Genomic DNA, 64,720 nt, shown 5'->3' on the forward strand with positions numbered 1-64,720 from the left:
CCTTACTTTTGGACATCATCTCTCTTCGAAATTCTAGTTCCCCCGCCGCATCTCCACCACTGCTTTATCTCTCATTTTCTTTCTCTCTTTTTTCTTTCTCGCTGCTCTCTATTCGACAAGCCCTTTTCTCTCTCTCTCCGATGAGTTCCAGAAGTTGCAGATCTACAAGAGTTATGAGATGCCAATCCAAATCTAATATATGTCGTATCAAGGCGCCAATGATGCCATTAGCACCACCATTCGTGCTAGGAGAGAGAGAGGAAAACAATCTCCAACCATCCCAGGAATCACCTTCGCTGTCGAACGACACATTTACCTTCTCGTAAAGTCGCACGAAAAAAATCAATTCATATCATTTGTGCTAGGAGGTTACATAAAACATACTCCAGCCGGAGGAGGATTCACCTTTGCCTCGGAACGATGAAAAAAGAAGTCATGACTTCTTTTTTACTTCTTAAGTGAAAATAAAGATTTAGTACACAAATTTAGCTAGATATTTCAGATTTCGAGTAATTTTGTATTCATTTGCTCATATGATTTAATATTTGTAATTATATTTGCTGGTAAATGAATAAAATATTGATTCGAATTTTCTTCTTTGATTATAGTTGGATTTATTAGAACAAACTGCAAGTCTGTTATTTTTTACTACTCCAATTTTGTGGCATGCATGATTCAAAATGACATATTCGTGCCATTTGTCTCAAGTGCTGACGCGGCAGACCTTGTCACGAATAGTACAAAATGACATATTTGTACCATTCATCACAACTTCTGGCGCGACTGACCTTGGAACGAATGGTATGAAGTGCGAAATGACCTACTTGTGCCAACACTAGCATAAAAGACCTTGCATGAATTTTTGGGAAAATCCTATATTTTGATTAATGTCAAAACCCAATTAAGTTAACCCTGATTATGACCAAAATCAACTGAAGGATCAGAAAGTTCCTAGTTGAAATGTAGTATGCTAAAACCTAAGCCTAAGCAGAAAAGACTTAGATAAATTCTATGAAGAAGTTTAAAGCTGCTAAAATCCTAGCTGGTGATGAAACTGCAAAGGAAAACCAGTAAATGATCCAATTGAAGGAGAACCAGACTGATGAAGCAATCCCAGTCTGAAGGATCAGCAGACAGTTAAGCTAATCATGTTCGTGCTAGACCACCAACACGATGACTCTGCTGCACTGAAACACGAACTGATGGAAGCATCAGTTTACTCACGCTGGCCGATTGAAGGATACAAAGCTGGCACGTGCTCAGATTCACTTATGCCACGTCAGCCCTAAAGTCAATAAGCTTACAACGATGTCAAGCTTTAAAACGTATAAAGCCATTATGTACATTTAATGTTACAAAGTTCGTATTAAATGTGAATCCTACTTTTTAGAAATATGCAAAATGATGTTTGCCAATATCAACATCAATGAACAGATGTGCAAGTCCATCTATCACAGTCATTCCTTGATACAAATGAGAAGATTTCAACAGACACCATACTAGATTTTGAAGAAAGCTCTATCCAGCGGCTCTATTCAAATTTTTGTCTATATATATGATTGAAGCTCAAAATACGCAAGGTGGTGGGGAACCTATGTGGTGAATCTCCGACATTGCTGTGTTCATTCAAATTCCAATCTTCATGGTTAACCTTTCGAGAACAACAATCGCCCCAAAAATAAACTTGTTCTTCACTGTAAAATGCCAAGTTCAAACTTGAGCATATATTAGAAGTTCTTAAACTAAGTGTTCTTCATTGTAAACCTCCTAAGCCTAGATCTGAACACACTGATCCTTTCAACTATTTTTAACTATAACACTGTGTTCATTTAGTTGGAGAAAACCCTCATCTGTAACTCTCATTCATTGTAAAAGACAAGTGTAGAAGTGAAGAGAAGTTTGCAAGTAAGCTTCGAGTGAGAAATCTGAAAGTTGACGAAATAACGGTTGCTACTAGGAAATAATTGTTGGATCCCCTGAGGGTTGAAAGGACAGGTGTATGGAGGGGGGGGGGGGAGAGAGAGAATACACCTGTAGGCTATTTTTGAATCAATGTTACTTAAAACAAACACCTTTGTACTAAAAGATAATTTTACTGATTTGAAAGTGCGAGCTTCAATTGACAAGAGGTGGCGACTGATACTGAAACAGAGGTTCAGTAGGTGACTTCAGTTAATCGAGCTGGTCAATTAACTTCAGTCCAATTAAGGCTTCAGTCGTAAGTAAAACAGAGTAGAGTACTTATTTAACTGACTATCGAAAGATTGATCAGTTAAACCTATAACTTTAACAGCGGAATATTAAACTTTAGTAAAATAGCCTTGAAAGATTTTCTTCACAGAGAATCTCTTAGTTACTCTTTTAAGTTAGTCAGTATTATAGAAACAGAGATATGTACAAATACTGAATATAAAAGCAAGTAAGAATATAAGGGATTTTTACGTGGTTCGGAAAGTAACATTCCTACATCCACGGCCAGATGATCAATCTGACTAACACTCTGGGCATGTGCTTACTAGTGCACAGCAAACCTAACCACGATGCTTACGGGTGCAATGCAAACCTATCTGCAATGCTTACGGGTGCAAAGCAACCTATACTGATAAGGAAACACCTTTCAGCAACCAACTCACTGGGTTGAATTTACACACTTAGCTTGCGGGTGCTAAGAAACCTAACTGTTTAGTTTACTGGTACTAAACAACCACTGAGCTTGGTCTATGTCTCAAGCTCGATTACAAACACTCTTCTCGCTCTTTTGAAAAGGGGTATTGTAATATACCAACTAGGATTACTGAGTACAGAATCTCAAGTAATCGGTAACTAGGCTAATGATTTATCTAAGTGAAATTTCTAGTTACAATAAGAGAGTTTAGGTAATCAGTAAAACTGATTTTACAATATTTAAATCATCTCTTCATCGATTCAATGCTTAAGTAATATTAAGCTCTATTTGATTTTCTGATCCAACTTCGTCATTGAGGATTGAATCGGAATCTTTTCTTTTCTTCTCTTCTCTCTCTCTCACTCTTTCTTGAGAAATCTTCTGAGCTATTTATAGGCGTCTCTAAGGAATACATTCGTTGGCGGAGATCTTCTTCTTCAAATCCTGTCATTGGGAGATAACGTCTATTTTCTGGCTCAGGTACACTTATCTTTATTTCTTTTTGATGAATGGAGAGATGACCATCTTGTCCTTTGGTACGGATGCTGCAAGATTTTATACAAAAGAAGAAACTCTGTCCTTCAAGGTCAATGCTTCTGACTTCTTTAAGTGTTGCAGCATGTCTTGGAGGCTGTCCACGTGACCGAATGTCATGACTCGTGGATTCCTCAGTTGCTTCTGATGCAGCTTCCTTCAGTTGAGAGTTTTTAGTTGAGTCTGCATCTCTGGGTGTGTTCTGGACTTGTGTGCGTCCTTCAGTTGAGCTGACATCTTCAGTCATTTTGTATTCACTGCCCAGTCTAGCACTCCAAGAAACTCAAACCACCATTAGGTAGAATGTGCCTTTCAGTGGTTTTGGTATCATCAAAACATGGGATTGGATATTCTTTCATTTCCCAACAATAACATATAGTCACAATCCGCGTAAATTGTCAATACAATATTGCAACTGCGTGATTGCTCAACAATCATGGCCACGTAAACCATTTGATCAGTCTAAGTGAACTGACTGGTCAAACTAACTTGCAGCTATATAACAAGGAATATAAGGTTAAGAGATTCCTCTGTTTATTAGGGTTGTGGATGTAGGAAGAGTTGCTCTGAACCATGTTAAATTACTTGTATGCTGTATTTTATGTTTTTACTTTAGTTTTGTTGTTCTTGTTTCAACTGTTTTGTAAACATCTCAACAAACTGAACACTAACTGATTGTGCTTTTAGTGCTGCTTTATTTGACAAACCTTTCAGCCTACTGACCACCTGCATTGGCATTTAACATAAGTATGAAAACTGATCTTTATGTTTTATCAGTATAACTCAGGTCACTCATACTCAAACTGAACTCTACATGACAAAATATTATCTCAGCGAGTACAAACCACCATAATTTTGCACATGTTTCAATTTCTATTCTAACTTACTCGCTGACAAGTAATCGGTAGAGTAGCTAGGTAACCGATTATCTACTAGGCAGAAGTTTTTCTAAACAACAGTCAACATACATCAGTATGCTGATTTGCATCTTTCAAGCTGACACATTATCAGTCCACCTGCCTTAGAACACTCAAGTTGAAAAATAGCAAAGAAAAATTAAAACTGTTAACTCGTGTATTTCTTCTCCCTCTCCCTTTTCCCCAAAAAAATAAAAAACTACACCAGTATATACTCGCACCGGGATCAACATGAATGATGCGAATAAGTCATTTCATACTATTTTCTCCTAACATTTGGCACGACAACAATGGGGATGAATGGTTTGAATATGACATTTCGTACTGTTCGTTACAACACTTAGCGCGACAAACCTTGGCACTACAGGTGCGAAATGGAATATTCGTACTATTCCTCCCAACATTTGGCACAACGACACTTGAAACGAATATGTCATTTCGTACCATCTGTTCCAACAGTTGACAAGAACAGACATTGGGACGAATGGTACAAAATAAAATATTTATACCATTTGTCCCATGTGCTTGCGTGATAGAAAATTGAAATAACACGGAATAACACTAATTTGAAATAACAAAAATTCGAAACAACATTTTATTCATGTATCATTTTACAACAAATCAACTACAAATACAAATACAAATCATACAAAATAAAATGAAATCGCGTAAATGTAACTGCCAGGACAAAATCTACAATGATTTGAAAAGGATGCCACCGACTACGCCGGTGAATCCTTGTTCTGGGCAAACATTCGTGTCGCGCACATGTCTGACAAGATAAATTTCGTACCATTCATGCCGCACCTATGTTTGACGGATCTCTACTGTTCTAACAATGGATGGTTCCAGTGGATAAATTTGGACCATCCATTCCTCTGGCTGGCACGACAGATTTTGGTACGGATGATACAAATTTGTTCCATTTGTTTCATATTTTCTTAGATTTGAATTTTTATTTCATAACTCTCGTTGATCTAGAACTCTTTGAACTCCTACCACTCATAGAACTCATATTTCATAGGATTCTACAGAAAATGATGTTGACGGAGGTGATGCTTTAATCGGAGAAAAGGCTATCGAAAATAGAGAGAGCTACTCGTCGGAGAGAGAGAGAAAGAGATAGCAACTTGACGGCTTGACATGAGAACTAAGGCTTCAGAGCGATCGAGGCACGACAAAGAAACTAGCTAGGATTTGAGAGAGAGAAAGAGAGAGTGAGAACAGAGATAAAAAAGATATTGTGTATTTTTAGTACTTACAACAGAGAAAGGCATGGGTAATTCCGTCCAAAACATTTAAAATTCGCTATAATTTATTGAAATAATGTTGAAAAGACAAGTATTGATTTCACTATCCCCAATGAATATTTCGCACTATTAACACTAATTATAATTATAATGATTGTTTTGGTATGAACTTGTGAGAGAGCTTAAGTTAAATGATGTTCAGTATGTATATATGTTTTCAATAAATAAGTTATCGATATTATCGATCAAATTTTTGCATGACTAATATACCGTAATTTTGGTATAAAATTGAAAATTTTGATACACTGTGAAAGTGCAATATACTGAGATTTAATAAAATATAGTACAAATGTACGATAAGTGTATTGTATAAAGTCTATAAGAAATTAAGGTATAGTTAATGGTGTGAAATTTCTCCATACCTAATATAAATATACGTAAAAAGGTATAGAGATATTTTAGTATACCCTATTTACCGATCCACGCTAGGTGGGGATGGGGAAGGAACGTTACAAATAAAATCGTGCGACTAAGATGTAATATAACAATACTAACAGACTATCTATATAATATATAAAAGAGGAGTTTTTTTTTCTCTCCATTTTCTCCCTATTTTTTTTCTCTCTTTTTTCCTACCAATTTGCTCACTATTCTTATTCCTATTTTGTTATATAATTTACCAATTCGTGTCCTAGGCAGAGGGGCACGAGTTTTACGAAAAAATGTATGTGTGGAGAAAGAGACACGACTTTTAAGAAAAAGTTATTTACAGTATTTGTTAAGGAATTAGTTACTAAAAATAGGTAAGACACAAATTGGTGGACGGACCAAAATAGAAATTAGGACACGAATTGGTGGACGGAGTGAGTAATTCTTTTCTAATCATTGTCAAATTTGATTAATGAAGAAATATTTAATATGCATTTTAAATTTAGGTTTGTGACAGAAATATTTAATATGGTATAAAAATCATTAAAAATAAGTTTAAAACGAATAATTTATGAAAACTTTAAAATATTTTATTTTCTCTCTCTTTGTTAAAATTTTACAACTTTTTATTTATGTTTGTGTATGAAAATATTTTTGTATTTATTTATTATGACGTGTAATACTCTGTAATAATGATGTAAAACGTTAAATTTTATTATTAAATGATTTAAAATTATTTAATAACTTTAATTATCATTACACTTTGTATAAAGTTGAAAATTTACGTTCTTAAATTCGAAATTTTATTGAGTAATTGATGTTGATTATTTTATTTTATTTTATTTATAAAACATGTGTTGCATTTATTTATATTTTAATTTTGCTTAATATTTATACTTATTTAATTAAATATATCGTTTAATTTGGATATTCGTTGTGCATCGCACGGATGGAGCGTACTAGTTCAAGGTAAAATTGGAGTTCCTTTTTTTGAAAAAAGAGATCGAAAAAAAAATTGTACAAGCTCGAAGGATTGTTGAATATTTTGATGGTGCAAAGGTCCTAACCTCTCAATACATATGCCATCTAATAAAAGATCGAAAAAAAAAACAAATTACATTGCTCTAGTCTTCTAGACATAAAATGTTGAACAATGAAATAACAAATAATAATATTGGAAATATAATGCCAATAAGACCTAGCTCAAGTGATTGAGGCATTAACAGACTCTCATTTATCAGAGATTTTGGATTCAATCTTGTTTGTATGAGGGTAATTTTTTCATATTTGTATGGGTAATGTTCGGGTAGTGTTCTCCCTATGTGTGATTATTTTCCACCTTTGGGTCGAATCTTGTCTGTATGAGGGTAATTTTTTCATATTTGTATGGGTAGTGTTTGGGTAGTGTTCTTCCTGTGTGTGATTATTTTCCACCTTTGTTATGTGGTTAGTGGTTCCGCCCGCGTGTGGTTATTTTCCACTTTTGTGTGGTGCGGGTTGTTTACTTGTAATTCTAAAGAAAAAAAAATTATTGGAAATATAATGTTTTAAAAAAATAAAATACAATGTTCTAAACATGAAATGTTATAAAATGAAATAATAATAATAATAATAATAATAATAATAAGAACATTGGAATTACAATGTTTTCAAAATAAAATTATGCTAACGAATATATACCCTACTATTTCTATAAATGGAAGTGGGAGTAGTATATTGGAATTATAACTATTTAAAAATAAAAATGAACACTGAAGTGCTGGCTATGGGGTTCGAACCCATGCGCACTTATGTGCAGAAGATCTTAAGTCTTCCCCCTTAACCTCTCGGGCAAACCAGCTGGATTGTTAGTTATTAACGTTGTACATATATAGAGAGGCGCCCCCCCACCCCCCCACCTGCCAAAACATTTTAATCTGCAAACCCTAGAGCGGAGCGGAGTCTTTACAAACAAGCTTCTCTCTCTGGCACAGACAGAAGAAAGAAATCTGGAGAGAGAGAAAGATGGCGGAGCACTTGGCGTCGATATTCGGAACGGAGAAGGACAGGGTGAACTGCCCCTTCTACTTCAAGATCGGCGCGTGCAGGCACGGCGACCGCTGCTCGCGTCTGCACACGAAGCCCAGCATCAGCCCCACTCTGCTGCTCTCCAACATGTACCAACGCCCCGATATGATCACCCCCGGCGTCGACCCCCAGGGCCAGCCCATCGATCCCAAGAAGATCCAATCCCATTTCGAGGTTCTCTTTCTTTGCCTTCAATTAATTGGCCCAATGTTTCATTCGTATTATTGTTTTTTAAACTCAGCTGAGCGTTTAGTGATTTGTTGCCTAGCATATTGAAATTTTTAGGTTTCCAGTAGAAGCATCTTACTTGCACGATGGTATATTTGTGTTGAATTTCTAGGGTTCCAGTGATTAGCTTAGAGGACCTGAATTGATTTTTCTAGTTTTGTTTTCACTTTGTTGTGGATAGGATTTCTACGAAGATTTGTTTCAGGAGCTGAGCAAATATGGTGATATCCAGAGCCTGAACATATGTGATAATTTGGCTGACCACATGGTTGGTAATGTTTACGTCCAGTTTAGGGAAGAAGACCAAGCGCAGAATGCGCTACAGAATCTTGTTGGAAGATCTTATGAAGGTTCGTCTTATTACAGTTTGTGCTTTTAGCTGAATTTGCAAAACATGAACTCTAAATATATCGAAAATACTAGGTTAAACTAGTGTTTTACTTGTGAAATGGGTATAAAATTCCTTTCCATTTGTTTTTTAGCCTTCATTGGGTTCTAGGTAGCTGTATCTGCAGATGATTATGAATTGCATAAGTTCGAAACAGTAGTCTTCAAGTTTTATAGATCTCCTTTTCCAAATTTATTTCTAGCTGTATACCCTGAGGAACATCCTAAATTTATAAGCTATGATCATAAAAAGTTGGGCTGAATGTGTTTTCTTTCGTGACTTGTCTTACAAATGACTATTTCCCAATATGTAAACCTAGTGTTAGTGGTATGTAATATTGTGGAGACTTCTTCAAACAAGTGCAATTTATTTTTGCTGCATCTTATTCTCCTGGAGAATGTCTTTATTCCATTTACTTTTGTCGGTGTCTGGAATGTTGAATTGATTTCCTGATTGGGCTTTTACCTTTGGTTTGAACTGACGTCAGATTACTTAAATTGAATGTTTCCAGGGCGACCTATCATTGCTGACTTCTCTCCTGTGACGGATTTCCGTGAGGCAACTTGTAGGCAATATGAAGAAAATGTATGTAATCGAGGTGGATACTGCAACTTCATGCATCTGAAAAAGATTAGCAGGTGTGCTTTGTCTCAATTTATTATTTCAATATATACATATATATATATATATATATATATATATATAGGGCTGGGCTAAAATAAAAACACCGTTTAAAATATAAAATATGAATTATTTTCAGTCCTTAGATCATCAAGATCTATATATAATTCGTCTGCCTCATTAATGATTGATGTATTTAATTTGCCTGTAGGGAACTGAGGCAGCAGTTGTTTCGGAAGGGTAGACGAAGGCATGACCGCAGTAGAAGCAGAAGCCGTAGTCCTCGTCCCCGTGGCTATGAGGAGCGTCATGGCTCTGGGAGAAGGGGTGGTGATAACCGTCACCATGATAGAGGCAGAAGACCTCGAAGCAGAAGCCCGGGTCGAAGGAGTGGCCGAAGCAGAAGTCCTGGGGGAAGGAGAAACAGGAGCCCAGTCAGAGAAAGCAGTGCGGAGAGAAGGGCCAAAATTGAACAGTGGAATAAGGAAAGGGAGAATCCTGAACCTGCTAGAGATCATAATAATAAACCCGAGGATGGTAACCATGGCTTTGAACATAATGATGGGCGTTCGCGTTCCTATGACGACAATCAGCGTCCAACAGAGCAAGGAAATGGAGATTATGACTTCTAAATGCTATGCAGTTAATCTTGGTTTGTCTCCTTTCTTTGTTTGATTATTCCCCCTGTCATGTAGCTTCTGGCGCTAGACCATATACTCTTTTTACTCATTAACTACGTACTGCCGTGAGAAAAGGCTTACTGCCTATTTTCACTGTGCAGGTGCGGATAATTCACCATTTTCTCCCTTTCCTCCTTCCAAAGAAATAGCTATGTTTAGGAGGAATAGCAAATGAACACAGGCACTTGATTCAACATTTTTCTTTTAAACAGCCTAAAAATCCTAAAATTAGTTTTCAATTATGGGAATAGGCATGCATTCCAGCAAACGTTTGGTGAGGCCAATAATTATTCTAGGAAGAGGAAGCTGCTATAGAAATCTTAGCATGTCATGCACCCCCTTCCCCCTCCTCCAACCCACACACTTAGCAAACACTTCTTTTGCTGAATCCTGCATGACTAAACTGATCATATTATTATCAGTTGGTGGAGCAGGATCTGTTTTGTCTTTTCAGATAGAAATAACTTGGACTATGTTTCCTCAATTATCTGTGTTCACCTTAGAACTGTTGTTGTTCCTTGACTATGTTACACTCCCCCCACCCCCACCTCAATCCTCCCAACCAATTCCTGGGGTGACTAATATAATAAACAGGTAAGCGTCCTTTTTTTCTAATCACCTATCGATGTGAAGCTGAAGGATAACCCCATTTTAATATTTGATCATTTAATACAGTTTTTTCAAGTTGTGCAGGGCCGGATACTCCTGCTGGGGCATGGTCTTTTTTGTAGCAGCTTATGTTAATATTTGTATACAGGTTGGCCAGTTTTGACTGCAGAAAAGATTGCAAGATGCAGCCAATATATGATGGCTGAGGATTAAGTTCTTGTGATATCAATTCGACACAGAAATGAAGTGGCTTCTTCAGAGCGACTGTCGTGCTATGTTTAGTTTTTAGAATTTCAAGCAGCAGTTCTTACTCAGGCAATGATTTCCCTTTTCTTTAGAAGATTATTGTTTCCTTTTTTTCTTCCTTTTGGATTCCTTAAGGTGTGTAATATTGAAACTCTTACATTCATCCTTCTGTTGTGACTAAATTGAATCGTGCTTTCACCGTATTGTTAGTATTGTGAAAACTTGGGCAACCAAGTTATTTTGGTATTCTTTTTTTCTTTCGTGAGTGTTTTTTTATGTGAACTGTTTTTTCAGTGAATTTCCTTATTTCGATAGTTTGTGGCACATGACAACATAAACTGTATGTAAAGCTGGTAATATGGATTTACACCATTAATTTGTTGTGAATTCAATTATCTGAAGAATATCTGTTCAAAAGAAAGTCTTTCCTCTGTTCAAATGAAAACCTGCCTCGAATCAAGTTGCACCAACGTATACTGAAAATGCTCTATCAATATAATTAACAGTAGTATTAATCTATCAACCAAAATTCTAACAGAGGATTTCACCGCGTCACACACACTAATGCGTGTCTAACTACAAATTTAAACGAGTTAATGACATTTTAGTAAAACTCACCTGTCGGGCAAAATTGTAGAAGATACTTTTAGAGTATTAATCTTTGTGGTGCGTTTACTTTAATGGATAAATTTATCATTGAAAAAGAAGGGATAACAAAAATTTATGCTTTTAAATATCACATTTCTTTTCCAACATTTGACACAAAAGAGAAGCTCGTCATTTTTCCTTTCTTATTTTCACTTCAAGGATGAATAATATCATAGAAAAAATAGGGATATTTCAATTTTAATGTGATAATATTATCACTCCTTGAAGTGAAAAAGAAGAAATGAAAAATGATGATTCTCTTTTGTAAAAAATGAGGGAAAAGGAAATGAGACATTTGAAATCATAAATTATTAGTATCCCTCATTTTTTCATAATAAATTTATCCATAAAAAATAACACAACCTTAAAAATTAATATGTTCAAATTTTTCATAATAAATTTATCCATAACAAAGAACACAGCCTTATAGATTAATTTGTTCAAAAGAAAATCGGCCCTCTAATCATAGGAGGCAATTGAAGATTAATCTAGATAAATTGAATTATCTCAATTATTTGCTATTTGGACAAACTTTACATGTATAATAATAACATTCTAAATTTCCTTTTTAGACGTCGCATTTGTTACGTCCTAACTTAAAAAAAATTACTCCTACTTCTTTACTCCCTATCTCTCCTCATTACTTATTTTACTACTCTCTTTTCTCTCTTATTTTATCTACTTTTTTTAATTTATGTCCTATTTTTTTGAAGCATTATTATTGGACTTTCGACTTTTTTTCACTACATGCCAAAGTTTCAAGTGTTAATGCACCCAGTTATGATGATTTCAAACTTCCAACATCACCATGTGAATGCAAGTAAAGAAACAATTAGCTACACATGCAACATAGAACCTTTTAAGAAACAAATTACCTTCACCATTGTAACACCTAAAGCATACCCATAACAAATAATTGGAATTAGAGACACGGCAAAATTCATGCATCAATTCAAAATTCATGAAAGAAAACATAAGAAATATCATTTAGCTACATTGTTTCCGATAAACCAAAACCATCATGTAGAAGACTTCTCAACCTACCCCAGCCTTTACACGTTGAAATACCCTCATGATAATTGAAGGCCAAGTCTGCAAAAAATCGAATCACATCTGATTCCCAAATTACTTGCTAGCATGCTTGGCTTTTGTGTGGGATTCCAAAGCTTTCTCTGAACCAAATGATTTGGTGCAGCTCTTGCACGAGACCGATCCTCCAGATTGTGGTGTCTGCTGATTTGGCTTGTTAGCAGGAGTCTTCCCAGCCTGCTTTGCCGGGTAAGGTGTGGCTACGTGACCACTAACCTTCTTTCCATCTGAACCAACAACATAAAATATATGAGACAAAGTAAACAATACAGCATATAAAAAAAGTAATCTATACAAAAGCTGAGACAAGATTATAACCAGTTTTCTGGGGGGTCACTTTGGCCTTCTTGTCTTGCACAGGAGTTTTAGTAGCAGATTCTGCAGCTCTTTTCTTGCTTGACTCGGCCTTAAAGAGGAAAATATAAGTACATACACAATCTACACATATCTCAAAAAATCAGAGACAAATAAGTCATGTTTTTACCTTCTTTGGTGTATCTTCATCACTCTCACCAGATTCATCAGAATCAGAATCATCCCCATCCTGCAATTGTCTAACTAATTAATTGAAGCCGTTGGAACATATTTCAATCTCAAAAGTTGCAAAATATAGTTGGCAAAATCAGGTATAGAACAATTACATAGGATCCAGTACTAACAATAGTTAATCCCAATAAAAATAGATGGCAGAACAGAATGCCATCAAATTTACAATAATATGCCATAAAAAATTGAACTGATAATCCATCATTTGTTGTCCACATTAATAAATATATAAAAAATTATAATAATTATATCTATTATCATTTTCAGCTAGTGAACATTATAGTCAGCTAAATGAAATAAGAAACCACACTCAAGCCAAGATGACTTCAATAGACTCAAAAAACAAGAAAACCAAGTAATCAAAGCTAAACCTCAAACAACAGAAGCTCACTAGCTGAAAGAAATCAACATTCTGATAATAAATATTAAATTTATCCATAATTATTCAGAAATATTGGAGCAGCTGAGAATATTATAATACGAACCAGCATACTCTATTTGAATATGTGAATGTACCTCAGAGTCATCTTCATCATCATCTTCAGACATCATATCATCACTGGTATCATCATCATCTTCTGGATTGGCATCTTTGATAGGCTCAACAATCTTCACCTTCTGCTTACCAGCATCAGACTCTTTACCCTTGGCTTTAACAGCTTCTGCAGGTTTCTCTTGCTTAACCTTTGGCTCAGGTCTAGCTGAAGATTACATGACACAATATCTTAACACATTGAAATAAAACCAGTTGCCACCATGCCATTATCAGATATAAGCGTAAACTAGGTACCATTATTGACAGTCACGAGAGGAATATCCTCTTCAGAATCAGATTCATCTGAAAAAGTAAGCAAATAGATTACATAACCTAAACAACGTTGTTAGTAGGTAGATAGGGATGGGGTAAGAGGGTTAATTTTATATTTTGAAGCAGGGTATAAATGTTAATTAATACAGTAATAATGGGATTAATACCAGATTCTTCCGACTGCATAGTGGGGATGAAAGAACTTGAGAGTCAAGGAAAAAATTCCAAACAATAATGCATATGATAGTGTTTGATAAGAAGACATTGCTTTAAAAGGAAAAATGCAATTCAAAGGATATTCATCAAAAGGGTTATTGGCCTTGTATCCGTAGAAGTAGATACTTCCACTTTTCCAGTTATGTGATAGCTCAAAATCTCTGTCGAACACCAAGTCAAACTGTTGCTGGGGCAGCTTCTCAGTGATTAGCGTTCCAAGAACAAGTTTCTTCCCATCAACATTCACAAATAAGCAGACAGAATCATTTGCTTTCTCCTTTTTCGACTCACCGAGACAAGCCTGTAAGAAAGAAAATTGATGTTCAGAATAATGAAAACTAAAATAAACTAGATATCTAAACAAAATATTATCAGACCTGAGACAGATGCAAAACCATATTCTCGCCAGGTACAACCTTAAGAGGCTCTCCACTTTTGACCTCAACACCTGAACCAATGAGCATTTGCAGTTATAAATCCATTAAGAGAGGAATTTCAGGATGGTGAAAACGAAAAAAAAGATGTTGGCATAGGTAATTTAAGCAAACAATTTCTGAAAACATAGGAGTTTGCAATACTAATTTGAATAGTTTCTAATTGACGCGTTACAAATCATCGACAACAATGACGCTGCAAATCTTAAAAGGAGTCGCAATGTTTCTGAACAAATAATTTTACAGTGCAGGAAAGCAAATAACAAACACGCACAAAACAAGCAAGCTTACAATCACAAATGTTGCTCTGTTATGCTAAAGAATCCTCGTAATATGGTGAATAACAACACAATAATATAATTTATGTAACCGAAATCAAAGGAAGAAGATAATAAAGAGAAATGAAATAAAACTCACCCCAGAACTCCATTGCGCAGAAGGATGCGTGAGTGGCGTGCGAGAGTGGCGGGGTTTAGAGACAGTGAGATGTTTAGGGTTTTGAGAAGACGGGGAAAGGAGGCAAAAATCGAAACCCGACTAATGAAAATTGCTAGGGCTAAAAAATGAATTTATAAATGCGGGATGGGGTTTAGATACTATGCGACGCGGACTACCGTAATCCAAGTGGATGCTTCTGGAATCTGCACACTGGCGGTGGCGATGGCTCGTTTCGTTTTGGACTTTGGCTGTGGGCTTCGTTTATTTTGCTAAAGCTCATTGTCCAAAATTCACCCAATTTTATTTTGGGTAATTTTATTCATAGCCTCCGTTTTACTCACTATAGCCCCCATCTAAAATAATAATAATAAATAATTAAAAATTTACTATTTCACCCTATAGCCCCAATTAAATATACTACAATTCATAGCCCCCAATAATATCATATTATTGTGCCCGACTAAATTTTCAAAAATTATATCGTCTTCTAAATGTCTTACGCCATTACGACGCCTTCATTAATTTCGGAACCCAGTATGTACCTCAAACATTACCCTGAAATCTAACTCCCAATTTTATATGATCATTATTTGAGAAACGAAATCAAAACCACATACCCCATTCAATAGACAATCAGTCATAAAAAGCGTACGGTGAAGACGTTGAATGGTGTTTATTTAGTCACATTCATGAGCCTTTCCATGAAGTGGAAATGGCAGGAGAAAATATCACAAATATATGTGATTCATAGCTGCTAAGTAGAAATTCAAGGAGGGACAAAATACATTTAAAGTTCGTAAAGTGAAATTGCAAGAAACACATGCATATCACTGTGTGATTCTCAGCTAACACTTCTCACAAACATGTGGTGGGCGTGCTTATACATTGCAGTAACTCTGTTATGCAATTTGAGTGCAACAATTCGTGAGCGAAGGCTATAGTCATTATATTAATCATAAATAATGAATAAAATCAATGAGTCGGACTAGCGTAGCACATGATATAACTAAAGCAATGAATAATATAATTATAAATAAAAGCCTTTCCCTCACTATCTGTCAAGCTATCTCATTTCTCTATCTGCCGACGATGTTCTTGCCTCATTCGATTGCACAACTGAATATACTATAGGATTACAACTGGGGGTTCCAAGATTCCGAAGGCGTCGCGCCGCTGGTAATGGCGTAAGACATTTAGAAGACACAACATAATTTCTGAAAATTTAGTATATTTAATTGGAGGCTATGGACTATAGAGTGAAATAGTAAATTCTCAATTATTTATTATTATTATTTTAGATGGGGGTTATAGTGAGTAAAACGGAGGCTATGAATAAAATCACCCTTTTATTTTTTATTATTTCCTCTCCACTTTTTATAAAGTTTCCAAATTTTATCACTTGAAGGCTGATAAAATTTACCTTAAAAGATGCATTGAATACATAGTTATCGATTATGCTTTTATAAATATAAAAACAATTAATTAAAATATATATACACAGTTAATTAAATACACGATGATTATGCAAAAATAACGATGAACTTTCAACCTTCTTTGTTAATCTGGAGACTTTTTGACGGCATATAGAATGTATTTGTTTGGAATCGTAATGCGGCATTACGATTTGGAAAAGCTCATTGCGTCTGATATCAAGTTCAAAAAGTTGCAATTGATATTTCATATGCAATTTCTTTTGGCTAGTAAAATCACTAGGATAGAACTTCTCCATCAACTCACAAATGCTATCGATGTTGAAAGATTTATATCCATCTCTCGGATCCAAAGCTGAGTTGAGCCTAAGTAATTCTACAGTATCATCATTAAATCGAGTGTCCATCTCCTGAAGTATAAGATCTATCGTTTCTCTAAATATATCAAAACGATAATGGTGCTCCAAAGTAATAGAACCACCTCTACCAACTCGACCTCTACCTGAGCAACGTGGACCATTCATATCTGGAATATTTATCTCATATTTCACACAAAAACTCTTCACTTCATCAAGCAATCGATCATATCCACTTTCTTTATATTTTTGAATGAGTTCTTTTGTGTTAGTGACAGAATCCATTGCATTGAGAATATCTTGATTCTTGTATTGTAAAATCCCACAAAGATCATCAGTCACTTCAAGTAACTCAATCATAAAATGCAAGATAAACAAAAATTCAAATGATGTCATCATATCATATGCCCATTAGCAGTAGCTTTAAAGGACAAGTTACCTTTCTCACTGAGGATCACCTTTAGAGCATCCACAATGCTTGCACCCATAGTGGGTGCAATAGAATGGTCCCACTTCTATTGCACCCACTCCAACAATGGTATTGCACCCACTTGGGTGCAATAGATTTTATTTTATTTTTGAATTAGTTTTATTCTAGTTTCCATTTTACAATAATTAAGAAATTAAAATTTCATTGAATTAAAATTCAAATCCTACATTGATAGAAATACAAGAAATTAAAATCCTAAATTACTTAAATTAAAACAAACATAAAATAAAAAATCCTAAAAATCTACGGGATGTTGTGTCGTTGCTTGATCTCCGCCACCTTGCACATGTGAAACGCCAATTCGTCGGGATTCATTTGAGAGGTGTCCCGGCTCATCAACATGCTATCGGCGAGGTCACGTTGAACTTGAGAGAACGTTTCCATTGCATTCACCATATTCGCCATGTACCCGAGAGCTTTTTGGTTATCCTCCGACGTCTCTTCGACCTTTTTCTTGCCTTTCCGTTTGTCTCTCTTGGCTGCCTTTTGGCCTTGGGGCCGGGTGGAGATACTCGCGTCACTAGAAGTCGTTGTGGGAAGACCGTCGGACCCCTTTGATCGTTTGTCCGAATGGACATCGGAGTGAACATTCTCGCCGAGACTTGCAAATTTCTTGGACTCGCGCAAGATCTTCCATGCATGCGGATACCGGAACGAAACACGGTACTCGGCTAGCCACATTGCCTCTACTTGCTCCAGGATTTGAATATCACTCATGCCTGATTTCCATTGATCGTGACATTTTTTGTGCATGGCCTCAAACCTCTTCGCATCCTTCGACACCCGTTGAAAGTGAGATTTGATTTGCGTGACGTCGCGTGAAATAGATCCTTGGGGCCTTTTAGCGTTGTATTCGGTGCAGAGGGAGCCCCAAAACTTCGCCCCTTTTTGGTCGACACCCAATACAGAGTCGTAGGTGTGCTCGCAATACAAATGGCAAATTAGCATCGTTTCTGGCGGATAATAGTTGCTACGTTTGGTGGTCGCCGGCATAGAAGCAATCTCCTCCACGTCGGGCTCAGGCTCGGCAACGGCGGCAAAGCGGGGGTTCAAATTGGTGGCCGCCGCTTGAAAGGCATTCGATTCTTGCGTGAAAGGCGAGAATCCTTGCCTGGAAGCATTTGATTCGCCGGGGGGTGGATTTTGAGGATGTTCACGCCAATAGTTGCTCCAATTGCCTTCCATTGCTATTTGTTGAAATAATTTAGAAGATGAGGATAATGGATGAATGATTGAGGATGAAGAAGAAAATGAGGTTGTATATGTATATATAGAGGGGCTATAGAAAAAAAAAAAAAGGGCAACGGGAAAAAAAACGGTCAAAAAACGGCTATTTTTTAATTTTTTTTTTTGGTTCGAAAAGGGGCGCGTGTTTACACGCCCCCTCCTTCGCTCCCGTCTCCGCCGAGTGCGAAGCATCGCCCCCCCTTCACACCCGGGTGCAGCAACGGCGCTGGGTGCGATAGGCCGGGTTCGATCCGGCCATCGCACCCAGCGCTGCGGATGCTCTTAAAACAAGAAGAATGGACTTATACATATTGCGTACACTGTGAAGAGACCTTAGATGAGAGCCCCATCGTGTATCTCCTGGACGCTGCACACCTCCAATTTGATTTTTTCCTTTCCCAGTTTCAAGTTCATTATTGGAAATTAATTCTTCAATATGCAAGGCTTGAGCACTTTGTAGTTGATCATGATGCTTGGAAGAAGAATCCACCAAATTCACAATAACATTCACATGTGAAAAGAAATGCTCAACTGATATAATACTTTTAGCTACTGCAACTAAAACCAACTGTAATCGATGAGCAAAACAATGCACATAATAAGCGTATGGACATTCTCTTAGAAAAAGTGCTTGTAAACCGTTCCACTCACCTCGCATAGTGCTAGCACCATCATAACCTTGTCCCCGCATGTTCGATATGATAAGATTATTGCGAGAAAGAACAGCAGAAATCTCATATTTCAAAGTAGCAGACTTAGTATCCTCCACATGTACTATGTCAAAAAATCGCTCACGAATATAGCCATCTTTATCCACAAATCTCAAAACAATAGCCATTTGCTCTCTTTTTGACTCATCTCGTGATTCATCCACAATAATACAATACTTGGCATCACCAATTTTTTCTCTGATAAATTTATGAATCTTGCTAGCATAAATGAATAAAATCTCCTTTTGGATTTGATGGGAAGTATAAGAAGCATTTTGAGGAGCATTTCCCAAGACAACCGACTTCACCTCATCACTGTAAGAAGCTGTATGATTTATAATCTCTAAGAAATTCCCTCGATTACTTGAATCTGGACATTCATCACGAGCTCTAAAAGCTATGCCTTGAAACGCACACAATTTTGCAACATCAATAGAAACTTTAAGTCTCAAACGATTTTTCTCAACCATCTCAGAGGATTGCTTGTCTATGACCCTTTCAATATGTTGCAATGAATTCATCAAATCAAGAGACTGTTTTACAGCTTTCTTATGCGAAGAATTCGGGCATTTTCTTTCATGAATCAAAAAAGAACATTTATCACCATTGCTTACTTTTTTCCAATTTTGAAATCCGTCCACATTAAACGCATTAGCCCATGGATGTGCAGATGGCTTGACAAAAAGAAAACGATGAAGACAATAAGCAGCATTTTTTATAGGTGAATATTCCAACCAATCAGGGAATTTCTTATACCACGCTGGTACAAACTTTCTACGGTTTTTATCCATATACTCTGAGGATTTTTCTGGAATTCCTTGATAAGGACCCATAGTTAAATAAGCACGCCTAATCTCATCTCTTTTATCTACTGAATAACTCCATATAGACATACGCAATCCGAGATCTCGTTCTATATGAAAATTATTAAAATTGGGATCAAGCTTTTGTACCTCTTTTTGAGAAGACTGCTCAATAATATTTGTTGGTGGAGTCACCGGAGTGATCATTTCAGAAGCAACATTATTATCCATATCAAGCATTGAAGTTTCTAAAATAGGAGAAGTTGAACTCTCCTCAACAACCCTTTGGCGTTTCTTGTTGTCATTGAAAAACGAATGTAGTGTTTTATACTTCATCGAATCGATTTGTGAACCTATATATAAAAAATAAAATATTACTGTAATTCATAAATAATGATCATCACTTCATCAAAGGTAGACTCAAATAATGATCATCACTTCATAAATAATGAATAAAATATTAAATTATTACCTTCGATAATTCAATTCTTTAAACTAAACTCAAAACGGTAGACTTTTTGCTTTACACTTGACTTGTAATTCTTCAATTGAACGATTCTGCAGCGTAATTATGTTCAATTGAAATTCACCTTAGTTTCTTTGTATCTGACTTTTCGCCTCCTTTGAAAACTTGCGTCTGATGTGTTCCAACTATTCTCCAATATTGATTAAATGAGTTTTTCAATTAAATGGGCCTAATACTTAGACTTTTGTTTAAAGACGCCATATGGGCTTAGTAATGGCCTAATGGGCTTGACCGTATTTTGTAGTCTTATTATTAGTGTATATATATATATATATATATATATATATATATATATATATTTTGAGTGCATATTGATATATACAAATATATTTATACATATATATACCTACAAAAATTTAAAAAGTTGAGGGGGGCAGTGGCCACTACCAGCCACCCCCTATCTCTGTCTCTGGTAATGCCCTAATCTAAAATCTCCATGAAAATTTTGAAGAGTAGTGGAGGAGTGAAATGCGGAAGAACCCAATCTTCCAGATTTTCTTTCATGTGTAAATTTCCAAATAACCCCTTACAGACTAAAGAATTCGAGTAATTTAATGCCATGAGTTTTTAATAATCAAAATATGAATAAAAGGCTGTCGTAGGATCTAGGGGATCAAATGGTATAGATTTATTCTCTATTCTTTACTAAGAGCACTTCCAGCAGATCACCTAAATGCATCACTAACTCTAAATTTAGGCTAAAACAATTGAAAATGAGATAAAAAAATGCATCCAGCAGATCCCCTAAATTGGATGGGGCCCACAAATTTTTTTACACCTACCTAAATTCAATCTTAAATTTACACCCAACCTAAATTTATTTTAAGCTTATAATTAGTAGGGCCCACACATAATTATTGTTTTTATGTAGAAAATAGGAGATCTGGAGTATGCATTTATAAAATCGAGATCCTAAAATTAAATAGGGAAGCTTTAGGGAGGAATATATGAGCATAATTTTGGGATTTCTGCTGGGAGTGCTCTAAGGGGTTATTCTCCATAGATCTCACCCCTATATATATATATATATATATATATATATATATATATATATATATATATATATATATATTATTTTCAGTCATTCAATCATCAAGATCTATGGTGAATGCATCATCTTGTTGGATGAATGCAGATCCTGGGTTCGAATCCTGACGGGAGCAATTTTTTTATTTTTTTGAGTGCATTAATTTTAACAGCGAATGCATTAATTTTTACAGTGAATGCATTAGATTTGATGGTTCTCACGTTCTCACAAATAATGTAATTCTCTCTAAAACCACATCCTACTTAGATCATCAAGATCTACGGTTGATTCATCATCCTGTTGGATGAATTCATGGTCCTAAGTTCGAATTCCAAAGGAAGCAAAAATTTATTTTTCGCAATTCATACCTTTATACAACAAATTCATATTTGTTCTACATAAAATTCATATTCCTATACTTATTTTTTATTTTAAGAGGTGTTCTCACGGTATCACTTCCCTATATATATATATATATATATATATATATATATATATATATATATATATATATATGATGGAACGGTAATTTCAGTTAATGAGAATACATAATCTGTTTTTCTCTCCTCTTTCTCTCTGAATCTTTTATTCTTTTACTTTGGAATTGCTTGTTCAAGGGAATATTACAACACGTTATCAGCACGAGTCTCTAGCCAATTGAGTGAACATAGAGATAAACCATAAGAAAAATAGTGTTTTTATTGCAATGGAAAAATCGTGTGTTGAATTGGTATTTGAGATGGCTTTGCGGAATTGGGTTTTATTCCCAGCGGTGTGAGGTTGTGGCTTTGTGATAATGCGTGCATATTATGCTAGAAAAATGTGTTTAGCGTGATTAGGTGTATCGATTAAGGAGTTTTAATTATGATACAACATGTTTGAAAATAGAAAATATAATTGTGTATTTAAGTGAAGAATCGATAGTCGATGATATAACTTCATGTGAATAGGAATATTTGATATTTGGTTCTTGATTCCTACAAAAAAAAAAAAGGATATTTGAAATCATGTGTAAACTGTTAAATATCATGCTTATTTTTCAGATTTTTCAAGCATTCTCCATAATGTGACAATATACTCTTAAATCATATAAAAATGCATTTATCATGTCCATAGAAGTTATTGCGAAATAAGATTACCTGTTAGGAGGGACTTTATTTGGTAGAATAAGATAGCGAAGCCCATTTTTCAGTTGTCCTTTGTGCAATTTTGGGTGAGAAGGAATCTCAAACCTTAAGAAAGTCTCAAATTCTATTGTCCTTTGATATCCAGACCAGATTTCTCTGTAACACCATCAGACCACGTAATTAAGCACACATAATTCCGAGTAAATGGTGTTAAAAAGGGGCGAACCCAACAAAATAAACGACTATTTTATTATTTCCGTGAGTTTCAGATTTCTTAAAACATGTGTGTAGGATGAAACTTAGAGGCAGGAGGAAATACTCTTTATATATAAATATATTTGGAGGGTTTCGTTTGACTTGGTTCTAATAGTAAGATACATTTTCATTAAATAAAACGACGGCTCATAGGTGTATATTTGAGTCTGAGCGGTTATGAACTTATGAATTATGTTGCATATATGCTTCTTTTATTAGCATTATGCATTTATGTGTATATTTTGAATTGTGATTTTATTGATATCGAGATTTTATATTGGGATAGATGTATTCATTTCTTAAGGATCTTCTTCCTATGTGATAGAAATTAATACATCTTGAGGATCGTCTCCCAATTATAACATTTATTGTTTGTTATTTTTAAAATGAATTGGTTGAAATATAATTGTGTATAATTGTAATTTTTCTCTTGATAATTGAAATTATTATTTTTCTCTCATTGATTGTTATATATATTTTGAATATGTCTGATATCAACAAAAGTGAATTCACTTGTTGCGAACTATTTGCTATCTTTATTTGCTATTTTCTTGATGTATATTCTACTTCTTTGCTTTTAGAATGTCAAACTCAAACATGCAACTCATGGAGAATGAAAGTACATTGTGTCTAGTGGATAGTGCCACAACACATACTATACTTATTGATAGAAAATATTTCCAAACTCTTATTGAAAAAAAAGGGAGCGTCACTATGATTGCAAATGACAATATCCTTATTGTTGGCTCCAGAAGAGCTTCTCTGATACTCCCTATGGGTACAAAATTAATTATAAACGATGCACTTTTGTATCCCCAATCAAAACGTACCCTTCTTAGTTTTAAAGATATCTGACTAAATGGTTTTCACATTGAAACTTAAACCGATAACAACAATGAATTTCTGATCATCACTCAGAATGTTGGATGTAGAAAACAAATTTTTGAGAAGTTCCCTTCTTTCTCCTCTGGGCTGTATTATACTCATATTAAACCTAACAAATCATGTTGCGTTAAGCATAAAATTTAAAAACCCAAAATCTTTTATATTATGGCATGAACGATTGGGTCATCCTGGGCATAATATGATATGTCGGGTTATTAATAATGTTATTGGACACAATATACAAACAAAAGATCTATCATCTTCAAATGAATTTGTTTGTTAAGCATGTTCAAAAGGTAAGCTTATAGTACGACCTTCTCGTACCAAAGTTAAATTAAAATCTCCCATTTTTCTTGAACGAATTCAAAGAGATATATGTGGACCAATTCACCCGGCGTCAGGACCATTTCAATATTTTATGGTCCTGATTAATGCTTCTACTCGATGGACTTATGTATGCTTATTATCTACTCGCAATAAAGCATTTGCAAAGCTTATTGCCAAAATAATCAATTTAAGAGCTCAATTTCCCGATGACCCAATAAAGTCCATTCGAATGGACAACGTCGGTGAATTCACATCCAAATCTTTTGATGAATATTATATGTCATTGGGTATCAAAGTGGAGCATCATGTTCCATATGTCCACAGGTAAAATGGTCTAGCTGAATCATTGATCAAACGTTTAAAACTAGTAGCTAGATCATTGCTACAAAAATCAAACTTACCTATTACTTGTTGGGGTAATGTGATTTTGCATGCTGCAAATTTGCTCCAAATCCGACCAACTGCATATCATGAATATTCTCCAATACAATTAGTACGTGGTAAAGAACCAAACATTTCCCATCTGCGAATATTTAGTTGTGGAGTTTATACTCCCATAGTGCCACCAAAACGTACCACAATAGGCCCTCAGCGTAAGCTAGGTTATACGTGGGTTATGAATCTCCATCTATAGTTAAATTTCTTGAACCCATGATTGAGGATCAATTTACTGTTCGGTACGCTGACTGTATTTTTGATGAAGATCATTTCCCGACATTAGGGAAAGACAAAAGTCCAACTTCAACATAATGTCGAGAAATTTCATGGAATGAAAAGAATCTTTGCTATTTAGATCCACGTACTAATGAATCTGAACTGGAAGTTCAAAAGATAATTAACTTGCAATATTAGGGCTGGTAAACCGATTTTGATTATCCGGTTAAAACCGTAACCGAACCGGGAAAAATTGATTATCGGTTAACCGATAATCGGTTTTTCCCGGTTTAGTTCGGTTTTCGGTTAGTATGTTTGTAGTTAATCGGTCGGTTAACCGGTTAAACCGATTAACCGGTTCAAATATTAGATTAATTAATAAATTTGTATTTTGTAATTGTATTACATAATTTACATGGAATTGGAATTGGAAACACAGCTGCTAGCTAGGGCATTTTCCACGCCTCCAGCCTCCTCCACTCTATCCATTGCGCCTCCACACCTCTTCCCGTCGGCCTTGCCTCCCTCCGGCCACCGGCACCTCTTCCTACCGGCCACCGGCGCCGCCGCTGGACCCTGAAATCCTAACGAACCAGCCACCCTTATTTCCGTCTTTCTCTGTTTCTTGTCGTTTGCGGCTAGGGATGGCAGTGGATCTTGGACCCGGTCCAGATCCGTGGATCTAGATCCGTTTTTACGGATCTGGATCTCAATTTTTGGACCCGACGGATCTGGATCTCAATTTTGAAAACGGATCTGGATCTTGAAATTTTAGATCCGGATCCGGCCCAAATCCAACCCGTGGATCCTTTTTATTTTATATATATTTTTTATATTTTATACTCCCTCCGTCCCTGAAATAAGTTCCTCTTTTTCCATTTTGGGACGTCCCCCAAATAAGTTCATCTTTCTTTCTTTCTATTTTTGGACAACTACCCCACCACTAATAATACTTTATTTATTCTTACCTTTCACTTTTTCACCACTCCCAATACTAATTATAACACGTTTTCACCTTTTCACCACTCCCAATACTAATTATAACATATTTTTCTCCATTATCAATACATTTTACCATTTTCCTTAAAATCCGTGCCGTCCCCAAAGAGGAACTTATTTTGGGGACGGAGGGAGTATTTAGTTTACTAATAATATTAACTAAATTAAAAATAATAAATAAATTATATTCAAAAGAATAAAAACTAAAATTAATTAGATAAAAGTATTTTGTGTTATATTTTTCATTATGAAAATTAAATGTTGTTGATTTTGTGAAATTTTTTTAATTTAATTTAAAAATAGTAGATCCATGGATCTGGACCCGTGGACCCGCGGATCTGACGGATCTGGATCCAAAATTTTCAGATCCACGGATCTGGATATGGATCTGGATCTGGTATATAAAAAAACAGATCTGGATCTGGTATTAGCCAGACCCGATCCAGATCCGGCCCGTTGCCATCCCTATCTGCGGCGATTTCTGCTTTTGCCATTCCTTTCAGCAGGCGCGTCCCCGACGTCCCAGCCACCCCCACCGGTGCCGCGCCGCCGCAGCAATCCCGTTCAGGCGAGACACGCCCTTGAAACTTGAAAGGTAAGTTTTTTTCTAGTTTTGAGATAATCACGTTTCACGTATAAGTTAACATTTGCATTTGGTGTTGATTGGAGTATAACATCTGATATTTTGAGATTGGTGTTAACCTATTACCTATCCTCAAAAATCATTTTGCATAAATTAAGGAGAGGACGAGAAATTACCAGATTTTAATTCATTCGTTACTAATTGAGTAGTTTTGTAGTTGTTAGCTCATAGTTGTTTTATTTAAGAACTTTTGGCACAGCCGCATAGTAGTATAACTGTATAAATAATTTTTATTTTATTTTGGAATTCTGAATTTGGGTGTTTTTGAGTGAAAATTCTTGTTGGTGTATCAGCAGCTGTGGCACTTCAGCTAATTGAGTAATGCAAATAGTGTTAGTTTTGAGATTGGAACTCATTTTTTTAATTTTGACTTAGAGTTACATGTAATCAGCGACATTGTTAACTAAGTGGCATTACAAATCAAATATTGATTTATTTATTAATGATTAAGAAACAGTAGCGTCTCTCACTTACTAACTTCTTGTTTTTCTCAATTAGATGGAGAGAGTTGAAGATGGATCACAATCTATCACACAACAAGCTAGTAATAGGCTTGGAATTGAAGACGATGATATGTTTGAGGAAGTTGAAATACGTGAACTCGAAGAAGATGCACGTGAAGAAGTTGAAGAACCAAAGGCAAAAAAAGCTCGGAAATCTTCAGGGACAAGGTCCAATGTTTGGGCTGATTATATTCAGCTTATGGATGGAGAATGGGATGATAAGATTAAGAAAGGGCAATGCAAACGGTGTGGCAGACTAATAAGGGCTGACCCGAATAAAAACGGCACCACTGCTTTGAAGAATCATACTACTTCGTGCTTGAAGAAGCATAAAGCAACAACTAGTCAATCGGTTCTCAACTTACAACCCACTACTGATGGAACAGGGTCGTTGACAAGTTGGAAATTCGATCAAAATGTCGTTAGAATGGCATTGTGTCAGATGATCATCATGGATGAACTTCCATTTAGATTTGTCGAGCGTGAGGGGTTCAAGATGTTTATAGAGGCTGCATGTCCTATGTTCAAGATCCCGGGCAAACAAACAGTAAAAGCTGATTGTGTGAGATTATTTTTGGAGCGGAAGGTGATTTTGAAAACTTTTTTTCAAGCTAAAGGCATGGGACGAGTGTCGATCACGACTGATTGTTGGACAGGGATCAACAACACAAATTTTATTTGTGTCACAGCACTTTGCATTGACAAGGACTGGAAATTGCATAAAAAGATAATCAGTTTTCACAAGTGCACTAGTCACACAGGTGATGATCTTGCTACTGCAATCATATCATCCGTGGAGGAGTGGGGCTTGCATAAGGTACTCTGTTGCACGATGGAGAATGCAACGGCAAATGATACTGCAATTAGGTACATGAAGCCAGACTTTGAGAGGTGGTGGACAAGTGTTGTTGGTGGTAAGTATTTGCATATGCGTTGTGTTGCTCACATCCTAAACTTGATTGTGAAGGATGGATTGGATGAGATTGGCATGTCCGTGAGACGAGTAAGAGAAGCCGTCAAATGGATAAAGGCATCACCATCTAGAACGGACAGGTTTAGAGGTTATGTGGAGGCCTTGAAGATTGATTGCAGCAAGTCTTTGACTTTGGATGTGCCGACGAGATGGAACTCTACATATTTGATGCTCGAGTCTGCTGTGCCATATGTTGAGGTCTTCAATCTACATGTGAATGTAAATAAGGAATTTGTACATGATTTGAATCAAAAGAAGTACAAAGACATGACAATTGGAGTCCCCGACAGCTGTGACTAGGTTAAAGTCAAGATGTTTTGCGATTATTTGGGCAGATTTCATGATTTGACACTTCTTGTCTCAGGTACCACATATGTCTCAGCCCATTTATTTTTCAAATAAAATATGCTCTATCTTTGATTTCATAATTTGACACTTCTTTACTCAGGTACCACATATGTCTCGGCCCATCTTTTTTTCAAGGAAATGTGCTATATCTTAGAGTTCATTAATCAATTACAGATGGATAAAGATGCTGAGATTAGGGTCATGGCCAATGAGATGAAGAAGAAGCTTGGAAAGTATTGGTTGGAAGAAGATGAAGTGAATCCGAGAATGAACAAGTTGTTCTACATTGCTGCATTGTTGGACCCGAGACAGAAGACCACACATGTGGAAAAGTGTTTGAAGAAAGTTTATGCTCCTCAGCGAGCGATTGAATTGTTGGGGGAGGTGCGCAACTCATTGAATGAGTTGTTTGAGTATTACAAGAAACAACTTGCTTCAACTGATGAAGCACTTGCCAATACACCTTCTTCGGTTCAAATTGAACCTCGAGTTAGTGGTGCTCGAAGCCATGTTGATGTTATTTATGATGATAGTGAAGATGAAGATGCAGGCGATATGTCAGATATTACTGTGTACTTTGCTGAAAAGAAATACAAGAACAAAGCTATTGAGGGTGATCAGTTTGATATCCTACAGTGGTGGTCCAAAAATAGCCCGCGCTTCCCTATTCTATCCGAGATGGTGAGGGACATCATGGCTATCCCTATATCGAGCGTTGCTTCTGAGGCTGCATTTAGCACGAGTAGTCGTGTTTTATCTAAATTTAGAAGCTCGTTGACTGTTAATATGGTGGAGGCTTTGATATGCGCTGAGAATTGGCTCAAATCTAGTTCATCGGATAAATTTCTCCAAGATGAAGAAGATGTGTCTGAGATTGAGTTAGAGAAGGAGTTTGAATCGGGTGAGTACTTTAATGTGCTAATTATTCTTTTTGTTTAATTTTAATAAATATGCTAATTATTCTTTTTCTTTAATTTTAAAAAATTATCAGTTTTGACACAACTTGGGATGAGTGGAGGACATAGAGTTCGTGGAGAAAGTAGTGGAGATGTTCCTAGTCAGACAAGCCGAAGTGTCTTACCGTGAATCCATTTCTTTGTTGTTAGTGTTGAACATTAGACTTGTGTTACTTTATATTATGTTATGTTTGTTGCCTTGTTGGTGGAGTTTAGACTCTTTTTATTGGACTTTTTTATGGATTGAAACTAATTGACTTATTATTGTTGTTTTTTGCTATAATGTGAGTTAGTAGTTTACTTTAGGTGTCGTTAATTATTGCCTAGGTTGAGAATTAATTTATTATCATTGTTCTTTTTTTTAAATATAAATTACAAGTGTCTATAATTTTTTTTTGTTCTAAACTATCACAAATTATGAATTGGTGCAGTGGATAAGACCTCATTCTTTCTTTCAAAGGTCAAGAGTTCAAATCCTATTGCACACCACAAAGGATTGAAGTTCCATATGGACAAAATACAGCTGATAATCCCAATGATGATATCACTCCCACAAATCCCGATGATGATATCACTCCAACAACCCCATTCTTTCTTTCAAAGGTCAAGAGTTCAAATCCTATTGCACACCTGAAGTTCCATATGGACAAAATACAAAGGTCAAGAGTTCAAATCCTATTGCACACCACAAAGGATTGAAGTTCCATATGGACAAAATACAGCTGATAATCCCAATGATGATATCACTCCCACAAATCCCGATGATGATATCACTCCAACAACCCCATTCTTTCTTTCAAAGGTCAAGAGTTCAAATCCTATTGCACACCTGAAGTTCCATATGGACAAAATACAAAGGTCAAGAGTTCAAATCCTATTGCACACCACAAAGGATTGAAGTTCCATATGGACAAAATACAGCTGATAATCCCAATGATGATATCACTCCAACAACACCACAAAGGATTGAAGTTCCATATGGACAAAATACAGCTGATAATCCCAATGATGATATCACTCCAACAACCCCATTCTTTCTTTCAAAGGTCAAGAGTTCAAATCCTATTGCACACCACAAAGGATTGAAGTTCCATATGGACAAAATACAGCTGATAATCCCAATGATGATATCACTCCAACAACCCCATTCTTTCTTTCAAAGGTCAAGAGTTCAAATCCTATTGCACACCACAAAGGATTGAAGTTCCATATGGACAAAATACAGCTGATAATCCCAATGATGATATCACTCCAACAACACCACAAAGGATTGAAGTTCCATATGGACAAAATACAGCTGATAATCCCAATGATGATATCACTCCAACAACCCCATTCTTTCTTTCAAAGGTCAAGAGTTCAAATCCTATTGCACACCACAAAGGATTGAAGTTCCATATGGACAAAATACAGCTGATAATCCCAATGATGATATCACTCCAACAACCCCATTCTTTCTTTCAAAGGTCAAGAGTTCAAATCCTATTGCACACCACAAAGGATTGAAGTTCCATATGGACAAAATACAGATAATCAAAGTACTTCTAAAAGTGCACTAACTAATACTGGGATTGCGGAACAATGTTATCCTCCCACTGTCCTATATGAGGACAATGCTACTTGTGTTGCACAAATGAATAACGGGTACATTATTACAAATTTAACAAAACATATATTACCTAAATTCTTTTACCTGCATGAGCTCCAGAAGATTGGTGAAATCAAAATAAATAAAATTCGCTTTTGTGATAATCTGGCAGATTTATTCACAAAATCCCTTCCTACGTCAACTTTTGAAAAACGTGTGTTGATATAGGTGTTAAAGATGAATGACTCATCTCCAAGTGTTGATATGGAGAGTGGTGAAGAAGATGTCAAAATTCTTGACGATTCCGAGTTTAAGAAGCGACAAAAAACTTCTGAAGTTTGGAAAAACTTTTAGAGGACAAAAAATCTGAAAAAACTTCTCAGAGGACAAAAATTCTGAATTTTATTGTTATTAACTTATTTTATATGTTATGTAATCCGGAAAAAATCTCGAACTCGATGGGCTAGTCCGAAACTCGAACGTTTAGGGTTAGGGTTGAAGATTTACAATCCGAAAAAATCTCCAATTCGATTAGCCCGCACTCGACTAACCTGAAATCCAATAGGGTTAGTCTGAAAACCCGATGGGCTGACCCGATTGATATCCTTACTAAAATAGCTCAAAAATCGAAGACGCATCAATTATCGGGTTTGGCCGTCGGATTGCTTAAATAAAAAAATAAAAATAAATCTAGGGATAGAAATTGAATTAAGCATCGCACACCAGACACCACGGGAGCCCCTCGGTCGCTGCTTCACCCGGCGCCTCCACTCGCGGCGAGCCCGTCCGCCACCGGCCCACCACCGTCAGTTGCCCCGCCTCCATTTGCGGCACCACCGCCGCCTCAGCCACCACCACCTCCGGCCTCCGGCCCCGCCCCGCCCCTGCCTCTGCCGAAAGCCGCCTCAGCTATCATCTGGTATGTATGTTTAATTGTTTATGTTGAAATACTTTTCTGTTTTAATGGGCACATTCTTATCAGCTCGAGCTATAATTTTTTTGCTGCAAATGCAGCAGCTGTATGTTTAATTGTTTATGTTGAAATTCTTATTTGTTTATTTAGATTGGAGATTTTGATTTCTTATCAGCTCGAGCTATAAACTTAATCTCAGTTTATTTTATCTTTTCTTTTCTTCTTTATTGGATGGAATAATCGGGCTTGATTTGGAAGGATGATGGTGATTATGTACGGCATGAAATTTCTTATGGTTCGAGCTATACATTTGGAAGGGATGATGTTGATAATGTATGGCATGATGCTGATAGTGTTTGCCATTTATAAACTGCCATTTGGCCAAAGAAGATATTATTAATTCCAAGCTTTACTAAATTATGTTTGATAAAATTCAGGAAGCCATTTTGTGTTGATGTTTGTTTGTATTCCTTTTTTTATGTTGTAGGCGTTTAAGATGGAGGACTCCTCGTCAAATGATAATTTTATTTTTAAGCCCTTAACCCGATGGGTTAGTCCGAGACCGGAACGTTTCGGTTAGGGTTGAAAGTTTGTAACTTGAATCTTTTTTTTTTTCCAGTCCGATTAGCCCGCACCTGATTAACCCGACAACCTGACAGGGCTGGCCCAAAACCTGTTGGGATGGCCCGATTGACATATCTAGTTCTTATATATTGAAGAATGAATTTAATTATCAATTAAATAATTATTATTAGTTTGGTTTCTATATTAGTTTGACTAATCACTCATGAGACTGAGATTTGAAGAGTGAAATTAGCGCTAAACCGTGTGCGTGTGTTGGCCTAGCGATAGATGATTAATGCCCAAGGCCTAAGGTCCTGGATTCGAGTTCATCGTGGTACGGTCTTTAAATTTTATTATTTATTTGTGTAACCTATCAAAAAAAAAAGAAAAAGAAATTAGTGCTAAACCAACTTCACACACACTTACTATCTGTGAAATATTCCCCATTAGTTTTGTATTAAGCTCAAACATTTTTTTTACCTGATAGCAGTCCTAAAGCGGAGATAGTGATTGAATCTCAAGTTGAGGATGAATCTCGGTCTGCTTCTCCTCGCCTTCACTCCTTCATGGACTTCGGTTGCTCCGCTTTCCCTCTCTACTCACAGATTTCTGTCTCGCTCATCTAATTCTGACGAATGATTATCTTGCACTATATTTTCGATAGGTCTCTATGCTGCTCGGATATGTCACTTATCTGGTGATTGTTGGATCCATTTTGCCGGGTAAAATTGTACCTGGAGTGACTTTATCAGATGGAACTCGCCTGCATTACCGTTGTAATGGTCTGAAATACGGCTTTCTTCACTTCTGTATTCCGATTTTGAGTTCGTTTTGATTTATCCTTTGCTTTTGTGTTCTAGGTTTATTATTGCTTGTTTTATTGGTTTTTCTGCTTGGAATTGGTGGCTGGATGGATCTCTTATCACCTACGGTGAGAACTTATTTCATTTGTAGTTTTTACTCATTGCTCATATTCAAGGCCTAATGTTATACTTCATGCATATTAAGCGAGATTAACCTAAATTTGAAACCTGATTATTATCCTTGATAATGTTTCACTTCAAATATGTGGTTGATTTTGGAATGAAGTTATACTGAAGTGTATCCTTTTCTATGTAGGCTATTGCTGATAGAGGTCTCGAGCTTCTATCGGCAACACTAGTATTCAGTGTACTGGTAAGTTTCAGGATTGGCTGCTCATTTTGTTTTCTTCATGTGAAAGGGTCAGAATTGTTAGATTAGCAATGTTGTACCCTTTTGTTGAATGTAAATATGTTTACATTTGTTTGCATTCAAATGCAAGTACTACTGCCTTAGAGCATCTTTCAACATCTTGCTCCATCTAGCCACATTTACATGACTGGTTGCTTGATTTTACAATTGTGCATCAAATATGCATAAGCATGCAACCATGCAGCAATGCCAACTTTTGTAGATTTATCATTAAGGGTTCCCTTGCATCATTTATGACCATCAGCTACAACTCGTTGGTATCACCTTGTTGTAGCTATTCAATTTTCTTAAATTTTCTATATCATGTGCCTGTTCCAGGTAACAAATCTTCTCTATATGGTTGGCTGCAGATCCCGTGATCAAAGTTCTTCTTTCAAACCTCATACCACAGGAAACCTAATTGAGGACTGGTAACAAATGTAGCATTTCACTAGGGATATCTTGACAGATATATTCTCCTATGACATATGTGCTTGTTTGGGGCCTTCTGTGAATACCAAACAATGTATATTCTTTTTCATATTGCTTGTAAACATGCATATGGTTTAGATGATTGTTAATGTTAATATGTGCATCTTTATTGCTTCTTTGAATTATAAAACAATGTACATCTGCTCCGATTGGCATGTCTAAATGTATTGGTGTTGAACTATGAACAGTATTGATATGCCTATATGAGTAATAAGTAATTCATAAAGAAAATTATGCAAAAAGAAGTAAAAAAATGGTTATATATGAACTTTGTACAATTAGAGACACATTATTTTCATGTTGGTTTAAATTTTTCCCAACTTTTGGAAAATGATCAATCATCAATTTGCACTTCAAGTTCTAATCTGCAGAACGTCATCTGACAGGTGGTTTGGGATACAGCTGAATCCTCAATTCATGGGACTCGACCTCAAGTACATTTCTAACCGAGAAACTTAGCTGCCTTGAGATTACAAGTCCCCAAAAATCACTCAGTAAATAATGTTTGATATTTTATTGTGATCTTTAAAAGGTTTAGTTGTATACTTATCTCTAAACTGCACTTACTTAGTGACATGGCAATGCTCATTTTATGAACTATAGAAAATTATTACAAGGCTAAATTGCATGAACTGTTATAAATAACAAACTTATCTAAGCTATAACATCTCATCCTAATATCACAATTTATTCCACAGATTCTACTTTGTTAGAGCTGGTATGCTGGGATGGCTTCTTATAAATCTCTCTGTTCTTGTAAAATGCATTCAAGAAAGCAATTTAAGCCAATCAATGATTCTTTACCAGCTATTTTGTGTTGTAAGTTGATACTGTAAGTTGTTTTACTTTTTGAAGATTTCTTCTCTAGTTTACTTCTTTGTTTCTCCCTTTTTTGGAATTTTCTTCTTAGCTGGGTGGCTAACGTCCTTATCATTGTTCCCTTCTAACGCAGATATACATTATGGATTACTTTGTACACGAAGAGTACATGACCTCCACGTAAGTAGATGACTTTGTTCTTGCTAGTGTTTGTGATTCCAACTGATCTGGTTTATGAACTTGTATTTTTGTTGTACTTAATACTTATAAGAGATATCTTTATTTCCTCATTACTGAGTTTTATCCTCTAATAGTCTAATTACAACTAAAGTTCTTCCGTCTCTATATAAGTTCAAATGTTCTCTATCCTCTAGTCAGTTATTAGCAATTTCATTCACATCTGACAAATTTGTTGATCTAACCTCAATTGTTGGCATGTTCTCAGATGGGACATAATTGCTGAGAGATTGGGGTTCATGCTGGTGTTTGGCGATATAGTCTGGATACCATTCACATTCAGTATCCAGGTATACAACAAAAGCTTTTTGCTAAAGATATGTAATGGTTTTATCAATTCCTCCGAATCATCTGAGCTACGTTAACATCCTTTCAATTAGGTCGCATTTCTAATAAGTTATCTTTATGTAATTTTTTGAGTTTCTAGAGACTTCTGAGTAGAGACATTGTTAGTTTGGGACTGATGCATATTGCTAATACAAAGACAAATACCCCTTTCTCAGACTACATACTTTTGGCTCACAATAGAAACTGGTTTTTTTGGAATGATCATGTTCCTATGAAATAACCTTCATATTTTGCATTTTAGTTTTATATAGTTATCTATTGTCTATACACCTGCAATTTTCTAGAAATGCCAATATTGTCTCTGCTATATCGCTAAGTATTTTCACTTATGTGTTTTGTGCCTTTACTCTATGTATGCAACAAGATAGTCATTATACTTTACAATAAGAAAAGTTGATCTATTCCCATGGTATTCCGCATAATATTACTAGTACACTGTCTCAAAATGTCTGATTTTTGTTTGCTCAAATTCAACTACATTGAGAGGGTATATTGCTGCAATTAGTGTGTTCTACTCATTTTCTTTGTTTTTCTTTCACTTTCTGAATAAGTAGCATGCACCAAAACTGACCTCACAGTGTGGTTTATTTACAACTAGAATAGTTTTTTGTAAATTTGTTGCAACTTATTTTATTGAAATTTTATGTTTTGTATATAAATACTATCGAGCAACTGTTTTTTCTTTTTTTGAATAAAATAAAAATGTGGCTATTTATTTATTTCCCTGTGTTTGAAAGGGTTGGTGGCTTCTAAGGAATAAAGTGGAGCTGACAACTGCAGCTATTATTGCAAACTGTCTCGTCTTCTTTATGGGGTAACATTTTTCATTTCAGACATAGCTTCTTGTATTGCAGCTGTGTAGTAGCATTACTAACTTTCTTTCCTGCGGGAAACTTCACAATCTTGTTGATGCTTCATGCCAAATTATTTACCTATTTTCTTGTTTTGCGATTTTTTGGGAAGGTATCTGATCTTTAGAGGAGCTAATAAGCAGAAACATGTGTTCAAAAAGAATCCCAAAGCACTAATTTGGGGAAGACCTCCAAAGGTCATTGGGGGGAAGCTGCTTGCTTCTGGTTATTGGTATGTTCTTCTCTGCTATTTGGAACCTCTGGTGTTCCTTGATCTCCAACAAGTTTATGAAATATAATGAATTGACACATCTTCAATCCTTACGGACACCTAGTGCCCTTTACACCACTTGTTAAATCCTTGCACATCTCAAGCCCATTAAGATAGTAGAGACAAATGAAAACATTGCAGATGGTGTTTTAGCCTGAGAGTTTGAAACCTATCGAAGTCAGTTCACTGTTGTATCTGTAGCATTCTTGGATGGAAATCGCAGCAAATACTATGCTATAGTCAGGTTACTGGAAGCATTATCTAACCAACCGTATTAATGAAGCTCATTTTTCAGATGACAACAATTTTCACTTTGAATATGATGCTTCATCGTATAAAATTCGTCATGCTCTGCCTTTTTCAGGGGCATCGCGAGGCACAGTAACTATCTTGGGGACTTGTTGGTAGCTCTGTCCTTCAGTTTACCTTGTGGGATAAGGTAACCTTGTATGCTTTTTTCCCCTTGATTAGAAAACTGGAAATAATGCCTAAACAATGTCTATGCAGTTCTCCAGTTCCATATTTTTATCCCACATACCTTTTCATACTGCTAATATGGAGAGAGAGAAGAGACGAAACGCGGTGCGCACAGAAATACAAAGACATTTGGGCTGAATACAAGAAAACGGTTCCGTGGAGGATACTTCCATATGTATATTAAGTGCAAGGTATTGTCTTATTCATTAGCCATTGATGCTATTTCCATTTCCATTGCCGAATGGGGTGTGACTTATGGATATATTAATTAACCTATTTCAGAGATATCTAAGCAACCACCCACTGGGTTTTGTTTTTCCTCTTTGGCTTGCAGCATTTATGCTTTTTTGTTAACTTGCGAGTTCCCACTAGATTTATTACTCACATGTCAAATTTCATTACATTTAGCTATTATGCTTATATTAGTTATTGTAACTCATAAAATATTATATCAATATATACCGAAAATAAATAAAAATACCACTTCCTCCGTCACGAAGAGTATACCACAATCATGTAGAAATTTCTACATGAATGTAGAAATGTATACTCTTGGTGGGGACAGAGGTAGTATATTACAAGGGGACCAAAATGGAATGAATTAAGCAAAAATCTATGCCGCGCCGGGCACAGCACAGTTGGGCCCGATATGGTCGGGCTCAAACAGCCCATGGCCATCTCGGAATGAGACTCGTGCTTGTTACTGCTTGATTGCTGAGATTCTTTAATTTGTTTATTTTATTTTTGTTGAGATTGGTGAATTCAATGTGGCATTTTTAAGTTCTCTTTTTTGAGAGAGAATTTTGTTTTTTTTTTTTTTTTGAGGGAAAGAATTTGGGGTTCATTATAATGAATTTCACCATAATAGTACGATATTCCCTATAAAAGTTGTTGCTTGTGGTTAAATATTCAATGATGATCATTGACCAGGCCTTTTGAAATGGATGAACATCTTAAAATGGGTCAACATAAATACATAATGCAGAGAATCCACAACAATAATAATCATAAAAAAAAAAAAAAAACAATATGCATAATTTGCAAGCCAGCAGTCGTCTTCATTCTCAATAAACATCATCTACAACTTTCATTCGAAAATTGAAAGTGAAAAAGGGTTTGAAAATGTATTGTGGCATGGGAATTTTTCATCGGTGGTGAGAGATATTGACAGTGTTTTAATTTTAATTAGAGGTAAGAACAACTCTCCACTACAAGGATAGTCTCAATGGTCCTCACCTGACTCACTTATTATTCAATCTCTTCAATTAATGAATTTGCCTTTATTTTGTTTGTCTTTATCAATGCTATTACACAGGCATGCTCCTTTTATTAATAGAGATGCATCGAATTACTTCTTTGCCGTAGGATTTCATACTATATTTATAACTTATCATCCACATACGCCATGCATATCGTACCATGACGTACGCCGTTATTCGAATACTAACACCATCTGAGATGGGTTAGACTTACCACACACTATTCATAAATTGTCAAAATAAAATATCTACCATACAAAATCGATCCTCCCAATACAAATTGAACATCAACCCACAACTAGAAAATTGAACATATACAATAATACAAACAATATAGAAATAATAATTTAATTAACAACCAAAAGTTAGGCAGAGAAAATGGAGACAATAGATTGAAAGTATGCGGTCTGGATGCCATAACCGTTGTGTGCTGTTCTGTTGAGCATGCCACAAGTGGCTTTCATGCATGTTTGTTTGCTTCTGACCTCATCTTTTTTTTACTGTTTCCCTTCTTTTTTATTTCTTTCTTAACTGCACTGTGGTTTTTCACCCTTTTCATTAATTGACGATCAATTATATCCGATGAGGGCTTGTACTGTACACAAGTGTAAATGTTTACTATTTTTCATAAAAGGAAAAGGAAAAAGATTTTTTTTGCCTACCACAAAGTTTTGATCTGTTGATGTGTACAATTAAATCAATTTAACCATGAAAAAAAAGGGCTCTTTAGCTAGCCTTGTGTTATGGGATGAGCCTTTCAGCTCCTAAACTATGCTCGCGACCTAGATTTTCTCCACATAAAATTCTCTATTCTATTTTTGGTGATATGTGTATATGTTATTATTGAGTTTTTGATTTTTTTTTTCATTTTTTCATTTGATTTCTTTTATTTAGAAACAAATCATAATTATTAATTAAAGTGTGGAGATATGTGGCTGCAAAATTTTCTTATTGTTCAAGAGATAGATAAGTCTTAAGAGACTAAATCGCAAAGTTGTTACAAAGGTTGTTTGGCTAACAGCTGAGGCAGCTAATGTGGTTATAAGCCCACACCCTAAGCTGATTCTGGGTGATACTTATCTACTCATTTATTCTAGGTGATATATAAGTTGTATCTTTTATTGTGGAAACATAACAATACATTTTCTCACCGGGTAGATACAACTAAAATAGAGAGATAGAAGGGAAGAGAGTGAGCTTGTAAATTGGAGCAATTTTGGGGAGAGTGCTTCATCTTCTGCACCCTTCAATTTCTTGGTTGTTTTGTGTAGAAAGGTTCGCAGCAATAAGATCATAGTAACCCTCTGTGGACGTACGCAATTCTGCCGAACCATGTAATTGATCGTGTCGTTTTATTGTTGCTCATGCATGTTTAAGGTTTCATATTCTTGAGAATAATTAATTGTCGTTCTAGACATTGTTGAGTTCTTGTTGAAGAATCAACAATTGGCGCCGTCCACCAGAATCAAATCCACGACTATGTCTGTGGCTAAGTTTGAGATGGTGAAGTTTAATCGAAATAACGATTTTCGATTATGGAGAATCAAGATGAGAGCGATTCTTGTGCAATAAGGTCTCGTTGATGCTCTCAATTCAGAGAAACTTGTGAATGAATCGAAGACAAAAAAAATATGGTTGAAATGATGAGCAAGGCTCATATAGTCACAATGCCATAATTCTCTCTGCCTTGGAGATAGTGGCCGCGAAAGAAGAAAGGGCATCGAAGGCATGGGCAAAATTAGAATCATTGTTGATGACTAAGTCACTTGCAAATCGACTTTATATAAGATAACATAAGAGAAAAGCATGGAAGATCAATTTGAGGAGTTTAACAAGTCTATAGATGATCTTGAAAATATAGATGTTGTTATATATTATGAAGATAAGGCTATAACCTTGTTTAATGTCTTGCCTAATCCTATGAGCATCTTAAGGATGTGATAATGTTTGGTAGAGAAACAACTATTTTTTTAGAAGAAGTTCAGGTTGCTCTCAAATTCAAAGAGATGCAGAAGTCTAATGCATCAAGAAGAGAGTCAGTGGAAGAAGGTTTGAATGTAAAGTTCAAAAATCAAAATGAAAAGAACAAGAAATCATATTCAGATATAAAGAAGGGATTTATGCAGAAGGCAAAAGAAGGGAAAAAAAGGAAACCATGAAATAATATCATTACAAGAAAATTGGTCAACTCAAAAATGATTGTTTCATATGGAAGAGAAGTAGGCAACAAAGGGTCGAAAGAGTGATGAAGCGCAAAAGAATGTGAAAATGTTGAATATAGTTGACAATTAATCACACTAAAGATGAATGGATACTAGATTCAGGGTGTACATTTCACATGAGCCCAAATAAAAGCTGGTTCCAAAACCTTACAGAAATATAAATAGGATTAGTCTTGCTAGAGAATGATCATGTATGCACACTAACGGGCATAAAAGAAATCAAGTTCAAAATATCAGATGAATCAATCAAGATTCTCGTAGAAGTAAAGTATCCCTAAGCTTAAAAGAAAATTAATTTCTCTTGGTACTTTAGAGTTAAAGGGATACACTTTCAAGTTTGATAGTGAGAAATTGTTTATCATTAAAGACAACAAAATTATGATGCAAGGAATTAGAGTTAGAAGCATATATTACTTAGAAGGAACAACTGTGGCAGGTTCTATAGATACTTTTGCTCAGTTTGCTTATAGTCTCCTTAATTTTGCTTAGTTTTCTAAAGGAATTACTGATGGAGAGCCAGGCGAAATACTGTCGGAGAGTGACGTCAACATGAGAAACTATGTTCCTATTTTGGGATTCTTCAATTCCAATATCAATTAAAGGTGGGCAAAGCGTAAGGTAAATAAGAAACACAAAATCAAGCATCAAGAAGCACGCAAATTCAAGGAGAAAATCAGACGAAAATAAAACTGAAAAGTGTACTTTTTATGCCTCAATATTTATTTCTCGTTAAATTTATGTGGCTCGTGCCTAATGTAGTGGATAAAATCCGACTGACCAGAAGTCAGCGGAACCCTCGTTAGAGGGTCTAGCGAATTCTCTGCTCGGGGCGACTTTCCTGCTCGCCGCGATTCCTCTGCTCGGGGCGACCTCCCTGCTCGCCGCGATTCCTCTGGCGCCTCGCCAGAGGAATCAGCGAAGTCTTCGCCAGAGGAGTCAGCGAAACCCTCGCCAGAGGGATCAGCGAATTCTCTACTCGGGGCGACTTTCCTGCTCGCCGCGATTCCTCTGGCGCCTCGCCAGAGGAATCAGCGAAGTCCTCGCCAGAGGAGTCAGCGAAACCCTCGCCAGAGGAATCAGCGAAGTCCTCGCCAGAGGAGTCAGCGAAACCCTCGCCAGAGGGATCAGCGAATTCTCTGCTCGGGGCGACTTCCCTGCTCGCCGCGATTCCTCTGGCGCCTCGCCAGAGGAATCAGCGAAGTCCTCATCAGAGGAATCAACGATTCCTCTGCTCTGGCAGAGGAGCGACCCCTCTGCTCTGACAGCGGCATGATCTCTCTGCTCGGGCAGAGGCGTGACCCCTCCGCCCTGGCAGCGGCACCATAGTAAACACCTCAACACGAAAGCAAACAAACGGAATTATACGCTTACGAAAACCTGGTCAAACGTGGGTGACTAGGTCAAACGAAAGTCGCGGAAGATCATTTCCTAAAAATTCGGAGCCGCTAGGATTTCAAAGAATATTCCAACAAACCCTAGAAGGGCAGCGACTTGGAGAGAAAGAAAGGAACGAGGTCAGGGATACGATCCCCGAAATATCGGAACGACCAGGGTTTAAGGGGACGTGCCAGCAAAACCCTAGCCGTAAGGCCTATACCTATATATACTACTTCATTAACACAATGGAGGGGGACGCCGTCATTAACACTCAAACTGATACTTACGATCATTCCCATTCTAACACATTCTCTAGCATTATTCTGCCTCCACGCTCCCAGCCTTAGGTTTTCCGGTGATCAGATCAACCGGGACGACCCAATGGCCCTCGCTCATTACTCAATCGCATTCAACTATGCCTGCCAAATCGATCCGATTCACTATTTTATTTACTTTCAATTGCTTTCAATACGATTTTTATTACTATTGTTTACTGACTTGAGCGTCGGAGGCCCTTCCATCGACATCCCCACCGGTGTTCTTCGGAGGGCTCTAACGTTACTTGTGGTCTCAGGTTGCTAGTGCCCGTCGATCCTGACGTGACTGACGTCACTTCCGTGATTGTTGGATTCATCCCCCACAATTTGGCGCCCACTGTGGGGCCCTAGCAATCAAAAGCTACACCATGAGTGCTCCGAACGACGCTCACGACCCGAAAAATGCCTCAGACCAGTTGGGTTCAACCCAATCGGAACTGCTAGCCCAGGTGGAGATGAATGCGAAGCTCAATGCTTTGATAGACCAGATGGCCCAAGAAAAAGAGAGTAGACTAATGTTGGAAAAGCAAAACCTAGAGTTGCTAGCCCGACTGAACACTCTCACTCAGATCCAAACTCCTCCGCCAATTCGAACACACCATCAGGACCAGTTCCAAGTCCCCGTCAATTCCATGGTGGACACCGAGGACATCCCTCTCACCCCTCACGGAACTGAGATCATCCCAGACGATCCTTCATCTTCGGTAAGAAACACTGGATCTGGGGTAATTCATCCTAACACGGGTGTTACTCTTGTGACTGCAGGTGAAACACAAGTCCTAGGTCAGACACCTGGGGTACCAAAGACAACGGGAACTTCCGGGGCGACCGGAATAACCGGGACAGCCGGGACAACCGTAATGGGAACCCCAACCCAGATCAACTCAATGTCAGGAGAGATGGGTCGATCTCTTCCGACAGGTCAGACCGACACTACCCAGGTGCAAGTAATACCACCAGGGCAACTGGAAGGAGATCACGGGCGCAACACCCTGACGTGTCAGCCGGACGGAACCTCAAGGCAAATGATTATAGCTGGTCAAGATAACAATGCGTTCGATCAACCATTCCATATCAACTCAAGTAAACAAGGCACGACCAGTACCCATCCGAACATGGACCCGGCCCTAGCCGTAAGATTGGCTGAAATGGAGGCATTGATCCAACGAATTCCTGGTGTCCCGGCACCTATCCACAAGAGCTCGAAGAACTGCTATGCCGACTCCCCCTTTGTGGATGAGATTGCCTTGGTGGAGATGCCCATCAAGTTTAACTTCCCGAGCATGCAAATGTTTGACGGCACGACGGATCCGACCGACCATATCGCTCAGTACAAGCAAAGGATGTTCACTGCCGCAATTCCTCGTGGATTGAGGCAGGCCTGCATGTGTAAGGGGTTCGGTTCTAGTCTAACAGGACCGGCCCTCCAGTGGTACACTAACCTTCCAAATTATTCTATTTCAAGTTTTGCTCAACTGACAGATATATTTGTGCAGCAATACGCTAGTAGCAGGAAACTTGAAAAAATATCGGAGGATCTCTACGCCGTGGTGCAACAGCGTGGCGAGCCTCTTCGAGATTACATCAGCCGATTCAACAAAGAAAAGGTGTCCATCACAAATTGCAACACCCAAACGGCGGTCACCGCCTGCCCGACTCAGACCTCTACAAAGATCTCACCAAATACCCTTGTAGAACAATGGAGGACGTCCTTGCCAAAGCATGGGCACAAATCAAATGGGAGGAAGATCAATACAGCCACCACCGATCTTCACCAAGCGGAAACACTAGAAGAGACTCCAGGGTAGATAGAAGGACAAGTGATAGGCGGTCTGAGCCTTACCCATCTTCACGACACGAATACAGAAGGAGACAGTATGACCAACCTTACGAGACGCGACCACGTGAAAGGGCCAAAATCCCAGAGTACAACTTATCTATCTCGCCAGCCGAGGCGATCTTAGCTCTCAAGAGTCTAGGCAACAAAGTCAAATGGCCAGAAAAGATGAGGGCCCCAGCTGACCAGAGGGACAGGTCCAAATGGTGTGAGTTCCATGCAGATCATGGGCATCGGACAGAGGATTGCATCGCCCTCAGATTGGAAGTGGCCCACCTACTAAATCAAGGCCACCTCACCGATTACCTGACTGAAAAGAGCAAGCTTACCCTACAACAAGGAAAGGATAAGCAAGAGAATCACAGAGACGACAGCCCGCCAGACCCACCACACCATGAGAGAACTGTGAACGTGATATCCGGAGGCTCCGAAGTCAGCGGAATCACCCACTCAGCCGCCAAGAGACACGCCAGACAGGCTAGATCAAGCAAAACAGGGGCTCTGCCTTCCAGCAAAGCTGGACCAACGGATCCTACCCTGACAATCAGCTTTGCAACATCCGAATCAGACAAGCTTCTACACCCTCATCATGATGCTTTAGTTATTTCCATTTACATTGCTAACTGTTTAACAAAGCGTGTGCTAATAGACAATGGCAGCTCTGCCAATATTTTGTTTTTCAGTGCATACAGGGAGATGGGTTTGGACGAGTCCAAACTAATCAAGAAAGCGGCCGTACTCGTTGGCTTCAGTGGCGAGAGTACGACTACTGTAGGGGAGATCGATCTTCCCGTTTATGCAGAGGGAGTCAACCTTTCCACTAGGTTTCTCGTGGTAGACGCCCCATCAGCATACAACGTCATCCTAGGCCGTCCATGGATCCACAAAATGGAAACAGTACCATCTACCTATCATCAAGTCATACGATTCCCAACCAAGTGGGGAGTTAAGGAGATCAAGGGAGAGCAGAAGGACCCCAGGGCGTGCTACCAAACTACTATGAAGGCGAAAAACCCATCCTTATAGCAATTACAGCAAGAAGCCCCGCCCCATTCAAGGCGCATGGGAGAACAGGAACACCCACATCATACCTTGCGGTGCATTCAAGACAAAAGTCAACACACGGAGCTGCAGAGAAGTCAAAGCTACCAGAGCAGCGAAATCAACAAAGGCTAGAGCAGCGAAATCGACAAAGGCCAGAGCAGCGAAGTCGACGAGCTGCCAGAGCAGAGAAGTCGAAGCTGCCAGAGCAGCGAAATCGACAACGGCCAGAGCAGAGAAGTCGAAATCTGCAGAGCAGAGAAGTCAGAATCTACAGAGCAGAGAAATCAAACGAAGAGACCACGCAGCCTGATCGAGGAGGAGATGGTGGAGATAGATGAAATTCAAATTAATGCGAGCTTTCCAGACCACAAAGTTCGGATTGGAGCACAACTCGAACCAGAGCTCAGAGAGAAACTTATCAACTTCCTATCTGATTACTATGATTGTTTCACTTGGTCCCACGAGGACATGACAGGAATTGACCCCAGTATTATTGTTCACAGGTTACAGGTCACCCCGGGCTACCCACCGAGGAAACAGAAACGTAGAAAGTTTGCACCAGAGAGGAATCAAGTAGTGAATGATGAAGTCACGAAACTCCTCAAGAATGGACTCATTCGAGAAGTCCACTATCCCGAATGGCTCGCAAATGTGGTGGTGGTCAAGAAAAAGAACGACAAATGGCGGGTCTGCATCGACTTCACGGACCTCAATAAGGCATGCCCGAAAGACTCGTTCCCACTTCCACACATCGACATGCTAGTGGACGCGACAACAGGACATGAATTGATGAGTTTCATGGACGCATACTCGGGATACCATCAAATCCGGATGCACCCTGATGATGAGGAGAAGACGGCCTTCATGACCAGCGTAGCGCTATTTTGCTACAAATATATGCCATTCGGATTGAAGAATGCGGGAGCAACATATCAACGCCTGGTCAATCGGATGTTTGCAAGCTTGTTGGGCCAAACAATGGAAGTCTACATCGATGACATGTTGGTCAAGTCCATCCGCGCAAGAGACCACATTGATCATTTAAGGGAGACATTTGAGATTCTTAGAAAATACAATATGAAGCTAAATCCTACTAAATGTTCTTTTGGTGTCAGTGCAGGGAAGTTCTTAGGTTATATGGTCACCCAAAGGGGCATAGAGGCCAACCCGGCCCAAATCGACTCCATCATGAAGATCCAATCCCCAACATGCGTCAAGGACGTACAAAAATTAACAGGGAGGATAGCCGCGTTGGGCCGATTCATCTCAAAATCCTCAGAGCGGTATCATCCATTCTTCAACACTCTTAGGAAATCAAAAACCTTTGAATGGACAGAGGAGTGTGAGGAGGCATTACAACAACTCAAGCAATACCTGACCAACCCGCCCCTTCTGGCCAAACCAAAAGACCATGAAGTCCTATTGGTTTATTTAGCCGTGTCCGAGACTGCTGTCAGTGCCGTGCTGGTCAGGGAGGACGAAGGGAGCAAGCGCCGATATACTATGTGAGCAAGTCCCTCCTAGATGCGGAGACCCGATACAGCCAACTGGAGAAACTAGCTCTCGCATTGGTCCACGCAGCAAGAAAACTTCGACCCTACTTCCAATGCCACCCGATCTCAGTGGTGACCACATACCCCCTCAAAGCCATACTCCACAAGCCGGAACTATCTGGTCGATTGACAAAGTGGGCAGTGGAGTTGAGTGAATACGACATTACATACAAACCACGGACCGCACTTAAATCTCAGGTATTAGCCGATTTTGTTGTCGACTTCGCACCTAACCTTACTGTACAGGCCGACAAAGAATTATGCTGTCTGACGGAAGAACCAGACCAAACTGGAACTTGGAAGCTGTACGTCGACGGATCCAGCAACGTACGAGGAAGCGGACTTGGAATCATCCTCTCATCACCATGAGGAGACAACATTGAGCGGTCAATCCGATGTGATTTCAAAACAACCAACAATGAGGCTGAATATGAAGCCATGATAGCTGGACTCGGATTAGCTAAAGAAATTGGGGTAAAACGCATTAACGTATTTAGTGATTCTCAACTCGTAGTTAACCAGATGCAGGGTACATTTCAAGCCAAAGATGCGAAAATGACGGCCTACCTGGGCAAGACGAAAGAACTCTAATCGTGCTTTGAACAATTTACCATCAATCAAGTGCCGAGGGTGGAAAATGGCCACGCTGATGCCTTGGCCAACCTAAGGTCAGCAATACAGACTGCACAACCTAAGACCATAACTATCACTTGCCTTCAATATCCAGCAATACAAAGAGATGAGGCCGAGGATCACGTGATCGCAGTATCAGTCGGGCAAACATGGATGACCCCAATAATGGAATATCTCGAAAGAAATATACTCCCAGATGATCGGAATGACGCACGTCGAATTAAAGCTCAGGCCGCACGGTTCTGCATCATCCGAGGTAAACTATATAAGCGTTCATTTACCGATCCATATTTGAAATGCATTAACCCTGTAGAAGCAAGATACGTCTTGTCCGAATTACACGAAGGAGAATGTGGCAACCACTCGGGAGGCAGAAGCCTCGCACACCGCGCTTTAACCAACGGTTACTACTGGCCTACAATGAAAGCAGATGCAGCGGATTACGCCAGAAAATGCGATAAGTGCCAACGATTCGCCCAAATATCACATCTGCCCCCGGAACCCCTGACTGCTATCACTTCGCCGTGGCCATTCATGAAATGGGGAATGGATATTGTAGGCAAACTGCCCACCGCACCCGGGCAGAAGGTATACATGTTGGCAGTGACCGATTATTTCAGCAAATGGATAGAAGCAGAGTCTTTCCACCAAGTTCGTGACAAAGAAGTCAAGGGGTTCATATGGAAGAATGTGATCTGCCGGTATGGGGTGCCTAAGGAGATCGTCACGGACAACGGGTCCCAATTTATAAGCGCGGACTTTCAAGATTTTTGCAAGTTTTGGAACATCAAACTAAGCTTCTCAACGCCAAGGTACCCCCAAGCCAACGGGCAAGCGGAGTCTTCCAACAAAACCATCATGAACACCTTGAAGAAACGACTAGAGAAAGCCAAAGGCAAATGGGCAGATGAGTTACCAGGCGTGCTATGGTCCTACCGAACAACTACAAGAGCATCAACAGGGGAAACACCATTCTCCCTCGCCTATGGAATGGAGGCAGTAATCCCAACAGAAAGCGAAGTACCCACTGCCAGACATGAGCTCACGACATACGACGGGAATCAAGAGGCCATGTGCCACGAGTTAGATCTCCTCGATGAGAAACAGAACAAAGCGAATATCAGATTAGCTTCCTACCAACAAAGCATCGCCAGACACTACAACAAACATATCCGCACTCGCACATTTAAGCCGGGCAATTGGGTGCTGCGAAAAGTGTTTCAGAACACTAAGGAAACAAATGCGGGTAAATTAGCCCCGAATTGGGAAGGACCATATCTGATCACCAAAGTGGTTGGACGTGGAGCATACAAGTTGCAATCGACAGACGGACGTGAAATCAACAACAGTTGGAACGCCTTACATCTCAAGCAGTACCACGCTTGACCCTAAACTCTACAAATCTCACTTTATTTCAATAAGGTCTTCCGAGACCCATGTCATCTACTACAATTACTGACCTTTGCATGCAGGTCAGAACTACATCCGGGCTTGATCCCTTAAATGGGTATGTAGGCAGCTCTAAGGAGCGCAGCCCCCCCTCCCCCTCACCCTCCTCCTCCTCCTCCCCCTCCACACCTCGCCAGAAATGGCCCTCGCCAGAGAAATGGCCTTCATCAGAGAAATGGCCCTCGCCAGAGAAATGGCCTTCATCAGAGAAATGACCCTCGCCAGAGAAATGGTCTTCGCCAGAAAGCTGGCCTCCGCCAGAGAAACGACTCTCGCCAGAGGAATGGCTCCACACCCAGGGGGGAAAAACTTTAAATGCAAATGGCGCAAGCCCATTTCACCCCGCATACATTGAATTTAGCCTTAAGTTTATCCACTAAGCCTAAATGGGGGAGATAAAATTTTTTATGTCAAAGGCTCACGCCCATCTCGCCCCGAACACATTGAATTTAGCCTTAAGTTTATCAACTAAGCCTAAATGGGGGAGATAAAAAAAAATTTATGTCAAAGGCTCACGCCCATCTCACTCCGAACCTCTTGAATTTAGACTTAAGTTTCAAACAACTAAGTCTAAATGGGGGGAAGAAAACTTCATTTAAAAGACGCAAGCCTGTCCCACCCCGAACGTCCTGAATTTAGACTTAAGTTTCAACAAAATGGGGGAAAGAACTTACTTATACAAGGCACAAGCCCGTTTTCACGAACCTGAGGTAAAGACCCATCGCGTCCATCAGCGCAAAGTGCGCCTCTCCCAAACTGAAAAATTTTCACTTTGCCAGAGAAATGGCCTTCGCCAGAGAAATGGCTCTTGCCAGAGAAATCACGTTCGCCAGAGAAATGGCCTTCGCCAGAGAAATGGCTCTTGCCAGAGAAATCACGTTCGCCAGAGAAATGGCCTTCGCCAGAGAAATGGCTCTTGCCAGAGAAATCACATTCGCCAGAGAAATGGCCTTCGCCAGAGAAATGGCCCTTGCCAGAGAAATCACACTCGCCAGAGGAATGTCTCGTGTCAGAGAAACGGCCTTCGCCGAAAAGATCACCAAAAGAGCGGGGAAATCTCCCGCCTAGGGGCAAATTTACTCTTATGTCTTCGACCACGCGAGGCGCATGTTTTAGCAACGAATTTACTATCTTACCTCCAGCATGGGTTTATAAATAGCCATGTACGCGTAATCTGAGACCTACGCTATCTTTGCTTGCAACACTACAGCAATTTACTCTCGTGCTCTCAACAATCCAATTATCCTCTCTCACCTTTCCAATCAAACACTAGGTACAATTAGCGATTCAACAACAATTCACCGATTGATTCTATATCTATTTCATTTATGATTCATCACCACCGTAACATCCAACGCCATTGGATACATTTTGGGCCTTTGAAAGTGCCGCGGTTCTAGGACGCCCAGTGTTATGTCACCCCGACCATTTAATTCCACATTTTTTCGGCTCACCTGTTTCACGCGAACTGCCGGGAAGCAAAGAAAAGGGCAACGCCCTGCTCACTATGCGCACTCTATACAAGTTAAATTGCACTCCAAAGTTAAAAAAAAATTCCAACTATGGAGTGGGGGACAAACTGTAGTGGATAAAATCCGACTGACCAGAAGTCAGCGAAACCCTCGTTAGAGGGACTAGCGAATTCTCTGCTCGGGGCGACTTTCCTGCTCGCCGCGATTCCTCTGCTCGGGGCGACCTCCCTGCTCGCCGCGATTCCTCTGGCGCCTCGCCAGAGGAATCAGCGAAGTCTCCGCCAGAGGAGTCAGCGAAACCCTCACCAGAGGGATCAGCGAATTCTCTACTCGGGGCGACTTTCCTGCTCGCCGCGATTCCTCTGGCGCCTTGCCAGAGGAATCAGCGAAGTCCTCGCCAGAGGAATCAGCGAAGTCCTCGCCAGAGGAGTCAGCGAAACCCTCGCCAGAGGAATCAGCAAAGTCCTCGCCAAAGGAGTCAGCGAAACCCTCGCCAGAGGGATCAGCGAATTCTCTGCTCGGGGCGACTTCCTTGCTCGCCGCGATTCCTCTGGCGCCTCGCCAGAGAAATCAGCGAAGTCCTCGTCAGAGGAATCAACGATTCCTCTGCTCAGGCAGAGGAGCGACCCCTCTGCTCTGACAGCGGCATGATCTCTCTGCTCGGGCAGAGGCGTGACCCCTCCGCCCTGGCAGCGGCACCATAGTAAACACCTCAACACGAAAGCAAACAAACGGAATTATACGCTTACGAAAACCTGGTCAAACGTGGGTGACTAGGTCAAACGAAAGTCGCGGAAGATCATTTCCTAAAAATTCGGAGCCGCTAGGATTTCAAAGAATATTCCAACAAACCCTAGAAGGGCAGCGACTTGGAGAGAAAGAAAGGAACGAGGTCAGGGATACGATCCCCGAAATATCAGAACGACCAGGGTTTAAGGGGACGTGCCAGCAAAACCCTAGCCGTCAGGCCTATACCTATATATACTACTTCATTAACACAATGGAGGGGGACACCGTCATTAACACTCAAACTGATACTTACGATCATTCCCATTCTAACACATTCTCTAGCATTATTCTGCTTCCACGCTCCCAGCCTTAGGTTTTCTGGTGATCAGATCAACCGGGACGACCCAACGGCCCTCGCTCATTACTCAATCGCATTCAACTCTGCCTGCCAAATCGATCCGATTCACTATTTTATTTACTTTCAATTGCTTTCAATACGATTTTTATTACTATTGTTTACTGACTTGAGCGTCGGAGGCCCTTCCATCGACATCCCCACCGGTGTTCTTCGGAGGGCTCTAACGTTACTTGTGGTCTCAGGTTGCTAGTGCCCGTCGATCCTGACGTGACTGACGTCACTTCCGTGATTGTTGGATTCATCCCCCACACCTAAGAACCACCAACATCTTAATATACAATTCTCGCAATATTTGTCTACAAAATATTTGACAAATTACACATACAATTGAAATAAAATTTGCTAATCATTATCGAGCTACAAAATTGTGCAAAGTCTAAAAAACTTTCCATGCAATAATGTAATCTCTGCATTCAATGCCTGAAGTTTGGTGACCACGAATTTTACGGTGTTCATATAGTATCTAGCACATTCCTATCAAAATTCAAATCGAGTAGAAGCATTTTATTTAGTAAATTTTATAAATCTACTGCGCAAAATTGTCAAAATCTCCCCTATTCTGGACCCACGGTTTTAAAGCTATAAACTAAGTTTGGATATCATTAAAATTCTAAAACTTTTCATATGCGTAATTCAAGGTGTCTAGAAGGTCTCTATAAAATTTTAAGTGTTTCCAAAATGATTTGCTATTTTAAACCGATTTTGCGAAACTACTACGCTAAAATCCTAAATGATCATATTATGACAGCCTTGCATGACCAGACAACATTCCGATATATTTATTTGCTTTCCTAATTCTATAATATGTTCGCATGAATAACTCACATATTAGTAGAGAGGACGACAATATATACTCGTATGTCCTATTTATGAAAATAACAAATTCAAACTCTGTGCCAAGTATACATTTTGTAGAGCGACAACTTCTCAATGACCACGAATAAAAATCAAGCCTGCTCAACAAGAATAAGGAAACGTGTGTACAGACATGTCTAGCAATCAACACTGCTAAAACTCGAAAGGGTCCCACCTACTAAAACCCGAAAGTATCCCACCTTCTAAAACTCGAATGGGTTTCTTCCCTGCTAAAACCTGAATGAGTTCAAGATAACTCGAATGAGTTCAAGATAGCCCGAATGGTTGGGTTCAATATAACTCGAATGAGTTCAAGATAACCCGAATGAGCTCAAGAAGCTCCCTTTTTTTTAAGGTTCAAAAAGCTGGAACAAGATTGCTTAAAGCCATAACTCAAATGGGTTCAAGAAGCTTGGAACAAGATAGTTTTAAGTCATAACCTGAATGGGTTCAAGAGGCTCAGAACAAGATTGCTTTAAGCCACAACCCGAATGGGTTCAAGAGGCTCCAAACAGCACTGCCAAAGCTTGAATGAACACTGCTAAAACTCGAATAAGTCTCCCATAGTTGGAACTACCTTGGCGCGAGCCCTATTACAGCCTTGCAAGTTTGTCTATACTCTCCACAACTTGAAATTTCATTCATGATTAAAAGTGAAATCTTACATCTCGCAAAACAAAGTCATGACTTAAAAGTACCCTTATGCTTCGAGAAAATAGAATCACACTCACACAAGTCTAATCATATCTCTGTGGCGCTGCCTGCACTCTCGCAAGGCTTTCCCCACATAAATCCAATTATCTTTCCTAAACAACACTATGCTTTTAGAAAAAATTGTTTCATATGTGTGTGTCTGTGTTGGCCAAGCGGTAAGGGGTTAATGCCTAAGACCAAAGGTCTTGGGTTCAAGTTCCATGTGGTCCGTACCCTGTGTTTGAGTCCCATGTGGTCCCCACAAAAAAAAGTTGTTTCATATTAAAACAAGTCAGTAGAACAAGCAGTCCGCACCCTGTGTAAAGCTGATCATTCCTTCTAAAATAACTTTGGAATAATCAACAACCCTGCTTATAATGGTAAAGACCAGGAATGAGCTTAAGAAACCATATGATAAAAAACTGAAATTGGAAAAGCTTTAAGAAATCATATAAAGTGAATTTTATAGTTTTTTATTTATTTATTGAGAAAGTATTCGATGGATAACAATCAATTTTCATTAATCAATAGTAAAACTTTAAATTTAATATATATTGGACAAATCAATGGTGGTTTCGAGAAATTTTTTTACAATCAAATTCTTTACTTTAATAAATATATAGATTTATTCTTTATATCCATCAATTTATTTAATAAAAAAGTAGAGAGAGAAAATATCTTCTATATATATATAAAAGCTCAATACATCTATATTTAACCAATTTCCCGCCAATAGAGTCCGACTCTTTATTCACTGTGTAATATGTAAAACCCACTTAGGTTAGAATTGTTGGATAATCTCTAGCTATTTAGAATAGATGAACGAGAACAAGTATCCGTAACCTCCACATTTTCTACTCTATAAATATGATACGAATTCTCAATTTGGCAATCATAGCAATAATGGTTGTTATTCTACTCAGAGCATTTGAAATCTACCATTGCCAATATTACTATCACTAACACCACCAAAACAACATAGAGATGAGATTAAAGAAGAAGAAATTAGAAAGAAAAATAACTCCATAATATCAGAGGAAGAAGCAACACTGATGGAGTGAAAGATATTAGTGGTTTTATTTGTTTGAATTTTTAATTTGATGGAGTGTGTGATGAAATCAACAAATACAATCCACGAACAAAACGCAACAAGAATGTAAAGAAAGCGATAAAAACTCGAGGAATTATGTGGTTCGATCTATTAGATCAACATCCACGGAAAGGTGAACTCTCAATGCATACAGTTTAGCATGCATTGCAACTAACTCCTTCAAAACTTCTTAATTGTTGTTGAGTCCCTCTTGCATGACTGTCCTTAACAACCAACAATATAACAAATCTCCACCTTGGGTGTAAGAGACAGACCATGCTCAATAAGCATCAGTATGAGCTTCCCTTACAATCATGCCTCATCACATGGCACCCTTCTAACTCTTAGTGAAGTAGGACACTGATAAACTCTAAGCAGTAAGTGAACTTCGAAGCTGGTAGTGATTGTGTGAGCATATCAGCAACATTATGCTTTGTACCAACCTTGACCAGTTTAACTACACCCTTATCAACCTCATCTCTGATGAAATGTAATCTAACATCTATGTGTTTGCATCTTTCATGAAACAATTGATGCTTAGCTAGATGTAGTGCACTTTGACTGTCACAGTTGATAACCACAGACTCTTGATTAATACCAAAATCTCTGATTATTCCCTTTAGCCATATACTCTCCTTAACAGCTTCTGTGATAGCAATATATTCTGCCTCAGTTTAGTCCAAAACTCTGTTTTTCCCAGTAACAAGTTGTGACCAAGAAAATCAGAAAACAAACCCTTTTTAGTGACACCCTTTGCAGGAGAGATTACACTCAATTCCCTGGGGATTCGACTCTGGACTTACTACTAGCTAACCTAATTGTGGGCACATGATTTATGTGCGCGAAGCTAAACGACGGCTTCGTCAGATTGTAAAGATGATGTCCAGCTGTTAGGTCCGGAGAGTCTCGAATAGGTGTACGGAGGGGGGGAGGGGAATACACCTATAGGCTATTTTTCAAAACGAAACTTGAAACACAAACTCACACAACCTTTTCAGTTAAAGGAGTTTAGTAAAGTTTAGGTTGATGACTGATACTGAATACTCTTCAGTAAGAAGTTATCAGTTAAGTCTGAGACTTTAACTGATACACGTAAAGATTCAGTCAAGTTTGTTGAACGGAGAGATATTATCAATCTTACCGACTATCCGAAGATTAATCAGTTAGACTAATAACACACGCAGCGGAAAATTTTTCTTTCGAAATAGCCTGTGAGATTAATCACGTTGTCAGAAATTAAGTTTCTCTTTGCAGTTAATCAGTTTTCAGTTGGAGAATGTTTGAACACAAGTAAGAAGGTAAGTAAAAACTGAAAGCTGTAAACAACATAGAGATTTTTACGTGGTTCGGAAAACACTTCCTACATCCACGATCAGTCGATCACACTGACAAACTTCACTGGGCATGTGCTTAATTTTAACAGATTTTTTATATAAAAGAGTAGATTTTAATGCAAAACATAAATAAATAAATGGTTAAATGCATGTAATATCACGAACTTTGCCCGAAATTTGCTTTACCCATGATCTTTAAAAAATCTTTTTTTATCACAAACTTTGACATTTTGTTCAATTTTTCCACCGTTTTTTTTAAATCGATGTTCATATTATTTGTATCATACATCAATAGTTTAAAATTATGTACAAAATTATGTTCTATAATTTTCATATTTAAATACTATGATAATGTTGTAATTCCTTGATTTTAACATTTATTTACAATGATTATTTTATTATGAGATTGTCAATCGGAACAATCCACTGGATATTAGGTCAATCCTATTGGTTATCAAGCTATTCTCTTACGCATCATTCAGGCTAAAATCTTTTTTGGGACTAGAAATTGTTGAGCACAACCCTAAACTTTTGAGTTTCGAACTTATCCATCGGACCGGAAAGTTTTTTTTTTTACTCTATCTTTATTTTTCTTGATGATCACTAGAGGCTACAATTCCTAACACACCATTGCATTAAAAGAAGAAATTACTACACAATCTAAATTAAATTTATATATAAAAACTAGAATATAACATGTTACAAAAATCATTCAGTTGATGGGGTAAAGAAAAGCACAATAGACAAACTACCTATAACACATAAATGTGAAATGACTTTTTCTGATTCTATACCTATTATAGAAAGGTCTTGGTTTATGAAAACATATTTTTTTTCTTATGATTCGAACTTTCGATTATTTATCCACTTACCATATTCACTTAAAATCACCCTATTTTCTATTATGAATGCTACTTTACATCAATACTTACAAGAACCTTTCGATTGATGAAAAAATTCACACACCAATTTATAAAATAGGATCGCCGCATTCAATTATTTTTCCAATATCGAACATGGTGTATTTTATCTTTCAGTAAGTTAATTTAAATTTCACAAGTGCATATGGTATGGAGAAAACTATCAAAATATTGAAATAAATCAAAATACAAAAAAAATAGTTCAGAGCAAAAGATTAATTTTGTGCAACTTCACTTAGAAGTAGTTGATGTGTTAACTTATTTAAAACAGAAAAAAAAAATGAAAAATCATGATCGTTCTTTCACTTGAATAATTTCCTCATTTTCATTCATACCCACTGCAAGATTAAATAATTTAAAAATGAAAAAAAAATCATGATATTTTCAGTGTTTATTGGGAAATATAGTCTTTTTTTATTTAAAAAAATATCAGCAAAAAATGGAGAAACATTGTGAGTTAATTGTGAAAAAAAGTTTACATCATAATTGAGCTGGAATTGTAACAAATATATAAATAATAAGAATTCATATAAACTTAACTCTTATGCTTCCTTTTTCAATTTGTTACTCATCTGAAGCATAAGATGGGTAGCGCTGCATAACAAAAGTTGTGTCCAGGTCTAATACATTTATTCGATAATTTTACGCCTCAATGAGGATTGTTTTCTAAAGATAGCACTCTAATTATACTTTTGAGAAATATAGATCATTTCATGAGTATGTGTGATGGAACGAGACTAGTTATTACGAAGCTAGGTCGTCATGTTCTTAAGGGAAGATTGTTGAGTGGACACAATGTTCTTAACTATCAATTACACATTCGAATCCAAAATTGTCATTGAGGTTTCAACGTCGACAATTTTCACTGATTGTGTCATATGCGATGACCTTTAAAAAAAGTCAGGTTCAATCTCTTTCGTATGTAAATTTGTACTTAAAAAATATCTAGTTTTACTCATGGTCAACTTTACGTTGATGTATTGAGAGCCCTTAATCGACAATATTTGAATTTTTTTTAAGTGTCGCTAATCGTTGAGCGTTGAAAATTTTGATTTGTGGTAACCATGATGAAGATGGTACTTCTATTGAGAATAATTGTACCATACTTTTTTTCTTCAAATTTATGATGTACTCCCTCCGTCCATGAAAGAACTTCCTAGGATGGAGTGGCACATGTTTTAAGAAAAAATATTGTTGAGTGTATTGAGAGTGGATAAAATGTAGTTGAGTGTATTGGGAGTGGTGAAAATGTGTTATAATTAATATTGGGAGTTGTGAAAAGTGAAAAGTAAGAGGATTATAAGTGGTGGGGTATAATCCATAAATAGGTAGAAAGTTCTTTTGTGAACGTCCCAAAAAGAAAAAATAGGAAGTTCTTTCGTAGACGAAGGGAGTAATATTTTGTTATGCTATTTAATACATTACATTTAGTTTATTAAGATATTTCTCATATTTGTAATTAAATTTCTATTAGTAATCGATTAGTTAATAGAGCTTGTAGCTGAACGACTTAGACACAGCTCAACTTTGCTTCTAATAGATAGCTTAGGAAGACCGTTCGCCGCCAGTTACACAGTGCACACGCAGCCAGCAGATCCGCCGCCAAGAGGTCTCTGCCGGCCCGACCTCGCCCACAGATCTCCCATACAGAAGCAACTGTCAGCAACGCACATCGCGCCGTGTCGCACACCCGCGACCAGTCGCCGCCGGTTTCAGCGCAGACGCCCGGGCCGCACCGATCAGCCTCCTCCGTCAGCAGCGCTGCAAGTTTGTAGCAGACGACTTCTTCAGCTACATCAGTCCGGCAGCAGCAGTGCGATTCTTGAGCCTTCACAGCAGCAGCCAGCAGATTCGCAGCCCTGAGGTCTCTACCGACCCGCCTTCGCTCACAGATCCGCCGCCCAGAAGCCCATTCCGGCCACGCCCACCGCACCGTGCCACTCACCCGCGACCAGTCGCCGCTGCTGTCACGCCGCTTTGTCCCAACCGAACGGGCAGTCAGTCCTACCTCTTTTAAAGCTAAGTTCTACTTCCTTATCTCGGGTGATGTTCAGTTGATATGGAGGCGAACTGAATTGAGCAATTGAGACAGCAAATTACCTTGAATGTTTTCAAGCAGATGGGTTGTTGTTAGGGTTGAACGTATTGTAGAATAACTGAAATGAATTGAAGGTGCCATGTTGAAACGAAATGGAGGAGATTTGAACTGAAATTAGCAAAGTTAAGGACAGAGCTTACCTTGAAGTTGTTTTGTTTGATTGATGTATTGTTCGTTGTAGTTCATTAATTCCTAAAACCGGTGATTTTCTCTATAATGGAGCCTAGAGAGAGGGAGAAAGAATGGAGAGAGGTGAGAAAAAGAGGGATTGATCCCAAACATGTCGAGAGAAAACCAGCAAGAAGCTGGAACCGGAATAGTTTGAATGGGAGGAGAGATTGGAGTTCGAATGAACGTGAAGGCACTACAACCTTTTTCTTTAACAACATCCCAGAGGATTGCAGCCTAGATTTTCTAAGACGTAAGTTCGAGACGGTTGCGAAGACGGTGGATGTATACTGCCCAAGGTGGAGAGGTCTGAGACTTTACTAGAGGACCTCAACAAACTCTGGATTGGCAGTTATAAGGTTAGAGTTTATAAGCCTAAATTCGAAAGGGATGTTGAGAAGAGAAGGAATGAGCAGAATAGCGTCAAAGAAAAAAAGTTGAAACAGATCCAGCCATGCACCATGAAGGTGTATAACAGGCACGCAGGTGTCTCGTTTAAGGAAGCTCTTACAGGTGCTAAAGATGATAAAGAACTTGATGACGAGACCTTACAGTTCCAGACGACGGAAGAAGACTTGGTTTGGCTTAATGGGGCTTTTACAGGTTACATTAAATCTGAGTTTCTCTGGGAGGAAGTTCGAGAGGAAATAAATAGTGAATGCGCAGGTTGTTTTAAGTTGAAATCCCTCGGTGGCAACATGGTCCTAATCCAAAGCAGCAATGAGCAGACGACCGAGGAAAATCTCAATAAGCTCAACGAATGGAGAGACTTCTGGTTGCAGTGGTGGAGGCCTTGGAAATCTGTGGATATCAACTATCAAAGAGTTGTCTGGACTAAATGGACCGGAGTTCCGCTACATGTTTGGAATTCCCGTTTCTTCAGTACGGCAAGCGCGAGGTTCGGGTTGCTTCTGAAAATTGAAGAAAAAACAAGAACGAAAGAGAGGCTGGACGTGGCTTTTATACAGATGTCTACTGGGTTCAACTCTATTGGAAACATCCTGAAATGTAAAATCGATGGTGCTTCGTTCCAAATCCGGGTGGAAGAAATGCCCGATAATTTCGTTTCACCGGAGGAGGAGGAGTGGTCTTTGGACGAAGATGCTGACTCAGAATGTTCTTTACAAGATATCTCACAGTCTCCGACGAAGGCTTCCATCGTCGAGTCAGAAACAGAGGACGGTGAAGGAAACGAGTCGGTTACTCAAAAAAACGGCGTCTCGGAACTTGAGAGGAAGGTTGTGGAAACTAATGGCCCGTTCCCACATTACTCTGGCAAAGATAAAGGGAGCCAAGTCCAGATGGTTTCCTCCAAAGGGACTGATAAATCGCCTTCAAATGAGCCAGAGAGTAGAGATACAGAGATCAGCGAAGGGAGTAGAAACGAGAAAGAGAAGGAATTTCAAAATGAACTTGAGGGGGAGGAGTGCGATCCCTCGAGGGTACCAGATTCTCTCACTGAGAGGGTTGTTTATAAGAAAGGAACGGCGAACAGAAGAGGAGGAGGTTCGAGGAAGAATACTAATAAATCAAAAGCCGCCGAAAATCAGCATCAAGTTTGGGGCAATTTCATTGCTGATATTGAATCAGAGGGTGAGATGGGCAAGAATGGAAGCGGCTCGCGATCTACTGAGGCGGATTGGGAGAATTCGGACAGAGATGAAGACACAAGAACATGGCTCTTTGCCAAGAAGTTGGGTTTGTCGAGCAATCACCAAGACGCGGTCATGATCGACCAATTGAAGGAGCAAAGAGCGAAGGCAGGAGATCCGAAGGTCGTGGGTGATATTGAAACAGGTTTTTAATGAATATTTTATCTTACAACATTAGAGGCTTGGGGAGTTCCATTAAACAGAGTGATATCGGAGAATTGGTTAGGAAAAATGCTTTAGATTTTTGTTTTGTTCAGGAAACCAAAATGGAAATTTTCTGTTCCTCAATGTGTGATAAGTGGTGGGGGATGAGTAATTTTGATTGGGCTGTGAGGGAGTCAGAAGGCAGATCGGGTGGAATACTATCGGTCTGGAACAAGGATAAGTTTGTGGCAACTAGTAAATGGAACGTGACGGGGGCTGTTATTGTTAATGGGATTTGGCTACAAGGAGGCCTGCATTGTTGTTTTGTTAATGTGTATGCGCCCATGGGAACCACCGAAAAGGAATCTCTGTGGGATACATTACAGCTCATTGCTCTTCAAAACAAAGACTCTTGCCTGTGTTTTCTTGGCGACTTCAACGCAGTGCATGATCCGGGAGAAAGGGTGGGGAAAGGTGTTGTCTTTAATCAAGCAGATGCAAGGTCTTTTGACGCTTTTATTCGGCAAAGTAATCTGCTGGAAATCAGAACACAGGGGAGAAAGTTTACGTGGTATCAACCTGGTGGAGGATGCAAGAGCAAACTAGACAGATTTATGGTCAACGAGAAATGGATGCAGGAATGGCCGGACACAGTCGGAAGGGGGCTTCAGAGATCAGTGTCGGACCATTGTCCGATCTTCCTGACTACAAAAACCAAGAATTGGGGACCCAAACCTTTTAGGTTCCTCAATTCTTGGCTCTCCCACCCAGATTTTTGCGCGTTGGTAAGGAAATCTTGGGATGAAGCTAAGATTGAAGGATGGAGTTGCTTTGTGTTCAAAGAGAAATTGAAATTGGTGAAGAGTGCGTTGAAAGAGTGGAATCTAAGGATTTATGGCAACATTGAGCACGGCTTGACAGATCTTAAGGATGAACTTCAGGAGCTGGACATTTTTGATGACACCTTTGGCCTTGAGGAGAGTGAGACAATCAGGAGAAATGAAATACGAGCAAAGATTTTCCTTAAATCCAAAGAAAAATGTAGTCTTCTCCAACAAAAGGCGAAAGTCAAATGGGTCAAGGAGGGCGATCTGAATACTAGTTTTTATCACAAAGCAATTGTTGGGAGAAGAAAGAAGAATGAAATTGCAGGGCTTGATGTTGGAGGTTGTTGGATCGAGGATCCAAAAATCATTAAGGAGAACGTCAAAACTTTCTTCGAGAATCACTTCAAGAAGACGCCGCGCGTCCTACCTATGATACCGGGAGATTTCACTGCTCGGAAAATTTCTGCAGCAAATAATGCGGAGCTGATCAAACCTTTTTCAGAATCAGAAATTAAAGAGGCCATTTGGAGCTGTGACGGTGATAAGAGCCCGGGACCGGATGGCTTTAACCTCAAGTTCTGGAAAGCGTCATGGGAGATTATCAAGAAAGATTTTTTAAAGGTGATGACTGATTTTCACTCCAATGGCAAAATCCCTCGGGGATGTAATTCTTCATTCATCGTTCTCATTCCTAAAAAAGAAGGAGCCTGCTCACTTGAGGAGTTTAGGCCTATTTCACTTATTTGTAGCCTCTACAAAGTCATTGCGAAGGTTTTGACGAATAGGATGAAACAGGTCATGGATTCAGTTATTTCGGATAATCAGAGTGCCTTCATTGGCGGCCGGTACATCCTAGATGGGGTGGTGGTTCTAAATGAAGCAATCGCGAAGGCTGCTAAGAAGAGAAAGGGGAGGATTATCTTCAAGGTGGATTTTGCGAAAGCCTATGACTCCGTCGAGTGGGATTTCTTGGATTTAATGCTTGAAAGAATGGATTTTGAGCCATTATGGAGGAAATGGATCCGAGGTTGTATCTCCTCGGCGACGACGAATATTTTGGTGAATGGATCTCCATCTGGCGAGGTGTGTTTAGAAAGAGGATTACGGCAGGGGGATCCGCTTTCCCCGTTTCTCTTTCTTATTGCAGCGGAGGGGCTCCACTCTTTGATCACGAGAGCTGTTGAGAAGGAGCTGATTAAGCCGGTAAAGGTAGGAAATGATGACATTTCAATTTCGCACCTCCAATATGCCGATGACACGGTCTTCTTGATGGAGGATGATGAAAGAAACGCAGTGGCAGTTAAAAGGATTCTCAGAGTGTTCCAGCTACTATCAGGGCTTGCAGTGAATTTCAAAAAATGCTGTCTCTTCGGAGTTGGGGTCGAAGAGGATAAGATCGAGAGGATGGCGGCTGTTTTGGGCTGTGATGTGGGCTCCTTACCTTTCAATTACCTTGGTATTAAAGTGGGCAGCAAGGGCAAAAAGGTTGCTGATTGGAAATACTTGGTTGAGAAGGTGAGAAAGAAAATCGATTCGTGGAAAAATGGGAAGTTTTCTCTCGCGGGCCGTGTGACCTTGGTGAAGGCTGTGCTTCAATCCATTCCGATTTACCAGCTCTCTTTTACCTATTTACCAAAATCAATTGTGAGTTCTCTAAATGCTTTACTTGGTAATTTTCTGTGGGGAGGGGGTGCTACTAAAAGTGCGATTGCTTGGGAGAAGTGGAAGGTGCTTTGTGCTTCAAAAGATGAAGGAGGCTTGGGGCTTAAAAATATTGAGTGGTTTAATCAGGCACTAGTCGTTAAATGGTTGTGGCGGTACCTTACTGGAAGGGACATGCTTTGGGCAAAAATTGTTAGGTCCATTTATGGTGAGGTTGAGTGGGGAGAGACAGGTCTGGAAAACGCGGGGAAAGGTAGATTTAGAGATGGGTGGTGGCCGAAGATCGTTTCGGCGGCGGGAGGGGCGAGCAATTTTTGGTTTGTTCAAAATTTGAAGCCAAAGGTGGGGGATGGGAAGACCTTTAAATTCTGGACTCAGTGGTGGGTTGGTCAAAAGCCATTGAAGTTTACTTTTCCTAGACTTTTTCAGTTGAGTGCGAATAAAGAAGCTGCAATCTGTGAAGTTGGGGAATGGACTGATACTGGATGGTGTTGGGATTTAAGGTGGAGAAGAGAGTTGTTTGAGAGAGAGAGGGAAGGAGTTTCGGAGCTGCTTAGCCTTGTTTCTGGTACTAATCTGTGTGCAGGTAACAAGGATGGATGGACATGGAATGGCGACAATGGGAGAGGCTTTACAACCAAGTCCGCTTATGAAGCTATTAAAGATCAAGCAAATGAGACTACGGAGGCGGTGGAGGAAACTGATATGAGTACGAAGGTGTGGAAGATTCCTATTCCAAACAAAGTCAAGCTTACTGCATGGAGAATTTTGAAGAACAGAATTCCGATGTGTGACAATCTCTTGAGAAGAAATGTGATGTTGTGTGAAGTCGAGGTGGGATGTAACGCCTGTTTTCATCGGCAGGAATCCACGAACCACGTGTTGATCCACTGTCCAAAGACATCAAAGGTATGGGAAGCAATCTTTCAATGGCTCGGAGTTAGCATGGCGCAGCCATATGACGTACCCTCGCACTTTCAGTTCTTTACTAGTTTGAGTGGCCGGAAAAGAAATAAGAAGCTCTTGATGGCTCTATGGTGTTGTACTACTTTGCTTATTTGGAAAATGCGTAATGAGAGTAGATTTGAGAACAAAAGATGGGAGAGTGCAAACTTGCTTGGAGAAATCAAAGCTAGAGTGTGGAGTTGGGGTAGAATTTTTGGTTTTATTAATGATGGAGTTGGGATTCATAGGTGGATGTCGAATGATGAATCCCCGATGATGTTGTAATCTTCTTGGTACTACTGGTGCCTTTTCGTTCTATAATATTTACTTTCCTTATAAAAAAAAAAAAAAAAAAAGTTAATAGAGCTTGTGGATAAGATAGTTTCTAGAAGAGCAAGTACATGCATTTAACTAATCGATTTCTATTTTTAAGGTCAAGTAAGAAATCATAAGTGACATCATGATAGTATGACTAACTAACCAATGGACTAATGGATCAAAAAATCAAGATCTGTCAATCAAAAACACAATCAATTGCTCATGGTATATATATGTGCTTGCGCGTGTTAAAGGTGAATTCTTTTACAGTATTTCCAACTTTTTTTTTCTCTTTTTTAGGTAAAAACTTATCTCCTATTTTTGTATGGCTAAAACACGAACAAAATGTTCTTTAATTTGTGCATATCGGACTAATCCATGTTAATAGTTACCATAGTACTTACATTTTGGACTTAGCTCTTTTACTCGAAAATTAAACATTTAAAAAATAATAAGATGTATGTCTCTTTTTATAATTAAGTAAGTCACCTCAATTTAAAACCCTTCTAAAAATAAACAGTCATTTACCATTTTCATATAATAAAATAAATAATATCAATTCTGTTGGATTATTTATGTACAGTTTAATATATTTACTACCAAGTCAATCAAATACGACAACAAATTATTAATATAAAAATAAACCACTTTTTCTAACGGTAAAAAGCAGACTACGATATTTAAATTAGACTTCCTAGGCTCAGTTAGAAAAGAAACTAATATTCCCCTAAAAAGATAACAACATAATCTAAACCATGCATGATAGATATACTCCCGCATCCTTTTCTATAAACAATTAAACGAATTTTGGATTTGTATATAATCTCAGTGCAACAAACAGAAGCCCGTGACTCTCGAAAAGATCTCATTATAGTGAAAA

General features: G+C 38.5%; 5 protein-coding genes and 1 non-coding gene across 12 annotated transcripts; 3 read left to right on the forward strand and 3 right to left on the reverse strand.

Annotated features, from left to right (window-relative positions):
• Nucleotides 1-7,552: 7,552 nt before the first annotated feature.
• On the reverse strand, nt 7,553-7,635 carry TRNAL-UAA (transfer RNA leucine (anticodon UAA)). The gene has a single exon. It is a non-coding gene; the product is annotated as a tRNA-Leu (tRNA).
• Nucleotides 7,636-7,698: 63 nt separating this feature from the next.
• Nucleotides 7,699-10,880, forward strand: LOC130997926 (splicing factor U2af small subunit B-like). Of its 5 annotated transcripts, XR_009093257.1 has the most exons (6): nt 7,699-8,036; nt 8,272-8,440; nt 8,990-9,116; nt 9,311-9,751; nt 9,881-10,373; nt 10,473-10,880. XR_009093257.1 is itself a non-coding variant. In XM_057923355.1 (5 exons), the coding sequence occupies exons 1-4, from the start codon at nt 7,800-7,802 to the stop codon at nt 9,729-9,731; spliced, it is 954 nt and encodes a 317-aa protein (XP_057779338.1). In that variant the 5' UTR covers nt 7,699-7,799; the 3' UTR covers nt 9,732-9,751; nt 9,881-10,880. The 5 variants fall into 5 exon arrangements, 3 of the variants coding, with proteins under 3 accessions (XP_057779338.1, XP_057779339.1, XP_057779337.1); XR_009093256.1 differs by having other exon boundaries at nt 9,311-10,373; XM_057923355.1 differs by having other exon boundaries at nt 9,881-10,880.
• Nucleotides 10,881-12,182: 1,302 nt separating this feature from the next.
• Nucleotides 12,183-14,943, reverse strand: LOC130997927 (histone deacetylase HDT1-like). The gene is made up of 9 exons (XM_057923357.1): nt 14,793-14,943; nt 14,319-14,389; nt 14,025-14,242; nt 13,893-13,912; nt 13,708-13,755; nt 13,434-13,618; nt 12,856-12,915; nt 12,690-12,777; nt 12,183-12,598 (listed from the first exon to the last, which is right to left on the reverse strand). Exons 1-9 carry the CDS (start codon nt 14,803-14,805, stop codon nt 12,408-12,410), a joined length of 894 nt encoding a protein of 297 aa, XP_057779340.1. The 5' UTR covers nt 14,806-14,943; the 3' UTR covers nt 12,183-12,407.
• Nucleotides 14,944-18,861: 3,918 nt separating this feature from the next.
• LOC130998392 (uncharacterized) lies at nt 18,862-20,165 on the reverse strand. Its single transcript, XM_057923810.1, has 2 exons — nt 18,968-20,165; nt 18,862-18,884 (listed from the first exon to the last, which is right to left on the reverse strand). The coding sequence occupies exons 1-2, from the start codon at nt 20,163-20,165 to the stop codon at nt 18,862-18,864; spliced, it is 1,221 nt and encodes a 406-aa protein (XP_057779793.1).
• An 11,159-nt stretch (nt 20,166-31,324) lies between these two features.
• On the forward strand, nt 31,325-37,144 carry LOC130997928 (delta(14)-sterol reductase-like). Of its 3 annotated transcripts, none has more exons than XM_057923361.1 (14): nt 31,325-31,559; nt 32,608-32,693; nt 32,782-32,893; nt 32,978-33,048; nt 33,237-33,293; nt 33,669-33,760; nt 34,208-34,255; nt 34,520-34,640; nt 34,774-34,820; nt 35,086-35,167; nt 35,963-36,039; nt 36,189-36,308; nt 36,712-36,786; nt 36,855-37,144. In XM_057923361.1, the coding sequence occupies exons 2-14, from the start codon at nt 32,646-32,648 to the stop codon at nt 37,006-37,008; spliced, it is 1,104 nt and encodes a 367-aa protein (XP_057779344.1). In that variant the 5' UTR covers nt 31,325-31,559; nt 32,608-32,645; the 3' UTR covers nt 37,009-37,144. The 3 variants fall into 3 exon arrangements, with proteins under 3 accessions (XP_057779344.1, XP_057779343.1, XP_057779342.1); XM_057923360.1 differs by having other exon boundaries at nt 31,326-31,559; nt 32,605-32,693; nt 32,782-32,899; XM_057923359.1 differs by having other exon boundaries at nt 31,327-31,559; nt 32,782-32,899.
• A 6,860-nt stretch (nt 37,145-44,004) lies between these two features.
• Nucleotides 44,005-44,862, forward strand: LOC130998393 (uncharacterized). Its single transcript, XM_057923812.1, has one exon. The coding sequence runs from the start codon at nt 44,005-44,007 to the stop codon at nt 44,860-44,862; it is 858 nt and encodes a 285-aa protein (XP_057779795.1).
• Nucleotides 44,863-64,720: the final 19,858 nt, after the last annotated feature.

The sequence above is a fragment of the Salvia miltiorrhiza genome, chromosome 8 (assembly GCF_028751815.1).
Source record: "Salvia miltiorrhiza cultivar Shanhuang (shh) chromosome 8, IMPLAD_Smil_shh, whole genome shotgun sequence".
Classification (NCBI taxonomy): domain Eukaryota; kingdom Viridiplantae; phylum Streptophyta; class Magnoliopsida; order Lamiales; family Lamiaceae; genus Salvia; species Salvia miltiorrhiza.

Excerpts from the sequence above, each read along its gene's own strand:
- LOC130997926 (XM_057923355.1), top strand. The coding sequence starts at position 7,800 with ATGGCGGAGCACTTGGCGTCGATATTCGGAACGGAGAAGGACAGGGTG. Across the intron at positions 8,037-8,271 it reads AGATCCAATCCCATTTCGAG|GATTTCTACGAAGATTTGTT; the intron begins GTTCTCTTTCTT and ends TGTTGTGGATAG. Across the intron at positions 9,117-9,310 it reads CATCTGAAAAAGATTAGCAG|GGAACTGAGGCAGCAGTTGT; the intron begins GTGTGCTTTGTC and ends ATTTGCCTGTAG.
- LOC130997927 (XM_057923357.1), bottom strand. Across the intron at positions 13,619-13,707 it reads TCTCGTGACTGTCAATAATG|CTAGACCTGAGCCAAAGGTT; the intron begins GTACCTAGTTTA and ends TGTAATCTTCAG. Across the intron at positions 12,778-12,855 it reads ATGAAGATACACCAAAGAAG|GCCGAGTCAAGCAAGAAAAG; the intron begins GTAAAAACATGA and ends TTCCTCTTTAAG.
- LOC130998392 (XM_057923810.1), bottom strand. The coding sequence starts at position 20,165 with ATGAAGTATAAAACACTACATTCGTTTTTCAATGACAACAAGAAACGC. Across the intron at positions 18,885-18,967 it reads TGGTGCTAGCACTATGCGAG|TTGGTTTTAGTTGCAGTAGC; the intron begins GTGAGTGGAACG and ends CATCGATTACAG.
- LOC130997928 (XM_057923360.1), top strand. The coding sequence starts at position 32,646 with ATGAATCTCGGTCTGCTTCTCCTCGCCTTCACTCCTTCATGGACTTCG. Across the intron at positions 34,256-34,519 it reads TTCATGGGACTCGACCTCAA|ATTCTACTTTGTTAGAGCTG; the intron begins GTACATTTCTAA and ends TTTATTCCACAG. Across the intron at positions 36,309-36,711 it reads CTGCTTGCTTCTGGTTATTG|GGGCATCGCGAGGCACAGTA; the intron begins GTATGTTCTTCT and ends TGCCTTTTTCAG.
- LOC130998393 (XM_057923812.1), top strand. The coding sequence starts at position 44,005 with ATGAGGGCCCCAGCTGACCAGAGGGACAGGTCCAAATGGTGTGAGTTC.